The 57,984-nt window shown below is 25.5% G+C and overlaps 1 protein-coding gene across 1 annotated transcript; it reads left to right on the top strand.

The window, feature by feature from the left end:
- Positions 1–9,660: 9,660 nt before the first annotated feature.
- Positions 9,661–26,525, top strand: LOC135930973 (sarcoplasmic calcium-binding proteins II, V, VI, and VII-like). The gene is made up of 7 exons (XM_065467791.1): positions 9,661–9,852; positions 15,895–15,997; positions 16,518–16,570; positions 17,186–17,387; positions 22,016–22,093; positions 23,476–23,573; positions 26,056–26,525. Exons 2-7 carry the CDS (start codon positions 15,910–15,912, stop codon positions 26,164–26,166), a joined length of 630 nt encoding a protein of 209 aa, XP_065323863.1. The 5' UTR covers positions 9,661–9,852; positions 15,895–15,909; the 3' UTR covers positions 26,167–26,525.
- The last annotated feature ends 31,459 nt before the right edge of the window (positions 26,526–57,984 follow it).

Raw genomic sequence — 57,984 nt, 5'->3', positions numbered from 1 at the left:
TATTTGCTGGCCATATTAAAATAATTAAATATTTTAATTTTCTATTATACCAAGATCTGAGAACAAAAATTAGTTATAAACAGCTTGTATTATAGTATACAGAGAGATTCGCTTCGTTTTATATTTCATTTATTATAGCTATGCCTATTCAAAACAGAATAGGATTTGAATAATTTATTGTTTGTATTCATATATAATATAAGTTACTATTCTTGTTAACGCGAATAATATAATTTACTATTCATATTTATTTCATATTTGTACGAATATAAAATTACTATTTGTATTCGATTCGAATTATTCGTTTTTTAAAGATAAATAATTCATACGAAAATATTTTTACAAATGTTTTGTATTGCACATTTGATATTAAATAGAAAAAACCATTATAATAATCGATTGATAAAAAACATGTTTACTAATGAATGCATATTAATTACATTTATTATGCCAAGTAAATTTTTAAGACAAAATGTTTTTTCTTTTTATAATCGATTTTTTGACAGCAAGTTAGTTCCAACTAAGAAAATTAACAAGCAGTTAATATAAACCTTGTTAATCACATCACCCATCAGATAGATAGGTTGTAAATAGAAATGACAAATTATTAAATTTTATTAAAAAAAATATATTAATAATTATTCCGAAAAATTCGATTATTAGATGAAATTATTCTAATAACTCCATTCTAATAAAACAATTCAAATTTGTCGAATAGAAAATTATTTAAATAATTCGTCGAATATTCGAATTATTCGTATAATATCCAAATAATTTACTATTCATATTCATTACTATTCTATTCGAATTATTCGAAAAGAATCGAACTGGTACCCAATTTTGGTACAATAATTTAAGCTCTATTTCAAATCGTCCTCATATTCTTATTGAGTAGTGTTGTTAAACGGCTCGATTTGAGCCAATTTTAAAAAATGGCTACCTCAACATTATAGCCAGGAAAATATTTCCTAAGTGTCGAGATTTCGCCAATAGATGTTCAATCCTATGTGCCATCTATGAGCAAAATTTTTAGGCTTGCATAATATTTTTCTGGATAAAAAATTGAGTTAGCTGTTTTTAAAAATTGGCTCAAATTGAGCCATTTAACAACATTACTTACTATTGAGGTGTAGAAAAACTTTGAACAACCTTTAAGCCTTATGAAATTTGTTTATGATATTAGTGATATACTATCTATTACCACATGTACAAATGAGAGGAATTTAAATAATTAAAGGAAAGTATTGCTCAATGATGAATCAAAGGCCTAGCATTATAAAGAATATATCAAGATCAAACGTCCAACTATAAAAATGTATTGACATTATATTTATTTTTGTAATATTATTACAATCATTTTATTTTTCAGTAAAACTTGGGGTTTTGAGAGAGTTTCTAGCAATTTTTATTTATCTACACAAAAGAATAATAATTTGCCAAATTAATAAACGCGATCCGGAAAAGGATTTCAGACTCCATATAATCATTAATAAAAAAAACAAACTGACAGAAAATATGTATTGTTTGGAAATAAAAAATTTCTTTTTAGAAACATGCCTCAAAACCCGCTTTGAAAAAACTATATGCTGGAAATGGGCGAACATGATATTTAAACATTTTTTTATTATTCGCAATTTAATTCCTTTTATTTTTAACCGATCTAGTCTATTTTTAAAAAGGAACGACTAGATTTTAAAGGGAAACTGTCACTTTAACTAGGGTATAAAATCAAAATGTTACTGAATTTTGAAGGAAGGAGAAATAAACTAGCTTGCACTTTATAACTTATCGGATTTTCTTTCACACCCGTTTGTAGATTAAACGAAATTGGTCAATTTATAGCCATTACTCGAATATCTTCTTAGCAATGAAGTCTACTAATTAATTATATTTCGATTTTTAAATAAAATGTAATATATTAAATATATGTTTATAATTATTAAAATAAAATTATGAAATACAAAGAAATTTTATTATAATTGAAAATTCGTAGAGCAAATATGTCTCCTATTTAAAAATCCTGATTGCATCAATAGTGGAGGTTCTTCCAGTTCCCTAGAAAAAGCCTATAAATATTATAAGATCTTAATTTGGTGTAACTAAAATCCATATTTTTGTTCTATATAATCTTCCAAATTTTTTTTTTCAGTTTATTTTCAGTATAAACCTTGTTTATTTTAATATAATAGAATGGAACAAATTAGATCATGTATCAACTCGGATCATATAATTAATATTTAAATAAATAAATCCTAGGTTTTGCATTTATAATACAATTTTATAAAAATTAAAATTTGATTTGTACATATCTTAAATCATAAATAAATGTAAGTTACTTTTTAATTTTTTATTAATTACAAAAATTACTCTACAAATACTAAAAACTCTCAATTCAAATAAATATAAGTATACTAAAAAAAATTGTATTCAGTATTTTAAATACTATTTGCGATATTGCTCTATCCGGATTACAACTATTATATTTTAAACTTTAAATTTAACAAGAATATATGATATATTATATTAAATAGGAAATTGAAACTATAAAAATTTTAGTAAAGCGCATTCATATCTCCTCAGTCCTCACCTTGAATTTAAATAATATATATATATATATTTGTTTTGATTCTAAGTAACTATAAAATCAACTAAGAATAAAAAAACTGAAAATAACTATTAAATAAATTAATCATTTTTTGAAAAAAAATAATATATAGAATATAATTTCACTGAGCACTAAAAGGAAACAGAATAATTTTATTCTTGGCTTTTTATTTCAAACCAAGGCGAATGTGTCTCTTGCGGTTGCAGATTTGTTAAAAAAAACGACCTTCCAAATTAAACGTAAATGTTGACGTTTATTGTTATAAAATATAAGCTATGAGGAAACATTATTATACATATTTAATATAATCTGGCTGGATATTTATTATTTTTAAATATAAAAAGTAAGTAGGAAAAGTATAAAAAAATGAATATTTATTTTATGCAAGAACGCCATTGCAAAATTTTATAATATCTTCCGGCACAAAACCTTGCTTGAATTTCAATATAAATTATAGATTTTTGTAATGATTTGGTCAGTGATCAAAATTCTTACCTTAAATATAATCAATATTGAAGGTTTAATCATATAAACTATTAAAATGACGAAAATAAATTCCCAAATTCAAATAAAATTTAGCATCTATTTTATTGGAATTTTTTCAAAATAGGACCTCATTTAATTAAAAAAAATTAAAATTATAAAAAAATTGAAATAAAAATATTATGGCATTAAAATCATTTTTTGAAAAAATTATTGAAAGACTTAAAAGGAATAGCAAGTGGTTTCATTTATCCTACATTACAATGTGAAAGATTGACTATTCCGCTTAATCTGGATATTAAACATGATGTTAGGTTATAAATGTTATATGAATTGGGAGATAGATAATATGAGAATATTAAGCTTTTAAATTAGGGCTCGTTAATTTAAAAAAACATGAATTAAAATTTTTGTTTTGTTATTGGTTTCCAAAGAGTAAATATTGGTTTGATTTTTGGTTCAATTTTTTGGTATATTTATGTTTCAATTTTTATAATAGATTTTTTTTTATTATTATTTTTAATAAAATCATCTTAGTTTCCAAATTAAAAACTTTTATGTTAAAAATTATAATTTTAGTGAATCTTAATTTTATAAAATGAAGTTAATTAAAAATTTAACATATGAATTCATCTATAAGAAAACACAAATTTTTGGGTAGTAAAATTTTTTACACGAAATTGAATTTAAACAACTTTACCTCCATCTATTAAATAGTATATTATAAATATTTGTTAAAAGATTTTATCAATTTTTATTAAAATAATATAAAAATTTTTTTAAAAAAATGAATATTATCAAAAAACTAGATAAAGACTATTAACTTTCTTCCTTGCCAAAAAATAATAATTTATATAATATTTTATCAGATATTTCTATTTTTTTTCTATAAAAGCGTTTGGTCTTTTTTAAAAGTGTTTCTCTTTTACGCTACGTTTATAATAAGCGCGATTTACTCACGCGATACAAAATTTTTAGACGTAATTTACATAATCAAGCCAATAATATTATGTAAAATGTATAAATAGTGAGCGAAAGATAAAATCGCGGGAAAAACATATGTTGCGCTGCGATGATAGACGAATCAACGGTGATTTTGCTAGCGAACATCTCTTGTGCGTATCGCGCTTGCTATAAATGCAGCCTTATTTTTACTTTTCATTTTTCTTGTTTTGGTCCGAAACAACTCCAGATCTAATTTTAATATAAGTTGTATAGTTTTACTTTTACACTTTTTTTTGAAATCTAGTGATTATTTGGCTCTGCTCGATTTGGTTCGAAAAATTATTCAGTATGGCCTGAAAGAATTTTAATCATTTTTGGCCAGACTCTTAACAAACTTAGTATAAAGGGATGAATTAAAATCAACTGATTGTCGGGTATATCCATTAAGAAAATAAGATGCCTCACTCTAGAGCATAATTAGTCCCTAGACAATTTACAATATATATCAAAATTTATATAAATAAATTGTTATCTTAATATCACAAAAACTACAAAACTAGTTTTTTTTAATATCTAAAATAAAATATATAAAGAAAAAAATCGTAATAATACTTTCAAATAGATGATAAATTTTTTATAAAAAATGATAACGAAGGTTTTAGAGATTTGAAACTGAAAATTGATAATTATTTCTATAAAACTTTCAATTTTTCTTAATAATCATAATATAATGTCTAGTAAGCTAGAAAAAGATTAGTTTAAAAAAAATGTTTAATTTGTTGTAATAGTTAAGCACTATAAAGTAATTAATAATATTTGATATAAGTTTATCAATGAAAAATTACAAAATTAGGATAATATATTCTGCTATTGCAATTCGTGCAAATATGTTTAACTATAATAAGAAATTGTTTAGAGAATTTCCTTAAGGTGGCTATGGTATAAAATTAGGACCATTTTATGCCGCACATAAAATTTTATTAAATAATGTGCGGCAATTTCACGGGGAGGCCTATAGAGTTAAGAAACAAATGTATTTTAATTAGTTAGGATAAATATAGTTTACTAAAAATATAAACGCGAAAAGGTGATTATCATATTTGATGGATAAAAAAAATTGTTTTGCGGCTAAATATAAGAACATTTCCCTGAACATTGTAAAAGGATTTATAAATAAAAATACATATTCACATCAAATTCCCTGTGATCAAGGTCAAAGGTTAAAAAGTTTATCGAACATTGTTACAATAGCTATCCCACGGTCTCTTCTATATATAGGAAGGCCGGCCTGTAATATCTTTAGCCCTGCCCGGCCCTTGATTATTGTTAGCCTCAGGCCTTAATTATTTTTTATGGAGAAAAAACCTTAAATTAACATTATTCAAAGTTTCAAAAACAGGCAACCCCGACCTTAAAAATATTTTCACGTATTGTCTAAGCTACTTTGAACAAGTTGATTTTCCTATATTTACCCCCTCCCCCTCCAGGTAGTGTCATGCAAAGCAGATCTCTACATGACTTCTATACAATTTTTATATAGAGCTTAGAGAGAATACGAAAATTGTAAATTATATTTATTTTTGAATCTTCAATTTTTTTCCTCTTATAACTTTTTAAATTTAAAAAAAAATCCTAAAAGAAAATCTTTTAATTTAGATTTATGATCCCAGCATCTTGTTTAAGTACTTTACCCTGTATGGCATGAAGTATCAAAATAATACAGTGAAGTGATAAAATATTACTTTTCTTTACTTAATTATGAACAAAAAAAGGATTAAATTTTTATCTGGTGGATATGATTATCTGTTCTTAAAAAATGTCGCCGTTTATAAAAAAAATTTTTTTTAAATCTTGCTTATTTCAGAAACGATTTTCGGGAAACAAAATTTCTAAAAGTTTATAAATATGTAAACATTAAATATAGATAATCGAATTGCCATTTATATTTATATTATAGTGTGCTCTCTTTAACATCCACTTTGCAATTTAGCTTTAAATATTGTTATTTTACTCATAAATTTATAGATGTTTTATTGTTATGTTGTTAATAATTTACATTGTCCCACACAGGGTTTAAAGTTTATATATATACACAAGAGAATAGGGTAAATTTAATAATAATTCATTATTTATAAAGGTAAGAACTAAATAGTTTAGTATAAATGAGATTAGTATTTTAAAATGAAATGAAATAGTTTAATATATCGTATCTACAAAATTTTATAATAAAAACACAACTCCCAAACCTTATATTATAATGCATAATAAAAACATAGAAAATAAAATAAGTTTATTTTGTCTGGGGCGCTAGCAGGAATTTTTCTAGTAGAGGGCAAAAAATATTTTTTATTAAAAAATAATATAAAATACATGGGAATTTTTCATTCAAAAAAAAATTCAAACAATTTATTAAGTTTTTTTGCCATGTCCTAATTCATCTTATTTTTGAAACTTATTATTTTATACCAAATGTGATCACTTCATTAAAATTGTTTATGTGATAATAATCATATAATTTTGCTATCATTTTATAAACCTCACCCCGTGATATCTTCCACATTTTTTTTATTAGCATTTAGAAACTATATATTATTTTATATAAAAAACACGATTATAAATTACAAAATTATATTTAAAATGCAAGGGGGGGGGAGTACACCATTATGAAAAACATAATTGAGTACCTAATAAGGTGTAGTATTTATAGTTAAGTCCACTGGTGGTTGTGGCGATTGGAATAAAAATAAAGTTATCCAATGTTCAAGGTTTTATTTGTTCATCTTTTTTGTTACGGCTTGTGAGTGTGTTGCTATTGATATTTGTGGGGAAAGTGGTAATACAGGTATCCCAGATGAGAGATTTACCCATAGCCCATGGGATAGTTGTGAGGTCATCATCCAATGAAAGTTTGCGAGGTTCTAAAATATTAAGGAATCGAGCTTTTTTAGGGAATAGACTGAGAAGTTTATTAATGATGGTGCTGTTGACGACCTTGGATTTTAATGTAATTTAAGTCATATCTGCCTTTAGCATTAATTGGTTATAACTCAGGCAACTATGACGTTGGTCTATGTCATAGCGCGGCATTTAAACTTCTCATAATTCATAATAAGAATAATGATATGTTTATTTTATGCCGCATCTATCCTTATCTATCGGCGAATCGCTTTAGATGATAAACAACTCATTAAAGGTATTTTCCTTGAAGTTGAGGATTTATAAGTCTTATAAGACTAGAATATTTATCTATAATAACTAGGCACACATATAATTTGCTGTGATTTCTACACTTTTCATGAACTTGCCTTGTTTGTGAAAGACGTATAAACTCAAATCCTGGAGTTCATCGACTATTTCATCGTAAGTAATTGCAAACCTTATATGGTTTTATAATTCTCCACCCATCTAGTCATTCAAAAATGGCATATTAGATATATACAATCTTAAAAAACTATTTTAAAAAGTTTGCAAAATCCTTTATATGCCCACTACTGGTTTATTCATAAATGTAATATAGAAAAATTTTAAATAAAATATGTAATCTTTTTAATTTCCCAGAAGAGGGTAAAACTTTTAAACAATATAGAAATCTTTAAAATAATAATATACGTAATAATAAAATTTATCCAGGAAAGAGCAAGCCCCTCCAGGAACCCCTGGATTTATTGCAGATTATAAATTATTAGTGAGGCAAACCTTTATATAAATTATTATAATAAATATGAGGGCTAACTTTTATATAAATTATTATAATAAATATGAGGCTAAAAATTACTCAGATTAATATAAAATATCAATAAGAAATCAAATTAGGAATCAAATTAGGAATTATTTTTATAATATAATTTTGAACCTCCCCCCCCCCTCAATTATTTTAAAAAAAGAAGACTATAAGTTATAAGATGATCTACTTATAAATTCTGGGTTAGTTTTCTCAACTATTATATGATTATTTATTAAATTTATAAGACGTGAAAATCTTAATTTCTAAGTAAATTAACATGCTGAATTTGAATGGCAAAGAGATAATTTATATTTTTAAAAAAAAATTTTTTTAAATATTGATCCGGAAATACCCTTTTAAATATCAACTTGTATGTTTAAAAAAAATCGTTTAGTTTAAAGAATATTATGAACTACAAAAAAATATTTCCTTTTATCTCAGAACAGGATCTGTAAAATGAATGACAGACAGTAAGAGTAAAAAGGAAGAAAAATACATTCTTAACTTATGAAAAGGAGGGTGGTGAGAGTAACTTTAGGGGCAATTTATTCAAAAAATATTAGATTTTTAAATTTTTCATTAATGTGCGATTAAAAATCAATAAAATGAGAACACTTTATTGCAATTTGCTAATTAACATTTGTCATAAATATAATATGCCTATTTATTTTATCGTAAGGTATATAATAATTTAATATTTTATTTTTATAAATTATTGTATTATTTTTGGTATATCTTAATTAAATTATTTAAATGGAAATGGGCTCAAGATATTTGTAAGAACGGGAAAACCTTCCAGTGGCAGATAAGACACGTGCTCTAATTTATTGACTCTAAAGTTATATAGGCCCCTAGAAAATAGGTATGAAATCAACTTTTGAGAAGTGTCTTTTTTGCTTAATTAGTCTTTTCAACTGAATACAAGAAATGTGTTAGATCCTATCTAATTAGTGATATGTTGGAATTTTTTCTTGTAAAAAAAATATTTCTTGAAAATAAAATCGAGCTAATTGCTGAGTATGAGCGTTTAAATGAGCCTTTCAATGATAACATTTTATCAATGATTTGAAAATTAAAATTAGCTCATAAGCACGACTCTGGCCTGAAGTTGCATTATTTAAAAATAAATGCTAAAAAAATATTATTTCTAAAAGTGAACTAGCATATTTTATCCAGCGCTCAAGAAAAATATATTATAATCAAAGAACGAGCAAAAATGGTTGAAATTGAATAGCTATTTCTTTTTTTAAATATTTTGATAAATATTTTAAGCCTGGCTCAGCAAGAAAATTTTTTAATGCTAGTTAAGCCTCGATCTGAAGAGTAAATGAACTTCGGGATGGACCGCTGTTAAAAATAAATAATACTTCGAGTCGGACAAGATTTGAGCCGAAATTTTTTTTAATTTGCAGGGCTTTATTCTAAATTATTAAGACTAATATTAATATAAATTACCATTTCACTAAAATTTGGCCACAAAAAGTAGTTATAAAAGAACATAAAAATAGAAATACTTATTTTATATCCAATTTTATATCCAATTTTATTTTCATTTTCTAAATATATAAACATAGCTCATAATGAGAAAGGCGATAAAGGGGGAATAGAAAAATCAATTTTTTTCTAAATTTTGTTATTTTTTCGAAACTTTTTGCCAAAATTTATCAATAATTTTCTCTTTTGCCTTAAATGCTTTTGTGATGTGATGTGAGTTAATAAGTTATCCTATTAATTTTTGAAGCTATTTTCTCTTAAAAATCTATATATTTTATATTTGATTTTTTATTATTTTTTTTTATTTCAATATTATTTTGTTATACATAATTTGTTAGGCTTATTTATTTTTTTTAGAAAAAAACGGTGTTAGAAAAACATTATAACATTTAATAAGAAGTTAAAATCAGTTTTTGTTTTTAAATAAGAACTTCTGAGAAATTTCTTTAAAAATTTTAAATCGTGTTTTATTAAAACAAAATCCAACAAACCACTAATTAAGGATCTAACACATTTCTTGTATTCAGTCAAAGTAAGGATTGCGATTGCTATATTGATACACGAAAGACTAATTTAGCAAAAGAAAGACACTTCTCAAAAAGTAATATTTTTTAAAATAATGTTTCAGAAACCTGTGTAAGTCTAATTTTTCCGGGCTCTGATTAAATTTGTTCAATTTTCTGGTCAGCCCTAGATTATATATTTCATAGCATTTTTTTGAAAAAAAGTTTTGGTAAGGCTGGGATTTTTTAAAATTTATTTTTAAAACCTGAGATTTACAAAATTTTAATCCTTCAAGGGCTGGTTTGATTTTTAAAATTTCATTATTTTTAATTAATTTTAATTTTAAAAATAAATTATGAATAAGGAAATGTGCATGTTAAATGATCCATTTCATATGATTTTATAACTGGTTAATTGATATATTTTTTAATAATATATTTCAACTGGAGTCCAGATTTTATACCTGAACCGAACCGTTAAACCGGATATTAACCATTATTATTTACTAAACCTAAGTCGAATCTGAACCCTTAAAGAATTTGTCATCAGAACTTGAACCGAACCTCTAAATATTTTTGAGAACTGGTTTCAATCTTTTGATATTTTAACTCTTTTTAAAATAATTAACAATCAGTACATGTAAATCAGTAATTATTTTTAGGCATTTCTGTGTATTTCTACTTAACGGTGCCAGCCAATTTAGCATCAGTCATGAAATTTATTTATTATTTGTATATCTCTCAATATTATTTTTTGGAGAATAGTGATAAAATTTTAAAAAATATTCATTTTTTATAGATTTATAATATGCTTGTATGTTAAAAGTTTGAACGATTAAAGGTTTAAACCGAATCGATATTATTATTTTTAAACGAATCTGAACGATGAACCCTTATTTTTATCTTAACCTGAACAGAACCAATATTCCTTACGGTTTGGAGCCTTGAACTAAATATTATTTTTTTTTTTAAATATATATAATAATGATGTTTGATTGAGATTTTTTGGAATTGTGGCTCTGCAGGCAAAAACATTTTTTTTAATGTTCAAAGAATTTTGTTTAGGGTCCAAGCCTTAGTTATGGACTAGAATTATTTATTAAAACGTATATTGGTAATAAAATACCATATCATTTCAAAATCAATCCTATAAAAATCAAATAAAAACTAATCTTATTTTGGTGTATAATTCAAATCAATTATACAATTATTGAAATACCTTTTTAATAATAACTTAATTAATAAGGGATTGACTGAAAAAATGTTAGGAAATATTTGCAAATTTTTATGATAATAATTATAAAAGTATCTTTAATAATTTATACTTTTCCTCTATTTGATAGCGATTTTAATCTCTTAATCGTCATAACACTTATTAACACTAACAATATCAGATAAAAGCTTTTTATTTCAAATAGAAAACTTAAAATAAAAATCTAATTCATCATAATCTTAAGATAGAAAAGCGATGTGTAATAAACTAACATTTAACGAATACTAAAGAAGAAAATTATCCCCATCTAGGAGAAAAAGGATTAAAAAAACTTTATTTTATCTAAGTGAATCATTAATAATTTATACAAATCGATTCGATTAGTTTTTTGAAGGAATTTAATTTTCAAAATTATGAAATAAATAATTTATTTTGATTATTTATCGTCTAAATTCATACACAATGGAAGGACGGATGGGAAAGAAGGAGGAAGGAAAATAGAAAGGAAAAAAGGAATGATGGACGGTCGGAAGGATAAACTGATTTTCTACTTCCTAATTATACTTTATATTCTAATATCAACATCATTCGCTTTATTTTTTTAAGGATTTAGTGACTTTTACCTATTATAATATAATATAATTGTGTAACTTATATATATGTTACTCAATTTTGATTAATATGTAAACCAAATAATAAATAAATTAAAAATGCTCATAAGTTCATTATAAAATTGTTAAAATTTATAAGGTAGGCATTCTGCACATACTGAAGAAATAGAATCTTAAACTTAAAATTTAAAAAAAGCTATCAACAAATGATTGTTTTACATATACTTTAATTCATTAAGAGTGTTTTTTTAAGGCCTGGTATGGTCTTAGTTCACCTCTATAACTCTGCATTTGCAATGTTAAAAGTGACTTTATTTTTTAACATTTAAAGAGTTTTAACCGCTGCATTTAAGAAATGGACCCCACTAGTAAAATACCTAAATTCTTACATAAAATACATTTGAATCATATTTAAATTTTAAAATCTTATCTTTCTCGTGGATGTAAATTGCCCTTCCATCAATGCTACATTAAAAACATTCCGTTGAATATTTACACTTGAAACCTGTGCAATGGTTATTTTTATCTCTTTTCCTTCATCTAAATCAAGTCACAGTCACCTGAATAGTAACAGTCCACCCATATATCCCAAAATATTTGCAATTCCATCAAGCAAAGAGACTGAGATCTAACATTTGTATATGAATATCAAAATATTATTAATATTTGGTTTAAATTTTAAAAAATTGGGCCAAATCTTTATGCAGACTAGTAGGTATACTATACATTAGAAAAACCTGATGTTAGTTAGGGTTTTGCAGGGAATCTTACCACTGGGGTATGATGCATGATCGTAACAAAATTGGATGAGAGGGGGGGGGGTGTAGATGGCAGAAGGATTGGATTATATTATTTTTTGCTATATTTTGATTTTGTTAGGGGGTGGAATAAGGATAGGAAGGAGGTAAAGGAGATACGGGGTAATATCGTTATTGGCTTAGAGGGATATATAAATCTCCTGGGTTTCTAAATGGGTAATGCTAAGTTACTCATTATTTGAGGACGATTATATTTCAAGAAATAAGCGTATATTATGTATCATAAAATAAATTTTTGATCGGCTATGTACTGACGAGCTGCCTGTAGCATATGAGTAATATTTTTTTAATATTGTGTTTCAAGTAGTAGTATAAATACATTTTTATAAAATATTTACTCGATAGTACTTTTTAAATAATAAAGATGATGGTTACCCAAAAAATTTCAGACAATTTTATATGATAGGTTTAAAATTAGAGTGCTTCATTTGCAAAATTATTGAAACTGGGAAAAACGATTTTAAAGTTTAGAATAAAAATTGAGTTGGTAATTCATAATACTATTTCCAAATGATCGCCCAAAAAAATTTTTACTCATAAATGTTTTATGAAAAATTATTAAATAAAATCAAAGTAAACAAAAATAACTACTATAAATCCTCAAATTATATAATATAGACACACAATCTTTCTTTAAATTTTCTCATTCATTTTATAAAAAAAAGGAGAACGGGTGATTATGAAATATGATAATATCATAGATAGGGCATATATCAAAAATTATGAAAATAGCCCAAAATTGACAGGGCTCTAAAGTCGCCAAAAATTAATATTCAAAAAATCTAGTTCTTATTTATATATTTATTTGGAAATTGATCAATTAAAATCCACTCCTAACTTAAAAATCTTTATAATGTCAAGTGGAGCACTCCGATTTTGTACCAAAGATATATTATATAATTAACGTTCTCAATTCTATTCTTAAATTTTAATATGTTGAATAATTGGAATATTAGGTAACCAACTCTTTATAATTAAAATCTCAATTGTCATTTGATTTTAAATGGTAATATAATTTTAAATTTTAAATCAATTAGTTTTATAAAATGCTAATCTTTAAATATATATAAAGCTCTAATTTTTATATTTTTACTTATAGAAAATTAAAAAGTGCAAAAATAAATATTGGTTATTAAAATTAGGCCTAAAAATTAATATAAATATACCACAAGATTTAAATAAACGCATGATTTGTTTTCTTCTGTTTAAATTTATTCTTATTGCCTAGTGATTAGAATTTGTAAATAAAAAATCCACTTTGAAACCCCACTTAGGAAATTATTTATAGAGATTGCATTTTCTTACAAAATAACATTCACAATGGAAAGCGGTTCACGACCCATTTATTTGAATTTACTTTCTCTTTAGAAAAATAATATCTTATTTCGTTTCCGATCCTAAAGGTATCTTTCAACGAAATAAAATAATCATTTGAAAAATGACGGAACCCTTGGTTTTTCGTAAAAGAATATACTGGATAGATAATTTTTTTGGGAGTGGGCGGAGGCTTTTAGTGTCGCCAGTCCCCATAAATGTTATTGACATGTTTTAAACCACCATTTTATAGAACTTTAACCGGTGCTCTGTGATAAGTATAATACTGTGAAAAATAACATAGTTACTTCACAATAGATATTACACTAGCATCTATGACCTGTGCATGATAATATTAAGGGTAAATGATATATGGTATTGCATTGAAGTTATTGATTTTTTAATGTGTTTTTTTATCAAAATATTAGATGGCTTTATTCATTCTAAAGCAAATTGCTAATTGCTCTATGATTTAGTATTATTTTTTACATTGTATAGTATTAAAATGGGAAACTGTTTGAAGAGATAAATATTTATTCCAATAATATAGCGTTGGTCATCATAATTTTCTAAACAACGACCAAATTTTATTAAAGTCTAATAAAATCTATTCTTATTTTATACATATTAACCAAATTACGCGGTCGCCTCCTATATTCTATATATCATATCCCGTAAAAACCATCTAGTTGACTTCAGAAAAACACTTAATCCTTGGGATTTGCTAAAGATGGGCGCGGGCATAATTTTTTATTCACGACCCGTCCACTTACTATACTAAATATTCATGCCCATTTATAATTGATATTCAATTTTTTTTATGCTAGCCGCGCCCAAAATATTCACGGATTATTTTTTAAAGAACTACAATTCTGCCTTATATACTTCCATAAATCGCCTTATACATAATTGTAGTAATTAAGAATTGACTAATTAAGTCACATTTATAAATCAAAATCTTAATATAAAAAAAAATATGCCAATATCTTTTTATATTTTAGTTGCGTTCGTCTTTTCACTAGCAAACGATTATTGGGCATGAAAAATAATCCTTAATTGAAAACCGAACTGCTGAGGATGACACAGTTTGGCTAATTTTTTAAATAAAAGAAAACATTGACAGAAAACTTTAATAATAAAAATGAAATAAGTTTTTTCTCTATAATAAAAAGATGTTAAAAATTTTCACGGCCTTCAATCACATCTGATAAACCAAGATATATATGGTAGGCTATATATTCACCCACCGACTATTTATTTTTGTATAAAAGGATTAATTAAAACGATACCTAATATTTTAATAAAAAAACGCATAAAGTAATGATATACATCATTACCCATTTGAATTATCAATAAAAATTATAATCTTAAAAAGAACTATACAAACAAAGTACTGCAATAAAGTGTCTTATTTTGTGACTTAGTTTTTTTTTGAATTTAAAAGTCATGTACGAAAATGGCCATTTGGGAATTTTTTAAAAATTATTAAATATTTTATTAAATTATATATTTTTAGTTAGTGCATAGGTTTGAATTAATATTTAGCGGGAGTTGAATATATGTCGTAGACCACCTTAGACCATCCTCATGATTTAGGTTAGAAAGTTCGCTTTAAATAGTATGGGGGGGGGGGCATTTTAAAATTTATAATTTTATATTTTGAACTAAGGTTGTTAAATAACCTGACTCTGACCAACTTCAATGAGAATTAGCAAGCCTTTAATTCAACAAATTTGATTAACTTCTAAATTGAACCCAAAATTTAAATTTTTTTAATATGAAAACTAAAGAAAGGTAATTTAGCAACACTAATTTTTTGAACTATTGTATATCAAATGTTATAATAATTTAACAAAATTTTATAATTTTAAAATTTATATTTAAGGTAAAAACTTCTATATAAATCAGTTGTATAATCATATTTATACAAGACCATATTACTTGTGCCACCACTACTACAGGCGAAAAACAATTCAGAAAAAAATTGTGGCACAATTATTTATAATAAAAATAAACTAATGGAAACAAATATTAATTATCAGTAGTATCACTATAGGGGTGTTTTTTTCGGATATCCGATGTTATTTCTTAGAGGAAGTAAATAACTATATATATTATTCCGAAAAATCTTTAACCCTGGCCAATTTAATTTTAAAAAAAATGCATATTATTAATATTATATAGAACTCAAGTGACATTATGTCAACTCAACATATTTGCGATTTGGATCACGAATTGAATGATTTTCAGAAAAAGAAGTTATTGTTTGTATTCAGTGTTTTCTTCGGTAAATATATCAATTTGAATATTTTTTTATCCTTGAATATTTTAAATCATTCGCTAAAATCCGAGTATTAGTTCTTTACTAACCTCATTTTTTAAATTTAGGAAAAAAATTATTTTATAGAAAATCTACTATTATCAGCTAACCTAAAACTTACCAAAGCGTTCCCAAAAGAAAATATTGAAATTAGAAATCATTAAAATTATAGTTATTTAATACACCACCACCCCCCCCCCCCTCCTATCAATCATAAAAAGGATAATTATCTGATTTTCTGGCATTTTCTTAAACTGATTGATATAACTTGATTTATTTTTAATCTTCTCTATATTTTATTAAAAATATATTCTCGGTCTAAGTTTGTAACTTTTTAATTATAAAGTTTTAAAAATTATTATACAATTTTACCGCCTCCTCAGCCTGCAGGTCTCTGTTTTAAGATATAAGACCTATATTTCGATATTATTATAACAATCATTAATCTAAAAAACAAAATTGATGTAAATTTTTTTGGGAAAAATAGATATTAATAGAGACGGAGTGATCGAAAAGAGCGATTTTGACCTGGCTTTAGAGGTTTATATTTAAAAAATGATTAATGAAAGAATACATATTTATATACACTTTTTCCTTAGCATAGTTTAATAATTAACATTAAATAAATATAATTAAACACATCATAATATAAATTGAAACATTGTCTTCTAATTAATTGGTTATTTTCCCTTAAATTGAGTTTTATACCAGTTAATTTAAGATTAGTTGTAGAAAATAATATTAGGCTACATTTAATTAAAATAAAAACTATCATTTATTTATCCTCCCTTTTAATTTGCTAGAGATATTGATTTATGAAACACCTATTTGTTTGATTAGTTTTGAGGCATTGTTTGAAATGAAGGTAAATGCTAGGTAACAATATATTCAAAGAGGAAAAACTTTTTAGTAATATTTTGTTTGTAAATTTGAAAGTAAAAAATAATTTTATTTTGAAATCAATCTTTTTAAATATTTTTTTAAGGGGGTATACTATAGTAGCCAGGTATTTTTATATAGTTTTATAAAATTGCTTTAAATATATCTCGCCTATTTTAGGAAGCATTTTCTTAATACACCCCCCCCCCTTCCCATTCTATGAGCCATTGATATAAATTGAGTAAATTTTTGTCAACACACACCCACTCTTCGTAGAAAATAGCAGGTATTCACAAGTGGGGAAAATCAGACAACAAATATACTATAGCTAAATCTACATTGGGCTCCATTTGGAACTTGCTGAGATCTAAAGCTGACGCCAACCAAGACGATATAGTAACTCAAAGCGAGTGGTTCTTGATGTGGTCCGAAAGCATTTCACATTACAAATGCCATCACAACCACGAAGATGTGAAAGGTTTATGAAATGATATTTTATTTATTAAAAAAAGATGTATTTATATATAATAGAAAAATTTTACAAATTTTAAAGCCCGATAGAGTCAATTCTAAGTAGGTAGTGAGTAATTAATTATTACTGAATGAAGAATTTTATTGTATAAACTAACTTTACGTTTGATTTATTTATATACTTGTTCTTTAATTAATTGTTATCAAATATATACTTGGTGTTTCGTCTTTAGTTTAAAGGTTATCAATCTTGATTCCATTCTTTTTTCAGCGCACTAGTAAAATTTTTGTAAAGAAAAAAAAATCTTTAAGATGACCATTTCTTTTTCTATCCTTGACCCTTTGTTCTCGCAATATGCTCTAGGTATTATATCTAGGCTTAAAAATATATAACTAATTCGCTTGTAATATTTTCTGCCCTAAACCCAACTCAGAATCGAATCTCGTTTCACTTAAAATTACTACTCCGTTTCTTTAATGGGTTAAATTTCTTATCTTCAAAAAAATGATATGTGGGCTCATTGAAAGACATATTTGCTCTTCATTTATGTGTTAGTGAATTATTCTACTTTATTCTAACGAATCTCGGCACTCTGTATCATAAAATAAGATGATTAAATCCATCGCTTGCTCTTTTAAAAAGTATCAAATCGATATGGGTACAAAAAAATAGCGTGTCGCCTAACATCCTCTATACTTTTTCGATATATTTTTGGATATAATTAATTAATAACAAATATTAAATATGCAGTCTGTCAAACCTGTCTAAAGTGTGTTCTTGCTAATTTAGGCAACTGTCAAATTTTACCAAATATTTGAATCCCAATCAAATTTTCATATACTACTATTATAAAATGCCTTGCATGTCTACTTTGAAAAGTGGGCAGATTGTTAATTTTTGTTCATTTACCTCTATAAAACGGTAATTTGTTATTGTTGATTCATTTATAATGTAAAATTTTATCATCTTTTTAAAATTCATGAAGAAAACCAACATAAATCTAAAGAAGACATTATCTATCAAACTCCAAGCAAGATAAAATATAATATACCAAATAAACAAACAAAGATAACATCTAATATTATTTCATAAAATTTTACATTTTTATTCTTATTTTGTAACCATTTTATAATGATCTCACATATATATCGTATCATACATGGAATCAATGTGGTTGGGAACATCTCGTTTTTGAATCATTTATCGAGGAGGATTTATAAAATTTTTAAATCCGATTTACTCGGAAATGTCTCCCAGCATTACTTACCTACCATGTGAATTTCAGAAATTTTCGCTAAAAACTTTCATGTATTTCTTTTAAAATTTATATGAAAAATCACTATAAATTAAGAGTTCTAAAGTTCAAAGCCAAATTGTTTTAAATTCACAGTGTGGGTACACTCTCTATATGTTGGAATGCATTTCCGGTCAAATAAAATATGTTTTTCAGATTTAAAAATCACTCTTAATAAATAAAGATTTAAGATTGAGATTTTCCGAATCCCCGTGGATATCCATATCCCAATATGCGTTTTTGATAAACAATAAAAATATGAAAATTGTTTGAAAATGGTTTAATCTTTCTTTTTGCTAAACTAAGAATATAACAGATGGTAAAATGTATATTTTTTAAAAAAAATAAAAAGTATTGATAAATTGGGCAATTGTTTAAGTTGGGAAAAAATCTTGGTCCCGCGGTGCCCAAATTATGCAGGTTTGACTGTATTTACAAATTAACATCAATATTAAATATTATAATTTTGTTTTAACAAAATATTTTCAATTTAATTGAGGAAAGGAGATATCCCCTCCTACCAGTTAAAAATATTTTCAGCGACAATTAATAAGCGTTCAACAAAAATAACGAAATCTTTACGCTCTATGTTAGAAATTTTTTTATTTGTATTTTCTATTTATTCAAATAATCTTTAATTTAATATTCAAGATAAAATGTAAAATAACTATATTCATAATCTCAGAGTTGTTAACGCTCCTTTTTAAAAGTAGCTAGCTCCCGCTCCAAGTAATGGAGCGCCACTCCATAACCGCTCCTTTGATTTTCATTTTTTTAGAAGGTATACGAAACAAAATCATATTTTTTTTTATCAAAAAGCTTTATTTATATTAAATGATATATTAAAATATTTATTACCTTTTAAAAGTAATAAATTTTAAATTAGAATCTATCAAACATCCACGCCTCTCCCCTAAGACCTGTTTTGCAATACTAAATAGGCACTCCACAGGAGCACTAGAGGGAATCAGGGTATTGTATTTTATAAAGTTATTTTTTTAATTCAAGGAATTTATAAAAAATAGTAATTTTGGTATCATTATTTAAAAAATATTTGTCCAATATATTATCTTCCTGATGATCAATTTCATGGAATCCAAAAAAATCTTCCATATTAATTTGTATTTAAAAGAAAGATTTTTTACTTTTAGATACTTTTTTAGATTGGCTGCTCACTTTTGAAAATTAAATAGTTTTATTTAAACACAAAAGACATTTTGACCGTAATTTGTTTGATCATTTGGATCAAGCAACATCTTTTAGAAGTTTAAAATATTTTTTGTATGATGGAAATGGAAATTCGATTTCTTCATCTATGATATCTAAATCCATAATATCTAAAACTATTTTTTATTATATATCTATAAAACAAATATTAACATGACTTTCAAGATTTTCCAAAAAATTTTCAATATAAAAAGGAAAACTTGATGTTTGATATTTAAAATGATTAGATGAAAAACCAATATAAAACTCGGCTAAACATTTAATAATGGATAAATTTAAATTAAATAAAATTTCATATAAATATTAATTAATTTAATTTAAACATTAAATTTAAAGGATCGGTGGAGCGGCGCTCCTCCACTCCAGCCCTAAAAGGAGCTAGCTCCCGCTCCCCAATTTTAAAAAGGAGGGGCGCTACAGGCGCCGCTCCTTAACAACTCTGATTAATCTATATTTCTAAATTTTTATTTAAAAATAGAGAATAAACTATAATTTTAAAAAAGACGAGTAAATGCAAAATAACCAAATAATTCAAATAAAAATTTTAATATTTTTTTTATTATGTGAAGATTTTATATTTTTTTTATTTCTCTTTGAAATTATACAATTAAAACTATCATTTAAGACAAGAAAGTGTCAAAAAATATTTCATTTTAAATACATATATTGTATCACACGAAAACTATTGCAATATTTTAAAACTTTGTCATTTATTCTTTATTCTCTCTCTAGATCTCATTTTGTCTTTTAACATTAACCTCAGCCCATAATTATTATCCTAAATCTTTAATATAGTTACCATATCCCTTCCATTCTTGGAGATAAATACATATGTTCATAAAGCATTATTTTCCAGGTATGCACTTTCTAGATCTTTAGATGGAGGGGGGGGGGTTGCGAAAACCATTCTATTCTCCCTTTGAGCATAAGTTTCAATTCTTTAGTACACATCTTGAAACCCTTATATATCATAATATTTATTCTTCTGGAATACGGTTAAATATCTCTCTAGTTCATAAACGTTATATAGAATGATTGATACTTTTCTTTGATTTCCCATATTATGTTTGAGCTCCTATAATTCTTCGCCCTAATTCTACTAATCTCTTTTCCACTAGTTTCTCCTTTCAAGGCAGGTTTGATTATTTATATTCCTAATAATTGTAGCCTTCCTCCATATACCCTTTATTTCTAATATTAGTGTGGTTTAATATGTTACCTCATTTTTTCTTAGTTTACTCTTTAAACCCCACTAGTAGTATATCATCGGTGCTTATAATTTTTCCGTTTTTCATTAATTAAAAATTACTTTTTCAAATGTAATAAATTGTATTTCATGTTCAACCTTCTAAAAAATGTATAGAATAATTAAGTTATAATTTTTCTTCTATAAAAAAAATATTATTCCATAGTTTTTTAAACCAAAAATCTTTTGAAAAATAATTATCAAATGGCAATATACACGTAAAGAAATTTTTTATTATTATTATCAAATTCTTTTTCATCGATCGTACAATCGTGGTGATAAAGAGTCTTTGCCTTTAGAAAAATATCTAATAAATGTATTAATGAAAATGGATTTAGTTCAAAACTATGAAGACTAAAATTATACTCCGATAAATCTTACATCATCTTTTCTTACATTAATATCTATCAAAATAATCAAACATCCAAATGGTTTTAAGCTACCTATTCAAAAGTTTGATATCTAGAAATATCCCATATCTTCCAATTCTTCTCTGGGGGTTTACCATGTTAGTAATAAAATATACATAGGTCAAACTAGTGGCACAATCAAAACCCATAAATAATATGTTATAACGAATTAATAAATTATTGTTTTTTATTATAAGCATATTGCTATTCAATTTTAAATATACTATTATAGGCACGTTATAAATCTTCTAAATTTACAATAATATAATATTATTAATTAAATTCATATATTTTACCTTTGGATATAATATAAATTTTCACATAACTTTCCAATTCATTTCTCAAAGTTGTCAAAAGTGTAACTTAGGTCCATTAAACTTTGCTTTTCTTCTGATCCTTATTGGATTAAAATTAAAATGTCGTTAGTTTTTGAAATATTCAATTTTGTTTATATTAGAACCTTGCGATAAAGAAGCCATGCCGGACTGGGAGAAAAAATTTATGCAATTCATGTTCGATGTCATCGATATTTCAGGTTATTTTTTTCTTTATTTTAAACGTCAGATTCAGATATCTTATAATTTTATATTCTGAGAAAATTACAAAGTTGGGTCGGTTCCTGTTCATAATTTGGGTTGGAAATAAATCCTTAAATGACTTTATTGTAATGTTCTAATATTTTTTATAAATACTATTTATGGGGAAATTTAACTCTTTTGTTTTTAGGAAAATTTTAGATCGTTATCATTCAGTTCCTTAGAGACCTAAATTAGGTGGATATAACTTTTAAATATTAAAATTTAGAAGCTACATCATTAAAAATCATTTCCATCCATGGCCTACTTAAGAAAGTGTTAATAATCATGTTATATAAATTTTTATAGTTATAAATATCGAATGGTAATTATAATTTTTTTTGTAATTTTCCATGATACCATTTTTTTGTTTTTAGCAAAAAATAATGAAAATAAAAGAAAAGATAGTAGAATAAAAAAATAATAGACACTTTGAATTATATCAAGGTCATGAAAAAATAAATAAAAATTAGCCATAATCTCGAAGTTGCCTGGCCAAATTATTTATACTATCAACCGAAAAAATTTCAAATAAAAATAAGTAATATCCTAGGGAAGTGTATTAATAAAAAAAATTTTAATGGTTAAATTTTATTGTTAAGGTTTTTTTATATTAAAATTTTTTGAATATATTATGTATACCAAATAAAATAATAATTATATACTATGTATGTAATATTAAAAATAAACATATATTGAGGGTCGAAATAAAGAAGGAGTTATCCGGGGGGGGGGGGGGGGGGGAGTAAAAATCTTTATATAACAATCTGAATGATAATTGTTTTAGTCGAGGTGGGTTTATTTAGTTTATAAGGATCAGTGTGCTCTCGAATTTTTGGAAGAGGAAAGTTAATCTATACAAGTTTGGATTTTGCTTAAAATTCGGAGCAGTTCTAACAAAGGTTAAAATTTAGCGATTCATTTTTAGAGGGTTTTAATTATCATTTAATTTTTTTATTTTGTTTTTCCATTGCCTTAACAGAATTTTGAATTGAAACTACAACTTGAAACCTCAATCGCATCAAATCTAAAAAAAATTTTAAGAACCAATAATTGCCTAAAAAAATTTTAGAAACCAGTTCAGGTTTCAGATTCTGGTTACAATGATTTTTATTATTAGAGACGAAGAATTGAACTAGGGAAGAGGGCACTGTTAATTTTTTTCATAATAATTACCACAAAATTTCCAAATATTTTACCAAATTTCTAGGAATTCGGGAATTTTAAAATCTATAGTATATAACATATAATTAATTTTTAATCCTTGAGTTTTTTGAAGATTCATAGAAAATAACCTAGATTAATATATAATTTTGTTTTTTATAAAAAAAAATTATCAAAGGTGATGGTATCATAGATGAAATTGAGTTTTTGACATTTTTTAAAGTCTACGATTTTACAGAAACGGAGTGCAAAATAGCTTTTTCAAATTTGACCAACGTATTTTATAATATTTTTTATCAAAATATAGAAAAGTATTTTGTAAATGAATTAGTTTTCCTAGTGAGAAACTGAGATAAATAATCACTTTATTAAGATAACTTTTTGATTATCAGGAATTAAATCTGTTAAAAAATTTTAATTTTTACATAAAGCAAAATAGCTTGATTTTAACTTAAAACCCGGCTAACTAGTATACAGGAAATTATAGTGCAAGCCTGAAGATTTTGCCCATAGATGGCACAAAAATTTGGACATCTATTAGCAAAATCTCGAGGATTGGACGATATTTTTTTGGCTAAAATATTGAGTTAGTTGGTTTTAAAAATGGGCTTAAATAGAGCGATTTTGTGTCACCATTTGCTATGTTGCCTAAATTCACCTTTATTTTTTTATTTTAAAATAAACCGAAATTTTTTTTTATATTTTAGTATTATTATTATTATTTTGATATTTTATTGAATTCCATTTTAAGTGAAAATTCTATCCTATTCCTTAAGATATTTTAAATATATTTTATGATATACACATTGTGCATCTAAAAATAATTTGGAATTACCTCTCTCATCAAAAGATAAATTTCTAATTCATTCAAATAAATGAGAAATTTCTGATTCATTCACCATTATTGACGAGCTATCTGCTAGTAATTAATATAATCATATAAACATAATATATTATACCTTTTATCTAGCTGGAAGTAGAAAGATAATAGAAAGAGTGTGCCAGAAAAGAAATCGTAATAAAGATATGGAAATGTGATTATTTTTTTAAAAACTACAAAGAAGTGTAAATACGAGATCTTAAGAAATAATACAAAAGATTTGGAATAAAAGTTAGAGGGTATAAAAAAACTAAAATACCTGCGATATAACATAGTTAAACATAATTAGCCATGAGAAAACACTGGAATAGGAAAAACAATATAAAATGATAAATCAGGGTGTGAAAAATTATAAAATTTAAAATAGACATAACTTAATACACGTTATCTCTTAGACATATTATATCCCAGTTAAACTTATATTTTCCTCCCAATCTTGTTCAGTAAATTTAACAACTTTTTACTATTAATTATTGTAATTATTATTAAATTAAGTTAAATTTATTTTATTTTTCTCCTCTCTAATCTCTAATAAATTATAAGAAAATAAATATCTAAAATAATAAAATAAATAAATCAAATCTAATTCAAAGAATTAGGCAAAGAATTAGGCAAACGGATTCGCGAAAAACCCGATCAGCCTAAGGAATCCCTCTTCTTACGCCAAAGACTTGCTACCGTCATTATTCACTCTAACTATCTAAGTTTCATCTCTTCCATTGAATAACCTTCCATATTCCTAGCTTCCTTTTGTTTATCCCCTATCCTTTCCTGTAAATTCTATTTCTACATTTTTCACCTTGCTACTACATTTTGACAACATATCATATCAGTAAATATTCAAATAAAGTAACCCATGACTGGAAAAAAATAATAAATTATTTGTATACAAATAAATAGATAAGGTCCTCGTAGATGGCGCTAAACATAGATATTGTTTTATAATAATTAGATATATAAATTTAATTAGGAAATATTTGACAATTTTATACTATATATTATTTTTAACCGTAACTGAGACGATAAGTCAAAAATATTTAAATGTTCTTCACTATAAACAATTAAAATTATGACGAAAAGTAAGGTGGCTATTATGATTATAGATATTTATATCTTATATAACCTTATTATTATATACATATCAACTTTCTGAATATGTCACAGTTCAAATTTTATTTCAAAAGACTTAGACTAATATAAATATATTTTAATCTGCTGGAAAAAGTCTGACCAAAAGAAGAGAGAGAGACCTATTATCAAGCTTCTATATGATAAAAATTTAAATAATCATTCTAGCTTAATTATTTCCCGAGATATTTCAAAGTAAATGAAATAGATTTTTTCAATTTTCTTTTATTTAAAGCACATAACTCCCAAAACAACCGAAATAGAGAATTATACAATTTTTAAAAATCTGAAGGGGATAGATTGAAAATTTATCTTTTTTTTAAATTTATTTAAAAGGAAATTCTATATAAATAATAAATCCTTCTTCTTTAAATAAAGAATTTTATTTATATTGATACACTTATTACTAGTATTTAGTTTATAACTTAATTTATGACTGTTGTTTTCCTTCAAGCGATAAATTAGCAATTTATTTTAGAGATTTCTGTTAAAAAATATTAAATAAATATTTGTAATTATGTAACCTTGATTTAGGTACTTTAAGAAAATGGCTATGAAAAAATATTACCTTCGATTCAATATTTTTTTGAACTCTCAAGATTTAATTAATATTTTTTGGCATAAATCTTGATGTTTTTTAAAAAGCGCTTAAATCATTGAAGTTTTCACAACAATGAAAATCTCAAATATATAAGATTTACGACATTATGGATTATAACTTTATATAAATAATTAACCTATGTTTCTTAGAATAAAAAGGTGAAAATTGATAGGGAAATGTATCGCAAGTTTTGGAGGCAGTATTTTCTTGGTAACGTTCAGGAAGAACCTGGGAATTGGATCTTTTGCAGCCATCTTTAGATGTACAGAAATTAAAAATATTATAAATATTTTACAAAAAAATTGCACTTTAAATGTTTTTTAAAGTCTTATTTCTTATATTACTATTTTATTTAATTCGAAAATTTTCTAATAATGCTATATAATTGAATTAAATTACTTGAAAATTTGCTCTTGATGATGAAAGCAGAAAAAAACTTACAAAATATATAATTTTTTAAAAATATGTAATATTTATATAAATTTATATCGCCTTGGATATTTTTAAATTATTAACAGAATATTGTTAAATAAGATAAGTTATATTTGTAAATCATCGAATATCCCAATTTCTATTATTGACAACATTAAAGTGATTCAAAATTTTGATTATCAAGACATTTTAATACGCTTTTTTAATGCTGTTCAATTAGGAGTGAATTCTCAGACTAATAAATTTTATGGGAATATTTTAACTTTCAAACTATACAAAGTTCTTTTAAAATATAAATATTGTTTAGAATATTTGCTGTAAATATAGAGAATTAAATTATATTTCCATTCCAATTTTTCATATACCAGCCCACGATATCTGACTAAGATTTCCGAAACTAAAAATATATTTTGGAAATAATTTTTGAATTGAAAAAAATTCATATTTATATAGTAAAACTGCATAAATATAGAATTTGCAATATTCATTTTATAAGAGTAAAGATATATTCAGGTGGCATCTACATGAGAGAAATTAATCTAAATCATGATTTATCCCCATCCTCTAGAGTATTTTTACTCCCTATAAAAGTCAATCACATGCAGGTAAATTACTCTTCCTTTCATGAATACACTGAATCCAGTTATAAATATCAAAGGTCATATATTATTTTATATAGTATTAATAATTTATTTTAGATAGATAATATACAAATAAGGATAGGGTTTACAAACTCACCAATCTACTCTAATTTCCCCATACTTACAAGTTCAGGAGTTTTTGTTAAAGTAATTAAACAATAACTATAACTAGTTCTTTAAAAAAATTCTTACTAACTGTAAATAATTACATTTTTTGGAATATAGTGACAAACTTAATTAGTTAATTTTTAAATTCATAAAAAATATATCATTCATTTTGTTTTTGTGATAATTTCCTAAATTTGAATCCACTATTTATTAAATAAAATGTTTCATAAAACACATGTGCTCCTGTAGAACATTCAAGTCATGGAATGCATATTATTTGGAAAAACTAGCACGATTTTTAAATATCAGTTTAAAAAGAGTTTTCTTGAATCAAATAAATTTGTTAAGTCCAAATTTATGAAAATATGTCTTATATCGGATTTCTTTTTTCAGTACAAACAAATAACTATTATTATGTGGTACAATTTATAGCAAACAATTTTTTTATTAATAGAAATGATGATTTATAAAGTAACTGTAATGTATCTATACTTTTAATAATTACTTTTAAAATCCAAAATTAGATTTGTTTAAAGCGAATTATATTTATCTTAACATTGGAAAGATGTCCTGACAAATAAAGCATATATCCTCTAGCCCAGGGCTGTGAACCCGAACCCAGGCTCTGAACCAAAACTCTTCCCTTATATTGAACTAGAATCCCGGACTGCGCACCTTTTTTTAAATTAGAATTCAGGGTTCAAGAATTTTTTTTTAAAGTTTTACTTATTTAATTTTTTTTATTAAAATTTCTTTATTTTATTTTATTATTTTAAATTATAGAAAATTTAAACAATGTTAAAAGATATATATTTAAAAAATAACATGTAAAATATTTATATAATAAAAACACATATTAAATATTTAAAACATAATTGTGTTTTTTATTTTCAATATTGAAAATATTTATGGTGAAAATCATTTTTCATGGAATCGTTTTTTATGTTAGTGTATTCATTTTTTAGTAAATTTAAAAATTTTCTAGAAACTGAACCCTGAACTAACCTGAAACTGAATTCTTAAATCCTTTTTTCAGAAGGAGGGTTCATAGCCTTGCTTTTGCCCATTTATTAATTTGTCATCCTGATTATTTTTGCTTAAAGCATATTGAACGGCATCTAAAATCATTCTGATTGATAATTAACTATGCTGAAATGTTTTTAAAAAGATTATTTTTGATTATACAAAGCTTTCGACTCTAAAATATAATTGTTTTTTTAAGAAAACGTTACTTATTCTTGTCATTATATTTATTCACATTTCACACAAATCAATCTAGTGATAAAAGTAACAAAACATATTATTTAAAAAAGCAAGGGGTCTTATTTAGTTTCTAAGAGGAATTAGAATTGCTAACATCTGGAAGTTGAAAAATTCAAGATACTTTAAAGTACTTTATAAAATTTATTTGTTTAAAGACTTTTTCCCCTAATATACAAAGCGCGATGGTTATTTTTCTAGTAATTATATCCGTGGCTTGCTTTAATACGCCAAATAATTGTGGTCTGTTTTTATATGCCAATTAAATTCTATATCATATTTATTAATCGAAACTTATAAATAAAAAATCCTTTAAGAGATGCTATCTTAATATAATGATTATAAATAATATCATATATAAAATCTAGGTTTAGGTATCATAGTAATATTTCATATAATTTAAATGCTAATTATTAGGGTCGTATAAATAAAAAGCAAAAAAAACATATATTCGATAAATATTTGTCAAAATTCTAACATGATTCATAATTTATAGCCGAATTAATAATTAAAATACTCTGGAGTTACTTATAGTATAACAATAAGGAAATTGGTAAAAATAAAATAAATAAAAAGAAGTAATAATAGTCATTAAAAAAATATGTAAATCATATATTATTAAAGATTTAATTTAAAACATCAAATATGCATAGTTAGTTTTTATTTCGCTATTCAGAGTTTCATACATTTTATAATGGTAAATAAAAATATAATGATATTATAATCAAAAACCATTTGAGTATCTTAAGGGGAAAAAACAATGTTGTTTAAATTATGTGGCAAGAAATAAAAAGGGAAATAAATCATTTTTTTTGATCAATGATATTTTGGGTAATAATTTTGCTCTGTAGGATATGTAACACCTTGAGGAGCACTGCCACTGTAATGATAACGAGATAATTTTGCATCTCCTCCTTGATTGGAATACATTTTTGGAGAGGGGGACATTTCAGATTTGGACGTGACGTTTGATATGTTAGATCCTGATCTTAGGTCTTGCGAATGGGAGATAGGAGATGACTTGTTAGATGACATTTGATACTTGATAAAGTAAGGATCGGATAAAGAACCCATACTTGATTTTTTTTTATCCCCAAAGTTTTTACGGGTTTTCAAACACAAGAACGAAGTTATGATAATAGACATGAGAAAAATGCATACAAATATAGCTATGCCGACGGAAAAAACGGCTGTGGACATGCAAAATTCTTTTCCCGTAGAATCGTATACCTTCATAACGTTATCAGCGCTACCTTTACTCCTGAAGAGGTTATTATTGTTGTTATAGATGATTTCCAAGTTTTTATCTTTCAAGCCATTTTTCTCTTCTAAAATAAACTGGTTTTGGTCGGAATATTTGAAATTATTGGGTAATTCAAATTTGTCACTATCGTCAGAGTTTACTAATCCAGCATTTTCAGTGTATTTTTCCTTCTTGCCCATGCCATTTTTTTTCTGAAATTTAAAGCCTTCTTCAGTTGTCAATGATTCTTCGTCTTCAACATCGTCCAATATAATTACGGAACCTTTAACTTTAATCTCTGGCTCCTCTTCTTCACCTTGCTCTCCTTCAACCGCATCGTTATCGATTAAGACATTCTCATCTTTGACACTTCTTTTAATCCTAGGGAGACTCGTTGTTGCAAACACCAATAATCGTGTTACTGAGGAATTGGCGCTAATGGTTGATGAAAGCGATAACGGAGTAGACGCGGATTTTTCTTGGGATGCTGATGAAGTCAATAAAGTAGTAACACTGGAGAGGGTTGTGGTTTTGAATTGGGTAGTCTGGGGTATGGGTTGAGATGTCTGAGGTGATTTAGGAAGTATAGATGTAGATACTAATGTAGTCGTTCTAACCATTGCGGCTGATATGGTGTTAGAATTTGTGATGTTGATCAACTCGGTTATTCTTTCGCTGGATGTATTTAAGCCGTTGGTAATAACGGGGAAAGAACGGGTAGGTGATTGATCGATTATGGCAGTGTTTGTTACATCCAATATGGATGAGCTGCATATTGGCTTTTTAAAAATTATAAATGCAAATTAATATATTGTCAATTACTTATGCTATATAAACTGTGTTTGAGATTGTGAAAATGATTATTCGAGATAAATCTCTTAAGGTATACCTAAATTAAATATATGTAAACAGAGGCTCCTAGCGATGGAGAAGGGAAGGAGTACTAAGCAAATGTTTTATTAAATTTACAAGGGGGTACATTTGAATGTGTCAAATCAAAGTTCTCCCCACAATATAATTTTTTTTTCTATTTGTAAAGCTATATGTCATATCATATATATATATAATGAAGAGCTTTGAAAGATTTATGTAAAAACATCACGAGGTGATTCTTTACATATTTTAAATATAAAGACTATATTTACGATTTATGACACGTTTTAAGGCATAATAAATAATTTAATTTTAAATAAATAGTAGGACCTGATATATGTATCTTTCATTCACTTTTAATATTTTAATTCTAGGTCATAAAATTATGAGATATTATTCATCTCATTGATGAATACATCAATCACTACTCATTTCAACTGTGAATCCTACAAAGATGATTTTCTAATTTGTAAAAAATAAAGCAGTATTATCAGATTTAAAAAAAAATCTTAAGTTATTATATCTTCATTTTAAATAGTGAATATTATGAAATATGTAAATGTAGTATATAAAATACGACGGTCTTTCTTATAAAAATTTTTGGTTATTGAACGAATCTAATTGTGTAAATATACCTAGCGCTTGAATAAGAAATAAAAGGAAAGGATTGAGAGTATTAACTCCGTATAGAGTAAAGATAAAATGTACAGCGCAATAGTTTTCATTGTCATGTGAGTTTCCTACAAGAGTAGCAGTTTTAAATGATAAAAGAGAGACAACAAGAAATTAAAGAATAATAAGATAAAAATAAAACAATGACATTCAACTCCTCTAAAATTTAACTAATATATGTTTTATTACTATTTTGCAATTGTTTTTAGGACATAGTTTAACGATACACTCGTAATAAACTGAGTTGGAAGTCGGGAATTTGTGGGAGGCAAACATGACGAAAGCTCTGGTTACTGTGTCAGATGGTTGTCTGTTCCTGGGGTTTACATTGTCATATTGAAAATTCCCGAACACAGCCGGGTTAACTGGACAACCCGAAGCGTCTATCAATAACTGCTCACCCCAGTTGAGGCCGTCTCTCGCAAAACAAGAATGCACGGTAAAGCCATAAACACCTTTGAATTAAATGATATGTAGTAGTTACATAGGCATAGCCGGGGGGGGGCGATTCTTTTATTCGAGAATTTTCCAGTTTTAATAAATATAATTTAAAGCGAATATAAATCATATCCATGCACACCCCTACCCACCTCTTCCCAAAAATGAATAGCAACATAAATTTAAAAATAAAAACATTAAAATAAATTAGAAAAAACGCACTTAATATTAAAAAATGGAACTTTAAAGTCAAATTATTTAAAATTAGCCAAGTCTGCAATAAGCCCAAAGTCTTGTGTGGGAGGAAGAATTCACTCAAACTCACCACATGAAAATCCTGGATAAGCCTATGAGTAGTAATAGTGATTTAGATAACTTGTTGGTGTGAGATATATTATATACTATCTTAATTAACTTCTATCTCTATCTTTACTCGGTAAATTCCTGTTTATTTATTACCCTATCACATTCATTAATATTTTAATTTTATCAGTATTCATTTATTCCTACTTTCATCCATTAGTTTAATCTTGAGAGTCAAAAAGGATCCCAGAGAAACAAATCCACTAATCAAAGGTCCTTCGGGTGTTTTTCCAACGTGAATTGTCATAATAGGTTCTGGTAATTCTGGAACACCAGTGAGTACTCCAATTGTCGTTATCATGCTTTTTTAAAAAAATATATGTACATAAAAAAAAATGTTCCTTTTCCCGATAAAATAAAAACTTTTTTTAAACATTCCGGAGTGCTAAATGTATAAACAAAAACTCGCTTGATGACTGCCAACGAGTTAAATTTCCTTCTTGCCACTAAATAAATGTATTTAAAAAAACGATATTTATTAATTAATATAATGTACTTAAAAGGTAGCTCATCTATAATTATAACAAAGGCAGGGCGGGGGGGGGGGGTCAAATTTTAAAATAAGAAGATTAAATTACTTTTCAAAATTCATAATTTTGAACCGACGAATTTTAATAAATGATTTTTTAATTAAAAAGATTTAAAAAATCAAATTAACTCTAGAAAAACTAAAAATATAGGCAAATTACAAAATAAAATCGTTTGTAAAATAGATGTATTTTATTTCTTTCTCAATGTTTTTTAAAATTTTGATGAGTAGTTTTAGGGTTCAGGTAACACCTTTAACCGCATATGAATAAAAATATACCCATCCCCCCAATACATCAATGCATAAAAACTCATCCCTCAAATATAAATGTTATTCTTATTAATTCAATAATAACAGATTAGTTTTAGTTCTATTTCTGACTTTATAAAGATATTAATAATGGATAAGAAATTTCAACCTATTAAAATTATTTAATTTGTAAAAAAACAAATGTTTTCCATCATATTTTCCCACTACTCTGTATAAGATCTCCTCTACACAACGACTATCATTTATAGTATAATATATTGTTCACAAGAACTTTTAAGGATATTTAATGGTTTATGATGCCATCAAAGAGTGAAGTTATAATTTTTACCTTATATTAGCATTCGATGTGATGACTTTTTCTTGCAAAGGATAATGGCAATCAATGTGATAAGCTCTGTCGGAAGATGTCACCAGCATGTTATGGTTTTGCAAGACGATAACGTTTCTAAAATTTATCGACCCGTCCTCCTATTAAATGAATTTATTTATAAAAATGCTTGATATAAAAAAATCCATTCATAAATTATAAAAAAAAATATTAGTAATGATATTTTACTCCTAAAAATAATAGGTTTTAAAAATTTTACAAATAATTTAAGATTTCCAGTATAGTGAACCAGTGACTTTTTCATAGTATAAATTCAGATGTTGCACAGAAGTGATAATCCATAAAGTATATTGTTTTTAATTTAACCCCTCCCAAAGAATATAAATAGTTGTGCATTTTGGTGCTCAACAACATGTATTTTTAGTTTAGGCCTATCTTTTAACCCGAGTTTTCAGAATTAGAAACGGCGAATCCAATGATTATATAATCATTGGCGTACGCAGCAGGGGGGGGGCAAATCCTCCCTAAAATCAAAAAAGGTAGATGCCGGATATATTTTTCATAAATATTATTGTTTATATTAATTTATATTTGTATTCGTATCTCATATTAAATATATATTTTATTACATTTATTATCACATTCATAAGTTATTTTATCAATTAATTTCGATTTCAAGTTTTCTGGCGTAATATTTACTTATTATTTTCAAATTTTTAGTGGCGTAATATTTATCTACCATTTTCAAATTTCTAGTCAAATAATAATTATTTCTGAAACTTCTGGTCCAACAGGGAAAAAGAAATTGCAACCTTGTCCAACGAGATAGAGCCTCTTCCATCAAGCACTAACAGCTATTAAGGAGTTAGAAGAGCCAATTATTGCTATTACTGAAATATCACAATGGCCTGAAAGAAATATTTCGTCAGAAGCAAGAAAATTATTGGATTCAATGCTTATTCCAAATTTTATTTCTCATTAGAATGTATTATTTAATTATACAACTATTTTAAGTTTTACTTTTCAAAAACATGACATTGGTTTGATTAAGAAGATGAGAATAGCGGAAAGCATTTTATCAGAACTCAAGGAAATTAGGGCTAATGTTGATGAAGAATTTTATATTTTATTGTTGAGTCAAAAGCAGAACTATACGTGTTTAATATTTGTCTCCCTCGACTTGTAGCAAGGAAAGCTCATCGTTAAAACATTAATATAGGATCAGTAAAAGAGTATATCTTAGATGCAGATACATTTATAACCCAAATAAATGAATTTTTAATTCATCATGCAGCACTTACATCTGCAAATATTACTTCCACAAAAGCCTTTCTAACCTTTTTCAGATCGTGATAGAAAAAAAAAATTTGTTAGATTTTTATTATGAAGATGTTAAAGTATCTTATGATGCCTTACTAGCTGAATAACTATGCTTATAAGATTAACTATAGTTGATATAGTCCCAAAAAATGCTATGGATGAGCATTATTTCAAACACATTTTAGATTAAATTCCCAATGTATTAAAAGGGTTTATAAACTCTTCCCATTAGTAAACTAATGAGAGAATACTCTCTTTTTTAAGAAAAATAACAGAGGCCTTGCAGAAGTACCATTTGCAGGGCATGGCCCGGATTTTTTTTAAAGATTTTTTACGGCCCGGCCTGGGTTTTTTTTAAAATTTTCAGGCCCGGCCCGGCTTTTTTTAAAATAAATTTTAGGCCCGGCTCGGCTTTTTTTTTAAAATTTTCAGGCCCGGCCCGGATTTTTTTAAAATAAATTATATTTATTTTTGATTTTTATAGCTAATAATAACGATTTCAAATATAGGCTGTTTTAAAAAATACAGCCCGGCCTGGGTGTTTTTTTAAAAATAATTAAGGCCCGGCTTGGGTGTTTTTTTAAAAAAAATCAGGTCAGGCCCGGGTGTTTTTTAAAAAAATTTCGGGCCCGGCCCGGGTATATTTTAAAAAATTAAAATACTGTCCGGCCCAGGAGCCGGGCCTGCAGGTCTCTGAAAAACATACCAAGAAGTACAACATGTGAAAGTAGATTGAAAGGTTTGGATCTTTTGAATATTCATAGGCATTTGACGACAAGCAAGGATGAGATAATTGAAAAATTAGCTCAATCCCAACGAAGACTGGATTTTACATTGTAAATATATAACATACAAAATACAATTATTCCTAAGAAACATTTTGTGTAAAGGCTCAAAAATTCAAATTTCTATTTTGGGTCATTTAAGTGATTCTTTACATATAACTTTTTTATAATTCACATTAATTTAAAATTGTGTATTAGGAATAGTAATTAGTCCTAATAAATTTATGCTTGATATTTTTAAAAAACAATAATATTTCTTAAAAAAATTTATTACCCCCCCCCCCAGACCAAATTCCTGCCTACGCGCCTGTATACAATAATTTATAGGATGCTTCGACCCTCATGCCTCTTTTGCCGGTATTGAGGAATAAGTAGGGTGAAAATGTGTAGGATACAAAAAAAGCGCATAGAATAGTTAGAATCAGTGCCAATTCGTGAAATATGACAACTTTGTTTAAACATTTTGCACAACCGAATTTAAAGGTTTATATATGCTTCGACCCCTATTAAAATGTAGGTTTGGTTATGAGAGTTGCCTTAAGAAAATATTATCTTAGAGCGTTTAGATGGGCACCCTATATAGGTGTCTAATTATTATTGGACACAGCAACACATGGAGGAAACCTTTTTATATTTAGGCTCTGATTCTCTTTAAGGTTTTAGTTTTAATACAGGTACCAGAATTGTTCTAGATTTATCTTTACTTATTTAAAAGGAATTTGAGATATATAAACTTAAAAAAATTTTTAAATTTGAAGAGGGAAAGATTTGATTCAAAATGCTATTTTTTATAATGTTACTCCCATCTATTTTGAACTTTAGAAAAATATTTTAAAATAATTTTCATGATATGACAGTTTCAATTTCTCCAATCATCAATTTATCTGGCTCTATGATCTGGATTTGCATGTCTTTCAAAAAAAATTTATTAAGAATATAGGCTCAAAAATTTAACAAATCATATGAAATGATTAAGAATAAAATTTTAATCATGAATGAATGGTTTTTAAATTTGCTTAATTGTTTTAAAGTTGTTTAATTTAAAATAAAAAAGATTATCATTGTCATGCTGGTATATTGTAGATGAATTTGGAATGTAATTATATACTAAGAGACTACTAAGAACCGTTATTTTTTGTTAAATGTTCTGGTTCTAAAGTATTTTCAGGTTTTTAACCTGTTCTGAGTCATTAAGGCTCCCAACTGAAGTCATTAATGATTATAATAAAAGAAATAAGCATTTATTTTGTAAATATTCATTATCGTTATTGTAATTCAAAGAGTTGATAATCATAATTTTTGACCTTGGGTATATAGAGTCTTTCCTTGAGTTCTTGTTGTGTAGTTGATAGCTCGTCGATTTAACATTAAAAAATGGATACTGATATATAGCGTTGCGTACTAATTTATTATCCATTTTTTTAATATTAGATAGCGGGATATTTTATCCTGACAATGCTATATATTATTATATTACCATAAAAAATCCAATTTATATAATATTCTTCAATTAAATAAATACGAATGCACTCTTGCGAATTCCTCTCAAATTGCACGAGGTAACTTATGCAAACCTTAGCGCATTTTTTTACATATTTTTTTAAAAAATCTAAACCAATAAATGCGAGTTTATATATATATTTGGTATTAGAATTAAATTTAAATTATAAAAAAATGTAATTGTTAAACAAAACAATAATGGATTAAAGATAATATTATAATATATGTTGTGTTTTGTATATAATGTCATTTTTATTTTTAGAGTTCATGTGGTTTGATGTAAATTATTATATTAAAAAAATATAATAACTTTCACTGAATATTTTTTTATATTGAAAAGTGGAAGCAATAAAAAAAAATATGATTATATAATATTTTATAGTTTAATTTAATAATATTTTATATTTTAATAATATATTATCTATAAACATAAAAATGAAATAACTTTCTGTCATCCCCTTTTTTAAAAAAAAAATAAAATAACAATGGGTTAAATTAATATTTTATTTAATAATAAAATAGATAAAAAAAAACATGATAATTTTTTTTATAAAATGTTATGTAATACTGAAAAAAAGGGGAGAGGACGAAGTAAAAAATTATCAATATTTTTAAATCTAACATACACATTACCACAGCACACACAAAAGCGCTGAAGAAATTTTGAACCTTTCTATAATTTATACCATAATTTGTTATATTACATTGTACTTATTTATTAATAATTATGTTCATGTTCACTATATAATAAAAATATTATTGTCATTAAAAATTATAAATTTTTTATTATTAATATATAATTTAATATAATTATATTTTTTTATTTACGAACCCAAAAGTGAAAATAAGGAAGATAATTAGTTTCCGTTTTATCTAATTATAAAAGGAAGAAGGTATTTGTTAATACAAATACATTCACCTCTAATTTTTAGTTTTAACTTTTTAACGATTTATACTTCTTTTTTTTTACAAGGAGAGGGCATGGCATCCATGTTCTTGAATTCTTAAAGATTTAACTTAAAAAAAATAATGATTTAACGAAATATAAAAAAATATATATTTTAATTTATTTATAAAAATTTTGTGATATTTTTAATGACCTTAATATTTTTTTCTCTTGTATATAACTAACCACAGCAAAATTAAATAAGATAATTAAAAAACTTAGATAATTAAAATAGACGAATAAGAATTTATATTTTACTACAATTTGTAAGTAATTAAAATATGGCATAACATATTTATTATATACTATTAATTTTGAATGGATCTTTTTCTTTTGAATATACTTGGAAGTTTAGCCATTGATTCCAGCTACTAATATTATATACACGCAAATCATTATAATTATATTCATTACCCTTAAACTTTTTTAAAAACAGATAATGGCATTACTATATAAAAAAAGATATTAAAGTAGACGTTACTTTTCACAAGTCAAAATTAATGGTGATACTATCATGATGTTTTACTCAGTTATCACTTATTATCTGATATAAGAATTGTCGGGCAGAAATTTTTTTATATCAGTTAGACATTTCTCTACTTTACCGAACCAGAGAAACTGCGAATCTGCTTTCAAGAAAAACTCCAAATTTAATTTCACCCACTCTTTGGTTCCCCAATAGTCCTAATCTCAAACTGGTTGACTACAAGATTTGGAGAGTCCTTCAAGAACGTTTTTATCAAACCTGCATATTTGACTATCTCAAGCGACTTGTGGAGGAATTAATCGTTTTGATTAAGGAATTGTTTACTGTGCAATCAATGTAGAGAATGCATTCGAGCTAAGAGTGTAAATTTTGAACATCATAAAGTACAAAATTGAAACAAGTTAATTTTAAATGTTGATGTTTTCATGTTTACTTCGAATTATAAAATTAAATTGTTTAAAAATAAATTTTTACATGTTGAAAAGTTCGAATTTTTTTTCCAGCTTTGAATGTGCATAACTTTAAACCCTGTTGATAGAATTTAATGATATTTGCAGAAATAATAATTTATCCCTCTTTCATTCTATAATTATTGAATTATTTTAGAATTGACAGATTTATTGCTAAAACAAAAATGGTATCAGTTCAATTCAAAGGGAACACAATGTACTTTAAAATGGCAAGTAACATCCATAGATTGTGTATATATACAACCATTACCTTATATTTCTAAAAATTATACTGAACTTTAGCGTCTAATCTTATATTATATAATATAGAATAAGATGAAAAATATATAGAATAAAATGAAAAATAGATAGAATAAGATGAAAATATTTGCTAAAATTAAAATGTTATTTTTAAAACATATTAAGAGTTGTATTATGGAAAAAAATAATCTTAATACTTTAATAAACTACCTTCTTATTTGTGTAAATTAACAGTCATCTATGCATAAGAGATTTAAAATGCAAGTGCATACACCTTTCAAGTTTGCTAGTCATTTTTATCATGAATATCGAATACTGTTAAATAGAATTTCGGCGAATGCTTTTATTCTATTATATAACCGCGAATACATTTTAGGGAGTATATAATTGGAGAAACATTCTCACCTGATCGAATTTATTACAGTTAAAAATCGAGAATGAATAATAGCGAATGCTTTCAAGCAAAAACTTTACCGCGAATGCATTCCAGGCCATGACGTTGAATACCATTCATTAGTAAATATAAATGCTATCTAATTCTAATGAAACTAGGTAAGGATTGCTGAAACTAGGAACGGAATAAAGCCTGAGTAGTCATACATGGTATAATCAATCAAAGGTATGGCTGACCTATCAAATAAAATTAAAATATCTCATGTCCAAGGGGCAGATAAAATAAGTCATTAATATCTATTATTTAAAATAAGGCAAGAGCCTGATATGAGCTAATAATAAATGATAAATATATATGTTTATTCACCCAAATTAGTTAGAGGCAAAGGGGTTGCATCTTGTCATTAGCCTATATTTAATTTATATTTTTAATAATCTAAACTAAATTCGGCCTAAGGCCATGTGGTAGTTATCCGTCAATATAAATCAAATAAATACTTATGAGGATGACTGAATCGTGAAAATCAAATAGAAACTTAAGCCTGCGTTATACCTTAACATATTCTCAAAAATGCCTACCAGTTAAAGTTTTCGAGGTAAAATATATTCGTAAATACATTGCGGTATTGTTATTTATTTTCCTGGAGAATATTTTTCATGAATAGATTTATTCGAATATACGTTTTCTGAGAAAAATCCTCTTGGGATTTTTTCCCTCAAGTAACCATACTTAATAGAGACCACAGAACAATGATGTATTATACAATAATATACTACATATGAGTTTTAAAAATATATAAAATTTTTAAAAATGTATCTTTAGAAACAGATCAGCGTTCCCAATAACTTAAAATGTGAATCTTATTTTGTAATCAAGGGGAAAACTGAAAGTTTCCGTATATATTTTTTTCCCGCTATATTATTTGGGTCTTTATTATATATACTATACATAATGATGAAATATACTCACATTATTATATGTATAGGCATAGATCGATGCATTTAAATGATTATTGCATTTGATATAAAAAATTATAAAAACGAGGGGTTACAAAAATATACATTAATATTAAATCTTTTGTGGGTAATATTTTATAAGAAAATTTTTATAGAAATTCTATTAAAATAACTCTTCATTACTGCTTGATTAAAAATTATTTTGGAGCTTTAGAAATAAGGACTTAGCTGTGATATGAGTTAAATACATACTTAATTGTAATCTGTTTTTATATCAGAGGCTTCATTAAGGAGGAGGAAGGGAGGCTTAATCCCAAAAACAATCAGCCCACAATTTATAGATTATTGTGAGACTTCATTTTTTTTAGAGATTTAAATGCAAGTGAGTATTATATTCTAAAAACATTTATTAATTTAAAAATGAAATTAAAATCTAATAAATTTATTTTCAGTTTAAATTTGCCGAAAATATCAAAGTAAAATATACAAAAATTTTTCCTTAAACTTATTAAAACTTAAAACAAATTATCAAAATGTACAGCCATATCCCTGTATTGCATGTACTATGTTAGAATAATTTTTTTTTGGCAAACTAGATTTTTTATTTCTCTAGATACTATTGATAATCTCATGGCTCACTTTTTTAAAAAATTCTAAATTTCTTAGAAGATGAACGGTATGTGAATTTAAATACACATTATGCAATTAAGTATACAAATTTCAATTATTTCCACAATAATTTTTATTGTACTTTAAACTATAAATATATAAAATTTTATTTAAATACAACAAATATTAAAGGTTTAAACATTTTAATTTTCATGAAAATCTATAAAACAATTATTTGTGGGCGTAAAACATAAATATACACCACATTTTTTGCAAGATACTTTTGTTATAAATAAGCATCCTGGCATTTTACATCTACCCTTCTTATCATTATATTTTGGCCAATGAGCCGTGAGGTCTTTCCTAACCTCTTCAAGTGGTAAATATTGAGCTGGTTCTTTTTTACATTTTTCCCGATAACCAGTTTGAACTGATTTTAGTTTTGGTATATTGTTTGAAGTGCATTTGCCATATTTGCAAAGGACTTCCGCCACTGAAATTTTGAAATTGTACAAACTTAATCGATCCTTGCGTGCTATTGATATACTATTACAATCACGTTTATATAGCAACCATGAATTTATAAGTAACATGTCAAACATAAATAAAATTCTATGATACCATTTTCTTGATTTCGTATGAATTCTATATAAGGAAAGTAAAGAATCCATGAGATCTACACTTCCCATTGATTTATTATATATTTTAACAATATTTGGACATTTTATCATGATTTTTTCCTTTTTTTTCCTATCATATCTTTCACAGTCTATTAGAGGATGTGCACCTACAAAAGTGCTTAATAAAGTCACAGCACGATTGTCGTGCCACTTCACTGAATTTAGCTCCACTCCGTTTATTATTGTTTTTTTTGAAACAAAAAATCCTCGCCTTTTTTTTAAACTCCTTATCTGTTGGGAAGTTTATATTTGGAAGTCGATTACCTCTGACCGTGGCCGCGCAAAATATCGCTCTTAGAGCGAGTACGACTAGCAAATTTGGGGAACAAAACCAGTTATCAAAAAATAATTTATAATAAATTTGCTGCGGTATATAAGAAATTAAACGGAGCACAGCATTGCCACTTGCTCCAACATCAGGCAATCCTTCCGCTGCTAGTATTTTCCCAAAATATATTTCAAAATTATGCAGAAGGCCATCATCTCCGCATAGTAGAAATACTTTATAGCCCCATTTTTTGGGCTTTTGAGGGTTATATTATTTCAACCTGCTTATCCCTTTGTATGGAATAATTTGCTCATCTACGCAAATGTTTTCGTTTATCGATAAAGATTTTAGTATGTTATTGGTTAGAGTTATTAGGGGTCTAATTTTATGTAGTGGGTCATGGCCTTCACTTTCAAGTGGAATTCCAAACTATTTTTCTCCTAGTGTTTTCTTTTTCATTATTGATATTTTCTTTTTCTTCCGAATCATCTGTCTCATTGAAATCTATATATTTATAGATTATATAAGAGCAAATTTTAAATATACCTAAATCATTATTTTGTGTTGATAGAAACTCCTCATCCGACGTTTCACTTAAATTTGAATCTTCACTATCATTAGGTATGTCAGCACAATTCATAATTCTAAAAATATAAAACTCAAATAAAATACCTTATTTGCATAATGTGTCTTTAAAACCACGTATGATTATTACAAAATATAATTATCAAAAATAATAAATATATATAAAATAATTTCATAAACATTTATTTTTACCTTTTATTCATCTAATTTTAATGTTTTGAAATTTGTCAAATATATTATTTTTCCTTTTCCGATGGGTAGAAAATTGAGAAAAAAAATTTTATAAAAAAATAGCCATTTTTTAAAATAGGGTTTATTAAAATGCGAAATTTAAAATAAATAATAGATCACGTGGCCCAAATTAAAATTCCAATCGAAGATATAGAATATGGCTTCAAATACACACCATGCAATTGATTTAAAATTTATTTATAAGATATTTATTATACAATTTGTAGTATGTGAAATGAGATACACAGTATGCAATACAGGGATATATTGTAAGTTTTAATATCTTTTAGATAAGGTGGTAAAGGAAGAGAAATATAGTTATAGCTGAGAATTTGTGAAATTTGAATAATAATAATTGAAACAAAGAAATAACCAGAGCGTAGAGTTGTTTATAACCAAAAACATAATTTAGGTAAATTAGATAAAAAAAATTTATCTAGTTCTAGAATAATCTACGATATAATTTATGGTAAAATAGAATAGATACATGAATAGTAAAATTAGAGGAATACAATTCAACAATGTTAAAAGGAAAATATTAAAAATCTAAGTAGCTGGAGTTTATGAAACCGAGATGATCACTATAATTGTAAATAAAATATAGATTATATTTCTAAAATCTATGATATAATTTATTAGTGCTGTAAAGGGCTCGATTTTTTAAAACGGCTAACCTAATATTTTAGCCAAAAAATACTATCAAGCATGTAAATTTTGCTCATATTTTACAGAAAATTTAAAGGCCCACGCCATGTTTTTTGGCTAAAATATTGGGTTAGCCAGCCATTTTTTAAAAATCGAGCCGTTTAACAAAACTAAATTTATAGTGCTAGATATAACAATTTAAACGAATATATTTAATAAATATTAAAGTTATCTAAGGGTAACTTAGACAAAAGTCAGGAAAAAAGCCCGCATTAAAATTGTTTAAAAAATGTTGAGTTCTTATAGCTAAAATGTGGTAAGGATACTAATGTGTTTAAGCATAAAATATTGTTGTAATCAGCTTAAAGGAAAAAAGAGACTTTTTCTTCCTTAAATCCATCTTTTTTTATAAAAAAAATAAAAAAATCTATATAAAATTATTGATAAAAACGATTCCTCATGATTTATAATGATCACTGAAACGATTGAAATGATTGTTTTGTATAAAAAAAAACAATCTAAATGCATTTATTTTGAGGAAATAAAGAAAAAATTTATCAAATTTTAATAGGGGAAAAAATTATGAAAAAGATTTAAATGGAAAGGAATGGAAAAAAATAAAAAAATTTTCATTAATCTATTGATTTTCCTTTGATCCCTAACTACATATTTTCCTATATATATATCTAGTAGATTACAATTTTAATTATATTAATATTTTATAAAAAATAGTTATTTCCATGTATTTTTTAATTTTATTTTTATTTAAAAAAAACAAGGGATATAAATTTCACCTTTTCTTATGACGAAAAAAAAATTAAAAAAAGAATAAATATACTTTAAAAAAAATTATTGAAATAAAACCAATATTGCCATCGCAAAAAGTATTACAATCACAAATACAATGAATGAATGCATAGGTTTCAATTTCAACAAAAACTTTTACTTGATTTCAAATTTTCACAAACTTTTAATTTTTTTTATTTATCTATTTAAATTTACCATACTAGACCATGAGGCTACTAATATAAATAATTAATAATATATTTTCCAGTGTTTATGCAATATAAGAGTGTCCCAAAATCCTTGAACTATAACCTTTGACACAAATTCAAAAAAAAATTAAGAGTTAATATTTAAAATGAAAAATATATATTTGCCATTTCAAATTTTGAAATATTATTATTATCATTTTTAGGGACTTTCGCCTTTAATCAGACATTGTTTAACAAATAGCCATTGTTTAACAATAGATATATAATATCTTCTCTTTCTATTTATATTATTATTATAAAATGCAATATTTTTAATAGAAAATTATGTCATCTTGTTAAAAAAAAATTTTTGTTATAACGATATGGTTTAAAAAAAATTAACCATTTGCTAATAATGATTATAGTATTATCATTTAAAAGCCTAAATATATAATTTCATCGATATGCTCTCGAAAAATGCATCTTAGATATAGATACAATATAGATATGTTTTTTTTCAAAATAATTATTATATATTACAAAATATGGTCTACGGATATATTATGATATATTAATTTTTTTTTAAATTGGAAGTCAAATATCATCACAATTATTTTGAATTTTTAGTTATACTGATATTAAGCGCACTAGCCCTAAACGTCATATATTTAACAGAGTTATATATACACAACAGGGCAACGCTTAGTTCTCTCATGAAAAACCCATCAAACTTGGATAAAAGATGGGAAATAATTAAGAGGACCATCCACGTTTTTTGGGCAGGCCGCTATCTGTGCACGCAAGTGGCTAAACCACTTGCTTAAAAGCCTATGGGAAATAAGAGAAGAGGATAAAAAGCCCATGCCCGATTAAATAAAAGATTGGATTATGGAAGGGTTATATTGTTAATTTTAGTTTAATTCATAGTAAGCCTAGAAATAAACACTGATTAAATAAAATAAAATACCGGTATAGATCAGGGTTGCCATGTCAAAATTTTCAAATTGCTGGAGAAATTTTCGAATTTTTAGTTTTAATAATCTTTTTGTACTTGCATATTTTTATTATATTACCTCGTAAAAGTCTATTAAAATTATTCCTTAATATTTATCAGAGACTTGTAAGGGTCAAAATTTCGACCTGGTTTTGAAAAAATTTTTAGTTTCCAAACCCGACCCAGACTTTTGGGAAATTATTTTAGCTTTGGGCAAATTTTTAAATTCTAGCTCGGCCTGATTTTTATGTTTGATAAATTTATGGCCAGGCCTCTGGATTTTTAAAATTTTGTTAATTTTTAATAATTTTTAAAATATTTTAAAGGTGAAATTGAAAATATGAGCAGGAAATGAATATTAAAGCTCCATTATAAGATTACCAACATTTTTCCATTGAATTAATATAATTATTTTATTAATTTTTTTAATCTAGGTTCGCATTTTTAATCTTTTAAAAATTTTAAGCCAGCCTGGATTATTTTTCGACCCGTTCTGGACTGGGGCCTTTAGGTCTCTGATATTTATTTATAATTTTTGATACACTTACAAGTAAATTGAGTTTTAGAATTATAAAACTAAAATTCTATCCCTCCCCCCCCGTTATATATCTTTTTTTAAAAATACACATAATAACCATGATTTTTTTAAAAAAGAAGTATTTTCTTTTGCGAATGTTATAAAAAGTTATACCATTTAATTAATATTTATAATTTTTAAAAAAGCATTTTAAGGGAAAAGTAATTGAAAGAAGGATGAATACGATTATTAATCTCTAAATTATTGCTCTCCCATTAGATAAATTTAGAAATAAAATACCTGTTGAATGGATATAGTGCCACAACCGTACAATGGAATCCTGTATTCCAGACTGGTCATACCTTTGCCTATTAAAGAACAATTGCCTTCCCCGTGATTGTAACTATTCTTGGGGTATAAAATTCCATTAAAGGGATTTAATAAATTAAATATGAGCCTAATTTGATCGGAATCGCATTCTATTCTAGGATCTCCTATATTCATAATTTAATAAATAAAATTATATATTTTATAACTCATTTTAATATATAGGGAGATTTGTAGCAAAGTAGGATGATCATTAATCAATATATTATATATTGGGCGAATACTTTAATCGGACTTTAAAATTATTAAATATTAAAAAAGTTTTGTGAATAGGATGGAAGACCAGATAGAACTAGTGTTGTTATATGGCTCAATTTTAAAAACGGCTCACTCAACATTTTAGTCAGAATTTGTCGTTTTTAAAAATCGGCTCAAATCAAGCCATTTAACAATTCAGAGCTAATAACCATTTAACACGATAATAATAATAAACTAAACTTATAATCCTAACAATTTTAAGGCTGTGGAATACTGAGTATATAATATATCTAAATTATAAGCAAAAATCTGGTGATAGCTGTAATTTGAGTATAAAATAATTCAAAAAGTTTATCTTCCACTCAATTATAATTCCCAAGCTGTATTTAAGTCAAATCGTATTAAATTTTATTACCGCTAAGTGGAATTTGTGTCATAGCTGTCCAGGGATCTATGGTAGTCGAAAACTGATTGCGTACATTTTGGATCTAATATTCAATATATTAAAATAAAATTTATTTTTTCTAAATTCATTGTTGAGTTAGGGCAATTAAATATCCATAAAATTATAAAATAATTATATAGTTAAATAGTTGCACTTTTACCGTTAAATTAGATGATGAATTTTAAAAGTTATATTTAAATTATTTATATTTCGCGTTTTTATATTAAAATCTTGATTCTGTCATTCCAGCATTTGTGCAGTATACCTACCCTATCGTGTGAATTTCACTTAACTTTGATAAGAATTTCTTTGAAATACTCTTAATTTAATAATCGTTCTTTACATATATATTTATTTATTTTATATTTAAAATTTATAATAATGCATAAAAATTTAGGGAAAAAGTTTTTGAAATTTATAGGGGTAGGTATGCTATTCTATACAGGTTGAAATATGATTCCGGCAAAATCATGCCTTTTAAAATAAAAAAGGCACACGATATAGGCGATTAAGTTTTAAAAATTTGCTAAAATCTCAGAGATATGATACATGACCCTAAATTTGTTCAAACCTCTATATTTTATATTTTATATAGTGTTATTTTAAAAGACCTTTATTTTTTTCCGCAAAAATGATTATATTATAATTTGTTACCCGATTATAGGATTTAAAATATAATTAGAGTGACAATTTAATATAAGGTGGAGTTTCTTTAAAAGAATGGACGTATAATCTTTTTTTGTTACAAAATATTATTTAAGGAAGTTAAAATAAATTGAAATTATATTATAATTCGACAAACCAGTGTAAATCACTCATAACGAAAGTTATTGAGTAGTTATTTATACATTTTTTAACATTAATTATCAAAAAAATGAGAAAGATAATAAAATAATTATAATTTTACCTTTAATAGAACCAGTACTATCATTAGCCACTGTTGCATATTGCGTTATTTTTTCGAATAGGATTATGTTTTTAGAGATTTCGTGAAGAGGAATATAAGAATAATTCTTTCTGTCTTAAATGATAAAAATCTAAAATATATTTTTTTAAAGTATTGTTATATGTAATGAATACAATTTAATCTAAAAATTGACATAACCCAAAACATAATAGGTATATTACAAAAAGAGATATACCGTTTTATGTTATAGGTTTGATTTCAATCCCAGCCAAAAAAAAAGCCTGCCTAAACTAGAAAAAAGGAAGATAATGGAAGATAAAATGATGAAGATCTATATTATTAGCTTATATAATTTTGAGAATATATAATATATTATACTTATACGCTCTCCCAAATACACATTGTTTAATAGAATATGTAAAAGAAGTTTGCCCTATATACTAACTTGATTGCTCATGAGAAAGAGTTTTTAATCAAAAAAAAAATTTTTTTTATATTTGTGAGATAATTATATGCAAATATTAATTAATATATAAAATATTTAAAAGTAAATATCATATAAAGCTAAACCATAATTAACAGGACACATGTATTGACTTATCCCCTCCCTCTACCCCTCCAATTATCTGCATAACATTCTTTGATTTTTTATAAACCAGCACAATGCATATTTAAAATATTACTAGTAATTTCTTCCCAATCCTATAAAAGAAAGTTTTTTTCAAATGATGAGAAGAAAAATTAGAAGATAAAAATTTGTATAAAAAAAAGGTGAGACAAGACTATATATAATTATAAGGCCTTATTTTTATTTTTTAATATTTAAAAACTTTGAGGGATTAATCTTCCTATTCTTTTCATTCTTTTTGAACTTTACAAAAAAAAAGCAACCTTATAAAGCAGTGAAATCCTGCAAGAGAGATATTTGTAAAAAAATGAAACAAACAAATTATGGATAAGGATCTTCTTTATCTCTTTTAAAAATTGAATAGGTGATTGAACCTTCCCTTAAACCGGACTTAGGCCTATAATAAAGCCACTTACAAATAGGTATTTTTTTTCTTCATATTGCCTCTTTCATTGTCCCGTTATGTTTTATATTTTCGGGTTCAAAATATTATCCTCCATTCTTATTTTGTTGTCGAAAAAAAGAAGAAAGAGATATTTGTTCCGTATAATTATGAAACCGGGGAAGGGGAGGATTAGGAAAGTAAAATAACAAATAAATTTTTTCCCATGGATAAATCTCTACCATATCAAAATTATGTAATATTATATAAATGTATTTTTTTTAAAAAAAAGTTTGTACTTACACTTTTAAAATGTTTCAAAAATAAAAATGAAATTTATGATAACCAACCATTATTTAGTTTATTTTTTTTATAATATTTTTTTTAGTATATAATTGTTAAAAATAAAAGATGAAACTCTTAAAATGAAATGAATTTATTTTAAATATAAATTAAACTTATTTTAATACTAATACCGATATTTTAAGTGTTGTATAGATATATTATATATATCGTAAAATTTGTAAAAATTTGTGAAATTGAAATTGGGAAGTTGTTCTTTCTGTAAATTTTTTTCCACTATTTCTTACTCTAATATCTTCCATCTTTCTTTTATTTCAATATTTCAATAAAAAATTTATGTCTTTTTTTGCACAAAAATTCTATTTCTTATATTGAGACAATTACTTAACTAGATTTAACATTCTTTATTTAAATAAAAATTTTTTTTAAGTAATGTAATAAAAATGAGCGAATTATAAAATGATTGTGATAACGAAGGAATTTCCAATAAAATATTAATAGATTTTTTAAGATGATTGTGATAATGAAAAATTTGTAATTAGATATTGGTCGATTATATTTCCCATAAGGATAGCAATTGCTCAATTTTTAACCGAAAAAACTGCCAAAAGATTTATTTTATGAGAATTATTATTTTGGGAAATATATGTTTAACCAAGATTTTTCCAGGAGGGAAAGGGTTGGGTTACGAGTGTCTTCGTTAACCAATGGATTCCCTTTTTTCCAAACTTCAGTCAGGGTAATATATATTTTTTCTCTACTATATTGTTAGTTTTACATGAAGGGTTCCCAGCCATTATAATTTATTTTCTATCCTATAGATATAAATTGACCGGCTCAATATTTATTTTAGTTTTTTTTAACCTAATTCTAATAAATTTGATGCTAAAAGGTCAGAACCGGTTTCAAAAAGTTTAAATCCTGATGTTAATGTTTCGGACGAACAGATAGACTCTGAACCGTTATTTTTATCTAAACCTAAAAACCTAAATCGAGATTATATTCGTTACGGTTCGGATCTCTAGTTTAATTATATTTAGGAAAGAGGGGATAGGTGAATTTTTATTATGAAAATGCTAAATGGGGCATCTGGCCTACCACAAGTTGTCAAATAAAATACAATCTAAACGTTATTTTATAGAATTTTTCCGCCTTTCTTAATTCGCCTTGAAAATCGAGTTCAAAAACTTGTCTTGAACCTGGAGTCAAACTGGATCACACAAAATGTTTCCGTGAATATACCTTGCTTCCTAGGCGATTAGATTAGCTGACAACATAGGGTCATTGGACTAAGGGAGTTTGAATTATATGGAAAAGAGATTAATTATATTAAACTTTTTTCAAAAAATGCTATAATTATACAATAATATGTTTAAAGGTAAAATATATATATAAAAAGTGAAAAGAAAATTTCCCTTATCAATAAAATATGCATATTTTAACAAAAATATATTTAAAAGGTAAGGATTAATCGTAATTATAGTGGTTTTTTATTATTATTATTATAATGTCAAGTTATAATAATATTATGATATCAAAGAATATAATATGCGTGTTTTTTATAAAATAAAAATTAGTTATCAATATTTTAATTCAAGGGTCAAATATAATTTAATCCTCTGAAAATGAGAATGAAGCAAAAAAAAATTAAAAATTCGAATGACAATAAAAAAACAATTCTATGAAAATAATCTCTTAGACCGTACTGTCTTATTTTTGAAATTTATTTCAGTTTAGCTTAATCTAGACAGATTTTGAAGAATGCCCTATTTAAAAGAAAGTAAGAATGTGTATTAAATAACCAGCATTAGTTATTTATTTTTTCGGTATAAATAAATAATATAAATAGGTTCTTTCTATTTTTAGGCTGTTTGGAGGAAGCTATATAGATGGCTAAACAGACGGCTGTTTATAAATAAAACGAACCTAGATAGGACCTCACCATCTTCCTTCATTATAATAAATATAATGAAAACATATATATTACACTTGGGCCCAGTTTAATCCATCCCAACTTTTTTCTCACTTTTTAGACCTTATTTCATAAACAGAAACAAGGATCCAATTATATAATTAATTAGAGTTTTTATTTTAAAAAATGTTTTTTTAGAGATATATAGAAAAATTGACATTGTTTATTTCAAAATCTTGAATTATACCTATTTATTTACCCCACCCATTTTCTTAAATTTTATATGATTTTAAATATTATTCTTACCAAATAGATTTTTAAAGGTTTTGAAAGGTCTTAGGGTAAACATTTTACAAGGAACAATTAACAAATGGATAAAAATAGATTTTCTTTTGATTTGTTTTATACCCTTATACAAAATATATTTTAAAAAAAAATATCTTTGATTTAAAATTGTAAAGGAAGATTATACGCCCCAAATAATCCCACCAGGAATGCGAGGACATATTTTTAATGGCATATTTTATCCCGTGTAAGTAAAGTTATTTTTCAAATCAAGGACCCCCCCCCCTTTTTAAAATATAATTTCCCTATTACCTTTTAGTTAGTTTGGGGAGAAGAAATTGTCAAATTTTAGTATAAATATATTTGCCAAATATTTTAAATTATAAAATTGAAGTTAGAATTATATAAACGACCAGACAAAATTAATATTGGTTGTTTTATTTTTAAGCAGTAGAATTTTTATTTATCCTTTTTTTTATGAAGGTATTTAAATTCTGAGACATAAAAATAACATATTTGAATAAAAATTATTTGACATTACAAAAAAAATTTTTTTTTTTAAATGGCAAGTGTGTCTCAGAAAGTCCTACTTTAGTGTTTGATCCCAAGGTTGGAATTGGAATATTTTTTACTGAAACTTACCCCAATTAAATCAAACTTAGAGTTAGAAAGGGCTTGCTTGTTTTGTCGTGATAATGTGTATTATACCTTTTATACCATATACAAATATTTAGCAAATTATAAGTATACAAGTCAGTGTTAAAATAAATACAGCAAAAAAATTGAGGTGATTACAGAAGCCTCTAGCACGAAGGGGGAGGGGGGGGGGGTGACATAAAAACTTTTTGGACATCTTAGGGGTCAATTTTGATTCTCTGCAATGTTTTTTAAATATATTTTTTTTCATTTTAAGTCCAGGTATAATACCTTCAAAAATGTATGCGTAATTGATAAGTGGGTATAATAATTATGCCTTGGCAAAAAGCGTTTTTAGTTGGTTTTGGTAAATAGTTGTTATGATTAGGGTTGGCCTCAAATAGACTTTGACTGCTGGAGTTAGAGCTTAGCGGGATACCTTCATCTGTCATAACTTCACAAGCTGGATGGAGAAGGTAGAGGCCCCCGTCTATTTATAGGTAAGCCCAGGTTCAAATTACAAAATTAAGAGAAAAAAATAGATAAGGTGATTTTGATAACTTCAAAGATTTCTGTTATAGGCCATATTTTTATAATTTCAGTATAATTTTCCAATCATCATTTACCGAATTATTTAATTTTTAAATGTTTCCAATCATAAGTTTATATTCCAAATGGAATACACTATAGTCTAATTTTTTGGAATATTTGAAAAACTTCAATATTGAATATAGGATTATAATAATTAAAAAAATATTTATCATAGAAATATTCCTATTCAGTTTTAATATCTTTCAAAAATATGAAATAAAAATTTATTTATTAATTTATATATGTCGTATTTGGATATGGAATTTATTTAGATTCAAAATCTCTCAATTTTAAGTCATTTACTGAGAACGATTTTTAACTTTGAAAAATTTGATTTGATCGAAAATGTATTCCAGCATGGGTAAAGTATCTACCCCATGAATTTCAGACAATTTTAGCCATAAACATTTGACTATTTTTTTTAATTTTTATGGAAAAAAATTATATAAATTAGGCAGAGTTCTAAAGGTCATGGCACATTTGTTTGAAATTCACAATTTGGATCCTCTATACATACCGAAATATAATTCCTGTCAAATCAGATTCTTTTTGTAAATCACTCTTAGCAAATGATTCAAAACCGAGAGATTCTGAAGCCTATGAAAATTATTTTCTGACTTTGTTATATAAATTTATTTGACATTAAATAAAAACTTTCTTATTTCATTGTTTTTTTACATCTAAGAGAGCTAGCTATCTATATTCATGAGGAGAAATATTCGAAATAAGATAAGTTTTCAATTAGAGATTATACCGTGTGGTGTGGCCATATAACAGGTCCTGATGAGAAAAAAGTAGTTCTTACATTACACTTACCTAAACTTAATTTAAAAAGACCCGTTTTGGTTTCTAAAAATTGTGATAATATAGGAAAAATTATAATTATTATAAAATTTTACTTTAATTTATAAGGTCCTATATAAGTATTTTTTACCTGGCTAAGAATTTACCTTGATATAGAAATCTTTTTAAATTTTTTCAAAATTTTTTTTAAAATGTATTTTTTTAAGAATTTTTAAAATATTATTTTTTTTAAAAAAATGATTTTTGTTAAATATTTTTTTAAATAAATAAAATTAACTCTCAATCTAATTTTGATATAAATTTCCACGCAAAAATAAATTATTATAATATATAGATAATTTATTATAATAATATGTGTACTCTTTTATAAACAATAATTTATTGTCACTTTTAAAATTGTAATTATAATAATATGCATATCATTTTTTGCGCATCCATTCCTCTTCTATTCCTCTATTATCCCATCCTCCCCTTGCCTTAATATAACTTTCTTTATACCTTACCTTTCATTTTCTTTCCTTTCTCCTTCTCGTCTACAATTTGCTATTTTCATTATATATATTTTTTTTAAATTATATAAAATAGATACTATTGACATTAACATTTTTCTTTTTAATAACTCAGGTATAAAAAAAATATATGTACAAATTTTTATAATTATAATAATGATAATAAATTTTCACTTTTTTAAAAATTTTTTATATATTATAATTAAAAAAAATTATATTGTTAAAAAATATATTATTTTTACAATATATATAATATTTCTATTATCCTCATCTATGATTAATTTACGATCGCGAGAAGGTCTCCTAAGAGGGAGTTCTCTATCCTTATTTAAGGCTTTGGCGCAATGAATAGCAAATTTCGTTAAAAACGAGTAAAAAAAAATTTTAAATATAAGAGATTTTTTTAAAAATGGTGGTAAAATAATTATCATTAAATTTTAAATGCACAGGTTATTTTAATTTTATATAAAAAAAAATATGATTGGGGGAATACTCCTGTCTCGCTATTTAAGGCTTTAGCGAAAAGAATGACAATTATTTGATATCAAGTACTAAGCAGCGAAAAGGAAGATTTATTTTTTTGAAGATATAATATTTATTATTTGATTATTTAATAATATAATTTTTTTTTAAATTTTACAAAAAAAAATATAATTTTTATAATGGGTACACTTAAATTTACCCCGACTTATTCATGTTTTGTAGCCCGAATTGACCCCGGTTCTAAAAATAGTTTAATATTAAAATATTTGATAATTTTATTAGATAATCTTCTTCATTAAAAGCCAGGTGAATATTTTCGATCCCTCCCCCCCTCACCACCTCCCTTATTTTTGATCCTTTTTAAATATGTTTAATTTATGTTTTAATTATTCTCGGTAGGCATAGCTCAAAAGTGTGCGCGGGGTGTATGTTTGGAAATACAAGTAATTATCGTTAATTTTGGTATTTAGTTATTTGATGATTTCCATCAAAATTTGATTTTTTTTAAAAAAAAAAGAAAAAAAATTATATGACAAAATGTTTTAAAATAAGACGGTATTTATGGGTAAGTACAATTATTTTTTCTTTTGCAATAAAAAAAATCGCAGTTGGACATTCACATTCACATTTACTTTAATGACTTATTTTTTATAGAAAATTACCATATTTATTATACATGAAAAAAAGCTTGAATTTGATCACCATGATATATATATTCCTTTACCAAGTGATAATTTTGGTTCCCATTCTAAATCGCCAAAAAAATAGTTTAAAACAAAAGAAAATTAGGAATTTCGCTTATATTTTTTAAAAAATATATGAAGTAAATTTAAATTGATATTAATAGAAGCTAACTAAGCAAACACTTATATTTAAATTAAATTTTATTAAAATATCGCTAAAAATATGGGAATATTCAAGTTGCCCCAAATTCTGGGAACAATGATGAATGATATTTTCTCCATTTTTTGGCGATTTTAAAAACTCAATTTAAATGCAAAAGTTTACTTTATTATTATTTTCAATATAACTTTAAAAATTTTCTAGGAGATATAAGCGAGATTCCCAATTCTTGGGGATTTTTGTTTTCGCTATTTACAACATATTCCATAATTTTGTAGATAAGATAAAATTTCTAAGATCCGTTATAAAACTGTACTGAGATTTACAGGGAATCCATAATTTTATATTTTAAAAAATATATATTTATATATTTTTTTCCAAAAAATATTTTCACATTTTCAAAAAATATATAAAGTCATAAAAAAAAGAAATTTTTATTTTAATAAATTTTGGGGAAGGTTCAGGATTTTTTATTAAAAAAAAAACATTAAATTTTATATATATTTTATTTGTAAAAAGAAGATTTTACTATAACCCCTTCTTTTACATTATATAATTTTTTTTCTTTCTTTTGTCAAAATGTAGAAAAGGTGAATAAAGACATAATACATGATAATAATAATTGGTAAAATTGGTAATTACAATATTGTAATAAACTTAAGCTAATATGTCAAAATTACATTTATATTTGTAAAAAAATTTTGATTATTTTATATTAAAATTTTTTGTCCTGCCTGCAAACCCAGCATAATAATAAAACGGGGTTTTATTTATTATTATTTTTATGTGATATGACCAATATTTTTTATATATTAATAGGCTAAATTATTGTAGCTATACTTTCATGCTAAGGATGATGTGAGCTAAGCTTTTAGAAATAATTATTTTTTAACTTATGCCATAAAATTAGCATTTATTGCTTTAATTTGTTTGGTAAAAAGGGGAAAAAATTTTTGTGAAATAAGAAAAAAATTCTAAAATTAACATCATTACAGGACAGAGAATATATAAGTTACAGATATATGGTTTGTATTAATATTTCAAAGAAGTAACCTAATTATATGCCAAATAAAAACTTCTATATAATGCCAAGATGAAGTCAGCCAAACTTCTGGAAGCATTAACTCTGAAACTGTTATCAATAATTAGTGCGTATTTAGTAAATTTTAACGCTTCAACGCATTTCTTTAAATTAAAGAAAAACGTAATATTAGCATAATAATAAATAATTGGCATTATGCTAGAACGAAAATTAAAGCAGCATTGAATATTTGGGTGCATCAATATGTAATGCCAGATTAGTACTTACTAATCATCAATCCGTTTTTTATGTCATTAAACAAAACCTAGTTATAAACAAAATGAAAACTATAACGGCACGCCTTAGACAGAGTCTTAAATATCAGATTTTAAATTGTATTGTCCCCAGATTAAAATATTTTTGAAACAATGTTTTTTTTCTGTTTATTTATTAGATATTAGAAATCTGCAAAGCCCAGCCTGCAAAAGGGACCAGGCTGAAAAATTTCTTAAAAAATTATAACGGGCCGGGAAGGGCAAATTAATTAAAATAATATAAAACAGGGATAGCAAAAAAATTAACGGGCTAGGCCTGGAAATTTGTGCATAAATTGTTAACGGGCCGAGTATTGCAGATCTCTAATAGATATAGATATTGTATATTTAAAATATTATTATAAAGAAATATGTTGGTGAAAAAAAAGCTAAAAAGTTTTTTGTTTAATATCTTTAAAATGGGGAGCTCCCACTATTAAATGAATATATGGTATTAGATTTCAAAGTTGGGGCAGTAATTAATCATGTAATTAATTCCATAATAATTACATTTCCTTTTTTGTAATTCCACTTTAAAAGAGGAGTTTGTAATTTTAATTAATTAAATTTATTCAGGCTTGTAATCAGGAATTATCAGTTATAATTTATTATAATTCATTTTCTTATTTAACTAATTTTTAAAAGTAATTGCAAACATTCATTCATATATTTGGCCGAAACGGAAACATAATGAATTCTCCTGACGATAACTCAGATAATTATTCTTATAATACCATCTTATTTTCAGAATAATATAGATCTAAATTGTCAATAATCTATCCAATTTTTTAAAAATAACTGATAAAAATGTTAATTACCGTTTTTAGAAAATAGTTTATATGTATAGAAATGTATCTTTTGACGAAATCTGAAATAATTAGCCCCGAAGATAAAAAGGTTACAGACATTTGCCTTTTTATTCCACATGCCATATAGATAGACCTTCGTGGACCTAGCCGATTGACAGCTCATAGGCCCTGGGTCGGGTAAGGGTCCAATATTATATTTTCTAGTGGGCCTGGGGATTTAAATTTTTTTTAATGGGCTGGGGTCAGACTTGGGCCTAAATTTTTTTCATTTAAATTTAGCTTATTTAAAACATTGGCTAACTTAAAAAAATATTGCAATTTTTTCCTTCTAATTAAATTTCAGTATTGCAAACAAAATGATTGCTTAAATACACTGAAATATTGTTAATTTTTATTAAATACAACGAATTTAATTTTTGGACATGGGCTTGGGAAAATTTTTTGAAACTTATTATTGACTTGGGAATTTTTTACATATTAAATTTAGGCCGGGCTGGCTTAGGCCTAAAAAATTTCTTTACTGCTGACCTGGGTCGGGTCTAGTAAAAAATTAAGGTACGTGAAGGTCTCTGATTTCATCAATTTAAAAAAATGAAAACAGTGTTTCGTATAGGTATCAATATAAAAGTTTTATGAAAATACAAAATTTTACCATTTCGTTATTTCAATGGAAATTAGGGAGGTTATAAAAAACCCGAACCCCACTCTCTTATCTACGCCACTGTAAAACCCCGGGCAAAAAAATTAATTCTTTTTGTTTTTTTGTAGAGAGGCAAAAATTTTTAACCCTTTTTTAAAAATAAAACGACAAATTTTTAACGACAAATTGATTTTACAAAAAATTTTATATTTAATTGAAGACC

The sequence above is a fragment of the Gordionus sp. m RMFG-2023 genome, chromosome 1, assembly GCF_954871325.1.
Source record: "Gordionus sp. m RMFG-2023 chromosome 1, tfGorSpeb1-WG-v2, whole genome shotgun sequence".
Lineage (NCBI taxonomy): Eukaryota > Metazoa > Nematomorpha > Gordioida > Chordodea > Parachordodidae > Gordionus > Gordionus sp. m RMFG-2023.
The sequence above is the reverse complement of the archived record's forward strand: the minus strand, read 5'-3'. Positions and strand labels throughout refer to the sequence as shown.

Bases quoted from the DNA above. Each gene is read 5' to 3' on its own strand.
- LOC135930973 (XM_065467791.1), top strand. From the start codon at position 15,910: ATGTCAACTCAACATATTTGCGATTTGGATCACGAATTGAATGATTTT. The intron at 16,571-17,185 runs GTTTATATTTAA...CACTCTTCGTAG, and splicing joins ATTTTGACCTGGCTTTAGAG to AAAATAGCAGGTATTCACAA. The intron at 23,574-26,055 runs GTATTTTATAAT...TATGTTTCTTAG, and splicing joins CTTTTTCAAATTTGACCAAC to AATAAAAAGGTGAAAATTGA.